This window comes from Dendrobates tinctorius, unplaced genomic scaffold (genome assembly GCF_039654945.1).
Source record: "Dendrobates tinctorius isolate UK_male_01 unplaced genomic scaffold, ASM3965494v1 ptg000003l, whole genome shotgun sequence".
NCBI lineage: Eukaryota > Metazoa > Chordata > Amphibia > Anura > Dendrobatidae > Dendrobates > Dendrobates tinctorius.
In genome coordinates, this window is record NW_027361671.1 from 81,745,289 (window position 1) to 81,817,377 (window position 72,089).

Genomic DNA, 72,089 nt, shown 5'->3' on the forward strand with positions numbered 1-72,089 from the left:
CTGGACTTAGCTAGTATTTCTGTTTTTGCCTACTACGGTGACTCGCTCATAACAGAATCACCAGCCATACCGCAGATCCTAGGGTACTCAATAGCAGGAAAGAATTGTAAAAAAAAAAAAAGTGTGTATATTTTTTCCTCTAGATCTATTTTTTTTTCTCTCAATGGAGATAAAGCAATTGTCTGATCATGTGGAGCAGCTCGCTGCGGAAGTGCGGGGAATTTCCGCCTACCTTGCTCACTCACATGCTGCTGAACCAAAGATCCCTACTCCTGATGTGTTTTTTGGGGATCGGTCTAAATTTTTGAATTTCAAAAATAATTGTAAATTATTTTTTGCCTTGAAGCCTAACTCGTCAGGGAGCTCTGCGCAGCAGGTTAAAATTGTCATCTCTTTGCTGCGTGGCGATCCACAGGATTGGGCGTTTTCTTTGAAACCAGATGATCCTATTCTGACTAATGTGAACGCATTTTTTCAAGCCTTGGGGTTGTTGTATGAAGAACTTAATGCTATTGATCAGGCTGAAAAGACCCTGTTGGCATTGAGCCAGGGTCGAGATTCTGCAGAATTGTACTGTCAAAAATTCTGAAAGTGGGCGGTCCTTACTACCTGGAATGATAATGCCTTGGCAGCTCTCTTTCGGAAGGGTTTGTCAGAAGCCGTAAAAGATACTATGGTGGGATTTCCTGTTCCCTCTGGTCTTGACGATTCTATGTCATTAGCCATTCAGGTTGATCGGCATTTACGTGAATGCAGGACTGCACGAGAGGTGTTGCCACCTGTTGAACAAGTGTCTGAACCTATGCAATGTGATAGAGTTTTGTCCAGGGAGCAACGTCAGGAGTTCAGAAGACATAATAAGCTGTGCTTTTTTTGGAGATGCCTCGCATATTATTTCTGTCTGTCCTAAACGAGAGAAATGTTTTGCACACACGTTTTCTGTTGTTGGTGTTCAACCTAAGTTTCTTCTGGCAATTACTCTGATCTGCTCCCTGTCCACATTTTCCGCCAAGGCTTTTGTGGATTCGGGAGCAGCCCTGAACCTAATGGACTTGGATTTTGCTAAACGTTGTGGATTTCCGATGACACCTCTGCGGGCGCCTATCCCTTTGAGAGGGATTGATGCCACTCCTTTGGCGAAAAATAAACCTCAGTTTTGGACCCAAGAGGTAATGCAGGTCGCCCCAGACCATCAAGAAAATTGCAGATTTTTGGTGTTGCATAATTTGCATGATACCATTGTTCTGGGGTTTCCCTGGTTGCAAATTCATAATCCAGTTTTGGATTGGAAATCTGTGTCTGTGGTGAGTTGGGGTTGTCGGTGTGCCCTTAGTGAGGCTCCGTTTTTTTCCACCTCTCCTCAGTCGCATGATGTTCCTGACTATTTGGCGGACTTTTATGATGTATTTAGTGAGAATGAGTCTGCGTCTTTGCCTCCTCATAGGAGTTATGACTGTGCAATTGAACTGAGCCCGGGGTGTAAATTTCCCAAGGGTGGGCTCTTCAATTTATCTGTACCCGAGCACGAGGCTATGCGATCCTATATTAAGGAGGCATTGGAGAAGGGTCATATTAGACCATCCTCTTCACCCTTAGGTGCTGGGTTTTTTTCGTGGCCAAAAAGGATGGTTCATTAACATAGTTATTAAGGTTGAAGGGAGACTTTAAGTCCATCTAGTTCAACCCATATCCTATCCTATCTTGCCCTAACATGTTGATCTAGAGGAAGGCAAAAAAACCCCATGTGGCAAACAGTAAGCTTCACATTGGGGAAAAACATTCCTTCCCGACTCCACATATGGCAATCAGACTAGCTCCCTGGATCAACGCAATATTAAGCAAACTAGTGTATATACCCTGTAATATTATACTTTTCAAGAAAGGCATCCAGTCCCTTCTTAAATTTTAGTAGGGAATCACTCATTACAACATCATATGGCAGAGAGTTCCATAGTCTCACTGCTCTTACAGTAAAGAATCCGCGTCTGTGAGTATGCTTAAACCTTCTTTCCTCCAGACATAGAGGATGCCCCCTTGTCCCCGTCACAGGTCTAAGAGTAAAAAGATCATTAGAAAGCATATATTTATACATTGTAATAAGATCACCCCTAAGCCTTCGATTCTCCAAACTAAATAACCCCAAGTGTAATAACCTGTCTTGGTATTGCAGACCCCCTAGTTCCCTAATAACCTTGGTCGCTCTTCTCTGCACCCGCTCCAGTTCAGCTATGTCTTTCTTATACAACGGAGAGCAGAACTGTACACAGTATTCTAAGTGTGGTCGCACTAGTGACTTATATAGAGGTAAAATTATGCTCTCCTCATGAGCATCTATGCCTCTTTTAATGCATCCCATTATTTTATTTGCCTTTGCAGCAGCTGCCTGACACTGGCCGCTAAATGTGAGTTTGTCGTCCACCCATACACCTAGGTCTTTTTCAGTGACTGTTTTGCCCAGTGTTTTACAATTAAGCACATAATTATACATCTTGTTCGTTCTACCCAAGTGCATGACCTTACATTTATCCCCATTAAAGCTCATTTGCCATTTATCAGCCCAAGCTTCTAGTTTACATAAATCCTCCTGTAATAAAAAATTGTCCTCCTCTGTATTGATTACCCTGCAGAGTTTAGTGTCATCTGCAAGGCTTTGTATTGATTATCGTGCCCTCAACAAAATTACTATTAAATATCAGTATCCGTTACCCCTGATTTCGGATCTATTCTCCAGAGTTAAAGGTGCTTGCTGGTTTACCAAGCTTGACCTCAGGGGGGCGTATAATCTTATCTGCATTAAGCATGGGGATGAATGGAAGACGTCGTTTAATACTCCGGAGGGACATTTTGAGTACCTGGTGATGCCTTTTGGGCTCACTAATGCCCCTTCTGTCTTCCAGTGCTTCATGAACGACATTTTCCGAGACTTTGTGGATAAATTTTTGATTATCTATCTGGATGATATTTTGATCTTCTCCAAGGATTGGGATTCTCATGTGGAACATGTTCGGACTGTGTTCCGGATCTTCAGGGAGAATTCCCTGTTTGTCAAAGGATCGAAATGCCTTTTTGGGGTACAGAGGATTTCTTTTTTGGGATTTATTTTGTCCCCGTCAACTATTGAAATGGACCCGGCCAAGGTACAGGCCATTTATGATTGGGTTCAGCCCACTTCTTTGAAGGCCCTCCAGAAGTTTTTGGGTTTTGCTAATTTTTAGCGAAAATTTACAGCAAAAGTTTCTAGTATTGCCAAGCCATTGACTGATCTGACTAAGAAGGGTGCTGATGTGTTGAATTGGTCTCCGGAGACTGTTTCTTCCTTTCAGGAGCTGAAGCGAAGATTCACTTCTGCCCCGGTTTTGCGGCAACCTGATGTCTCACTCCCGTTCCAGGTAGAGGTGGACGCGTCTGAGATTGGTGCAGGAGCTGTTTTGTCCCAAAAGGATCCTGTATCATCAAAAATAAATCCCTGTGCTTTCTTTTCCCGAAAGTTCTCTCCATCTGAATGAAACTATGATGTGGGGAATCGGGAACTGTTAGCTATGAAATGGGCAATTGAGGAGTGGAGACATTGGTTGGAGGGAGCTAAACATCAAGTCGTGGTCCTCACTGACCACAAGAATTTGATTTACCTGGAGTCGGCCAAACGCTTGAACCCTAGACAGGCTAGGTGGGCCTTGTTTTTTACACGTTTTGATTTTGTGATCTCTTTTCTTCCTGGCACTAAGAATGTCAAGGCTGACGCTCTCTCTAGGAGCTTCTTTGCTGATTCTCCTGTGGTGACCAAGCCTGCTACCATCTTAGGCGAAGGGGTAGTTCTTTCTGCCATCTCGCCCGATTTGAGACGTGCTCTGGAAGAGTTCCAGGAGGACAAACCTGAGCGTTGTCCCAGGGGAAAGTTGTATGTTCCTGACCAGTGGAAGATGAGGGTGATGTCTGAAGTTCATTGCTCTGCATTGGCTGGTCATCCAGGTATTTTTGGTACTAGAGATCTGGTGAGTCAGTCTTTTTGGTGGCCCGCCTTGTCTCGTGATGTCAGGAATTTTGTGCAGTCCTGTGGGACTTGCTCCCGGTCTAAACCTTGTTCTCGCTCTAGTGGGTTGTTGATGCCTTTGCCGGTCCTCAGGAGGCCATGGACCCATATTTCAATGGATTTCATCTCTGATATGCCTGTCTCTCAGAGAATGACTGTTATTTGGGTGATTTGTGATAGGTTCTCTAAGATGGTTCATCTTGTACCACTCCCTAAGTTGCCATCTTCCTCTGAGTTGGTGCCCCTGTTTTTGCAACAGGTGGTTCGCTTGCACGGGATTCCTGAGAACATTGTATCTGACAGAGGAGTTCAGTTTGTGTCTAGATTTTGGAGGACTTTCTGTTCCAAGCTGGAAATTCAGTTGTCCTTCTCCTCTGCTTTTCACCCTCAGACCAATGGGCAGACAGAGAGAACAAACCAGACCTTGGAGTCGTATTTGAGATGTTTTATTTCCGCTGATCAGGATGATTGGGTTTCATTTTTGCCCTTGGCCGAACTTGCTTTAAATAATAGAGCTAGTTCTGCCACTTTGATGTCACCTTTTTTTTGTAACTTTGGGTTTCATCCTCGATTTTCTTCAGGGCAGGTGGAGCCTTCTGCCTGCCCAGGTGTTGACACTGTGGTGGAGAGAATGCACCAGATCTGGGACCAAGTGGTGGATAAGTTATCTCTCTCCCAGGAAAAGGCCCAGAGGTTTTCCAACCGACATAGGACCATTGGTTCCCAGTTTAAGGTTGGTGATATGGTTTGGTTATCATCAAAAAATATCGCTATGAAGGTGGCATCTCCTAAGTTTAAGCCTAAATTTATTGGACCTTACAAGATTTTGGAGATTATTAATCCGGTCTCTTTTCGCTTGGCTCTTCCTGTCACATTTAAAATCCATAATGTGTTTCATAAGTCATTGTTGAAGAGGTTTGTTGAACCAGTAGTTCCTGGGGTGGCACCTCCGGACCCTGTATTGGTTGAAGGTAACATGGAATATGAGGTAGAGAAGATACTGGATTTCCATCTGGCTAGACGGAGACTCCAGTATTTGGTTAAGTGGAAGGGTTATGGTCAGGAGGATAATTCCTGGGTCTCTGCCTCTGATATTCATGCCAAAAGATTGGTGCGTGCCTTTCACCGGGCTCACCCTGATCGCCCTGGTCGCGTGGATGAGGGTTCGGTGACCCCTCCTCAAGGGGGAGGTACTGTTGTGAGTTCATTTTCCCCTTCACCATTGAGGTCTGATGAACTCCCTCTTCTGGTGAAGGAAGGTAGTGAGGCTGATTACCAAGCACCTGGGTATGATGATGATGACTGGGTGACGGGAATTGCTGACTGGATATAAGGCAGCCGACGCCCTTCTGCCTTGCTGGTGATCTCTCTGAGGGATTCTAGGAGACCAGTCTGATTCTTGCTCCTCAAAAGCTAAGTTTTCTTCTCTGCTTTTTGCATTTGTGTTTTGTTTTGCCTTGTTTTTCTGGATTTCTGCCATTCCCTGCTGGGGTGAGCTGAATTCCTTTTTGCTCTGTCTTCAGAAAATACCTGAGTGCTGATATAGTCTTTTTGAAGCTTAGCGTCTTCAGGGCCTTTTTCCCTATCAGCCTGTTGGCCCTTGTTTTGATAGGGCTTTTGGCGGATTGCAGACAGCAGCTTTTCTATCCTGTCCTATTTAGCTAGCTTGGGCTCCATCATTTGCTCAGCCTATCTTTCTATCTGTGTGAGTGTTTTTTCATCTTGCTTCACCGTCATTATATGTTGGGGGCTGCCTATTGCTTTGGGGTCTGCTCTGGGGCAGTTTAGTTTTCCCTTTCTGTCTTTAGGCTATGTTGTTCTCTGGCTGTGATCGAGGGGTCTAGGGCACCGTAGGAACCCCCCACGGCTACTGCTAGTTGTTGTTGATAGGTTCAGGGGTCTGCAATCTGATAGCTGCCAACTTCTCTGGTTTTCTGGACTTAGCTAGTATTTCTGTTTTTGCCTCCTATGGTGACTCGCTCATAACAGTAATGTTTCATCCAATGTTGGGAATGGGATAAGCCCCAATACAAAGCAAGCATTTTAGCCAAATTCACAAATTTTCTGCTGTTTGCATTGAACCAGAGAAACCAGACAAATAAGAATTATTTCAATAGCTTCAACACCTAAGGCCAGGATCACACACAGCGAGATACGGCTGAGTCTCGCAGGTTAAAACCAAGCTCTGGCGCCGGCACTCCGGAGCGGAGCGTGCAGCTGCACAGCAATGCATGGAGCTGCACGCTCCACTCCGGAGTGTCGGTGCCAGAGCTTGGTTTTAACCTGTGGGACTCGGCCGTATCTCGCTGTAGTGTGACTCCGGCCTAATACCCTCAGTGACAGAGCCAAATTTTAAAAATCTGACTAGTATCACTTTATGTGGTAATAACTCTGGAACACTTTGACAAATTCCAGTGATTTTGAGAATGTTTTTTCATGACACATTATACTTTATGATAATGGTAAATTTAGGTCAATGTTTTGTGTTTATTTAAAAAAATATCAGAAATTTGACAAAAATGTAAAAAAAAATAGCAATTTTCAAACTTTGAATGATTATTCCTTTAATTCAGAAAGTCATACCATAGAAAAACATTAATAAATAACATTTCCCACATATCGGCTTTACATCAGCATCAGTTATAAAACGTTCTTTTATTTTGTTAGTATTTTAGGAGGTTTAAAAATGTAGCTGTAATTTTTCATTTTTTCATAGAAATTTACAAAATTATTTTTTAGGGACCTATCCAGGTTTGAAGTGACTTTATTGGTCATAAATATTGGAAACACCCAAAAGTGATATCATTTTAAAAACAGCACCCCCTGACATACTGAAAATTGCTGTCAGGTAGTTTATTAACCCTTCAAGTACTTTTCAGGAATTAATACAAAGTGACATGACAGGAATGAAAAAGTGATTTTTACCACCTATATGTCGCTGACTTTTGAACAGGTTACTGTAGCTGGCAGACTCTAAGGCCAATATTTGCTCGTGAATTGCCAAGGCAAATATCGGGATCAAACAAACATGATCTCAGAGTGCCGATGAGGTTAAAGAGGGAGCCCCCACACTCTTTTAAACATTTATATGATATAGTCATTATTGACAAGCAGCATCTAAGGGGTTAAACAGATATGGACGTGACAACACTGATCGTGGCTGATGCAGCAAGTTGTCAGCTGTAGTGTACAGCTGACAGCGGCAGGACTGTCACGTATCGGAGGATGCTATTCTCTTAGGCTATATTCACACGTCACGGTTTTTTCGTGTTTTTGCGGTGGTTTTAAACGAGCAATTTTGCCGCGAAAATGCGAAAAATAAGCATCCCATGCATTCCTATGGGATTCCGCAATGCTGTGTTAATGCTGCGGTTTTTTCCGCGGCGGAATTCCTTCGCGGTAAAAAAGGCAGCATGCTCATTAATTTAGTGGAATCGCGGTGATCCCGCACCCATAGGAATGCATTGTTCTGCTTACTTTCCGCATGTGGCTGTGCACACCATGTCAAAAGTAAGCAGAACATTTGTTGATGGTACCCACGATCCGGAGGAGTGGAGACTCTCCTCGGGGTTGTGGGTACCATATCCCTGTAAAAAATAGAATTAAAATAAAAAATATTGTTATTCTTACCTTCCGGCATCCCGCGCAGCCTTCCTGCCTCTCTGCACACTCCCGGTCCCAGTAATCCTTTGCGAGAATGACCACGATGACATCGAGATCTTGCGGGAGCACGACGTCGCTGGAGCGCGACATCTCGCGGTCATTCGCGATGACATCACGGGAGCGCGAAGTCTCGCGGTCATTCACGCAAAGGATTACTGGGACAGGGAGCGTGGAGAGAGGCGGAAAGGCTGGGCGGGACGTCGGAAGGTAAGAATATTAATATTTTTTCAATTATTTTTTACATCCTATCTTTTACTACTGACGCTGCATAGGCAGCCTCAATAGTAAAAAGTTGGTCACACTCATCAAACACTATGTTTGACGAGTGTGACCAACCTGTCAATCAGTTCTCCAAGCGATGCTACAGATCGCTTGGAAAACGCTAGCATTCTGTAAGCTAATTACGCTTGCAAAACGCTAGTTTTTCCGCAGGAAAATCGCGGGAATTTAAATGCGATTTTCCTGCGGAATGGAATCCGGAATTCTCGCAGTAATTTCCGTGAGCGTTCCGCTACGTGTGCACATAGCCTTATACCTCAGGTCAGTTAAAAGATGTAGTGACGTCATTAAGGGGTTAAACAGTGGTTCCTCCAAATTCATAACATAATACCACTTTTATTGACAACTGCAGTCTTAGAATTATTCAACACCTTCATGCCAAATGTATTTAATACTTATTAGAGCATCTTTTGGCTGCTGTCAGGGGCGCACATACCATTACTGCAACCAATGCAGCTGAACACGGGGGCCCAAGAGTTAAAGCATGCACTTCCAGCTCCAAAGCACCAAGCAGCTTTTGTCATCAACACATCAATGGGTGGATTACAATGAGCTTTTGAACAGCGAAAGGCCCTTATGCTATTCTTGCACAAGGAAAAAGATACAAAAGTTTAGCAAATACATTGAATATTCATAAACATACAGAAGGAGGAATAGAGAGTGGCCCAAAAGTAGGTATACAGTTAAATTAATTAAACACATTTATTATATTTGCACTCACTTAAAGACTGCTTCCAGTATTCCTTTTTTTTATTTCAGTGCTGGAGTAGTGCTACAAATCTAAGTTCCCTGACCCTATTATTATACTCGCCAGCTGGCGCCATCATCTGTTCCCGGTGCCACTCCTGTCCCATGCTGCCATCATGTGATCACAACTTTTGACTGACCGCAAGTCAGAGGAAACAGTCAAATAACAGTCAAAAGCTCTCAATGAAAGTCTATGAGAACCTTGTTCGGAGGCTTACATTGAGTTATGACTGGAGGGATCTGGTAATTTACAACCAGAGCAGAACATATAACAGGAGAAGAAGGTGTCTGGTAAGTATGAGACTAGGGACAGGGAAATTAGATTAGTAGCACCATTACAGCGCTGCAATAAAAAAATATTACAAGAGTGATGCTTAACACTGTTAAATCTCATAAGTGCTCAAAATATCTTCCATCAATGTTGCAACATTCCTGTTACTACTTTTGGTCCACCGTTTAGTTCTCAAGTTCAAAGTTAACAGAACACTAGTTACACTACCAAGATGGGAGAAAAAAGAAGATATCACCGGTTTTCACCAGATTTTCTAAGTAGACATATGGTCAAAAATCCTCAAGTTACTGCAAAAGACCTGGTGGCATACACTAAGATTTCAGTTTGCACAGTAAGGCTCATACTAAACAATGAACATCTCCCAGTCCAAACTTTAAGACATACACCTCTGCTGTTCCAAATGCACAAGAAAAATAGTCTCCAAACTGCTTAAAAATAATCAAATAGCCATATCAGTTTTGTGCTTTTGTTCTATCGAGTAATGAAACAAAACTGGAACTTTTCAGGCTTATGGATCAAAAGTATGTCTGGAGAAGGAATATTGAAGCATATGCTGAAAAGAAGAGACTGCGTACAGTGAAGCATAGTGGACACTAGGTTGTTCTGCGGCTAATTTGCTTCCTCTGACATTACTAATATTCAGATTGCGGAAGACAATATAGGGACTTAGGATTTCAACCTGCAATCATTTGATCACTTATGCTCTATATAGTGCAATACCACATTTTAGCCATTAAAATGTTAGAGACAGATGCCGATTGTATATAATTGTTGGTATCTACCAGGTGTAGAGGATGCTCTTCTCCTGAGCCCACTCTACACTCACAAATTAGCAATAACCATATTTTTTATTTACCTTCAATTGCTTTTCTCTTATTACTTTATTATTGACTTCTTTTTTTCTGGTGTTTAATACCAAAACCACCAGCCACAAATTCACTATCCTGCTGTAAAGCAGCTGATAATATGCAGATGGCACCCAGGGATCAGTTACAGGCTTTGGTGTAAAATATCAGGTGACAAGTACAGCAGGTCCTCTTTTGTTCAGAGTTGCACAATACCATCTCACATGCAGGATAACTTGGATCACAGGACTAGCATTACTACTGACAGATAAAGTGACATCTTCAAGTTGGATACATCATGACCCTAAAACCGATGCAGAAGCAGAAAGTAAATGACATTGAGGCTGAAAGCTAAGACCAAAACTATAATTTATGTAGATTAAAGTAAATTTCATTATTTTAGTCTTTCCTCCACACACTGTATATGAACTGGCAGTTTCTCTGGAAGTGGAAGTTATAGAAATCTTTAGTAGTAAGGCCTCCTTCAGGCATAAATGAAACACATAGTGTTCTAGCCATGATTTTCATGGATAGAACATTCACCTATTAAAGTCTATGGTGCTATTCATATGTCAAACTACATAAATATGAATACGGGCTAAGTAGGACTGAGACTCCGATAAATTAACACTCCGCCATGGGGAGCTATATAAACATAATGTCTAGCCCAAACAAAAGGAAGGCCACAGATTGTGAAAACCTGAAACAAAAACCTAGAGAGATGAACTGGAATATAAGGGTAGCAGGGTAGCAGTGGAGGGCATAGCGCTGGAGAAGCTATAGCGACAACAGATAACAAGTCATACTTATTTAGTTAATTTCAATTGTTGCCTACACATTGCTGATCTTTTTTTTAAAGAATTGTTTTGTCCACTTTGAATAAATTTTCCTTGAAAAGTCCTTTGATTACAGTATGTCCCATGGTTTGGATTTTGTTATTCAAAGTAATCAGTTGATAAATGTCAGGGAACCTAGCAGCAAGTGTTTCATTTCCCTGCAGGGAAAGATAAAAGGAGCAAATACCCTGCAATGAATAAATAAACAGTAATATTGCATGAAAATAACATAGGGTACTTCGTTAACATAATTTTGATTAAAAAAAAAACATAAAGGCCATCCCACCGCATCAAGGTGACCCTACTCGGGACGATCTGAACCTCTATTATAAGGTTTTAATTCAAGAGGTTAGGACCACCTCGAATAGGGTCACCTTGACATGGTGGGATGGCTTTTACGTTTTTTATCAAAATTATGTTAACTAAGTATCCTAAGTTATTTTCATGCATTATTGCTATTTTTTATTTACTGCAGGTTATTTGCTCATTTTGTTTTTATTTTAGGTTTTGTGGGTGACTGTGTTGGCCTGTGTCTGTGAACAACTTGTAAACCATGTTTCACTTGTTAGTTTAGAGGCACACCCGGGAAATGACTGTCTCCCTGCGGGCCATTCAGAGCTTGGAATTGGACACTGTAAGGAGAAATAATTCTTTCCAGGAACGGGGGACTGTTCATCTATAGCTGCAGCGCCTCCGCTGGAGTAATGAAGATTACACCGTTGTTCAGAAATGCTCTTGTTGCCAAATTTCTGTCTGACTTCCTTATTAACTAGTGGAAGTCCTAAATAAATGGTTCAAAAAGTGTATAGCACCTTTAAATCTGCAGTGGAAAAAAAAACAAATACTACCTTCATTGAACTAAACCTACATGTGACCAGACCAGGGATTTCAAATGTGACAATGAAGAAGTTGGAATTAAGTAAAAATAAAAAAAAGAAATAACATCTGCAGGATGTACTATATTACTAGCATTTTAATTACTACAAAATGTATAAAAGAATGCCATGATGAGCGGAACACTTACAACTATATCATTATGTCAGTACCCCTACAGGTTTTATAGTCAAATATAAATGAAGAATATCTTTAGAATAGTATAGTATAGGAAATAAGAGGGACAGAAGTTGAAGTTGATCTAAAATACACAATTTGCCAGAAGCAATCCTGGATGCATGTGGTTTATTATAACTTTTTGGAGTGTTACTTTGCTGCCATCTACTGTTTACTATTAGTTTATACATAGAATAGATAGAACGGACCTCACAGAAATGAAATGATTTTTCTTTCAACCATAAACCACACTGGGATGATGTAATATATTTCAGTTACCAATGTCAACTTTCATCCACCAATATCGAGGATAGCCAAGCCACTGGAAAAAAAGTCTGCTCAATAACTATATACTGTGTATAAAGTATTGTAAGCAATTAGGTCTCATGCTATCAGAATTGGTACTTAAGTTTAGGTCTTGAAAGTCGTATTTTGACATCATTACAAGATTTTTCTGGGCTTCATCTAAATTTTTACAATCACTCTTGCTGAATCCTGACAGTGTGCCATGTACACACTGTGAAGACTCCACTCTGTGCCTGCTTGAGTGGTGGTCATGTGGCCGCAAGTATAAGATTTGCATATTGACAGTCGCGTGTCGACTAGTTTCTCATCCACTTCTTTTAATAGGTCATTAAGAGAAGCATGAAAAGTTGTCAGCCGGGATGTGACCTTAACTATGCAAATGGTATAATTTCAGTCACATGACTGCCCGTTACAGCAGACAACAGAGCGGAATCCTGACAGTGTGCAAAATGCAATCTGAAAACACATAGAACGACTGCATACATTTAGCTGAAGCCTTTAAATTGTAAAATGTATGCTATGCTGTAATATAATCATAAAATTTACCACAATAATTATAATAAAATATTTACATTTTACCCCAAATAAAAGAAGTAGAACCAATGGAAAAAAAATGCAATAGTCATTAGAGTTAGTTACATTTCACCTATGTGCTGCTATATAATAAATTTCTGTAAACAATGAAGATGATGGCATGTAATAATGTATACTGACTCGACTACCACAAAACCTACATAAATGAATGACATTTGCGCCTGGGTATTTTTGCCACTACATGTCTCATGGCTGCCATTTGTTCATCACATTATCCTAAACCCTATGAATATTTCACAAGCTCTGTAAGCTGAGATGCATAGGCCTCTTCTATAGCAATCAGTACAGCTCATTGTCGCTCATATCACATTGTGCTGTTTGTATAAGCTCAGCATGGAACAGCAGGCAAATAGTGATGAGAGAGCACTAAAATGCTCGGGTGCTTTTTGCTTGGGTAGAGCAAATTGGAATACTCGGATGCTCGACCCGAGCAAGGAGCCCAATGTAAGTTTATGGAAAACCCAAGCATTGTAGGGTCTAAAAACCATCAGAAACAACCCAAAACAAAAATGTCCCACCAGCACTTGGGCTAAGTTCACACGTAGCATTTTTGATGCGTTTTTCAACTTTAGCATTGCTTTCAACCAAGTCAAATGCATTCACTGGCAAATGTCATTTGAACATTTTTACAACCTTATCTGGCCATGTGATATGTGACACATCATCAGACACATCCTGTTTCATTTATGAAAGATGGACTCTGAAAGTCACAAAGCCTATTTTTATAGGACCAGCAGTCGCCCCTCAACATTCTTAGAGAGCCATCAGCTGGCTATGCTTTGTTGTTCCCATTATTAAACAGTGGGTCTCATATACTGTTATTGCGTATGTAGTGAGTGGCAGGGCTGCCCAAAATTTGAACGCACCCCAATAACCCATTGAACAGACAGCCCGGATGGCCACATGATACCAAAGTTCATATTATTAGTCATTTGGTACTCCCATAATGTTTGCCCATGAAATGAATGCAAGGCCTGCTCAAAATTTGGAAGCACCCCAATATCGCTTTGAACCGACATCCTGGATGGCCACATAAAAAACCAAAGTTCTCATTATTAATTTTGTACTTCCATACTGTTTGCTTATGCATTGAATGAAAGGATTGCCCTGCACCAAAGTTACATGCATGCCAATAAGCCTTTGAAGCCTCATACTGGATGGTTACATGCACCCATAGTTCCCAGTATTCATTTGGTACTCCCATGCTTTTTGCTTATGCACTGAATACAAGGACTGCCCTGCAACAAAGTTACACATACCCCAATAAGTCTTTGAAGCCACGTACTGGATGGCTACATGGAAACCAAGTTCACATTATCCATTTCGTACTGCCATACTGTTTGCTTATGCATTGAATGCAAGGCCTGCCCTGACCCAAAGTTACACGCACCGCAATAAGCCTTTGAACCGAGGTACTGGATGGCCACATGAAAACAAAGTTTCCATTATTCAATTGGTACATTCATACTGTTGGTTAATGCATTGAATGCAAGGCCTGCCCTGCACCAAAGTTACATGCAGCCCAATAACCCTTTGAAACAACATCCTGAATGGCTACATGAAAACAAATTTTCCATTATTCATTTGGTACTCCCATACTGTTTGCGTATGCATTGAATGCAAGGCCTGCCCTGCACCAAAGTTACACGCACTCCAATAAGCCTTTGAACCGAGGTACTGGATTGCCACATGAAAACAAAGTTCCCATTATTTATTTGCTACTCCCATAATGTTTGCTTATGCATTGAATGCAAGATCTGCCCTGGTCCAAACTTACATGCACCCAAATAAGCCTTTTAAACAACGTCTTGAATGGCCACATGAAACAAAGTTCCCATTATTAGTCATTTGGTACTCCCATAAAGTTTGCCCATGAAGTGAATGCAAGGCCTGCCCCAAATTTGCATGCACCCCAATCCCCCTTGGAATAAACGTCGAGGATGGCCTACAAAAAATATTTTCCCAGTTTAAAGGAGCGGGTCTCCTATACTTGTTATGCTGCCAAACATTTCCCACTGGGGGTATACCTCAACATACTGTGTAAACATTTTTTGGACTGGCATAATAAAAACCCTTGAAAACAATAACGTTCACTCTGGTGACGTAGTGGTGGTGTGTGAAGAGACATGGAGGATGGCCTCCGAATAATGTTTTCCCAGTTTAAAGGAGCAAGTCTCCTATACTTGTAATGCCCATACACTACTGTAAGTGTATGGGCTGAAAAACATTTCCCCCAGGGGTTTACACCTCAACGTACTGTGTAAAGATTTTTTGTGCGGATGTCATAAACAGCCTTGAAAACAATAACGTGGCTGTTGCATCATGGAACGCGTTCACCCTGGTGATCTAGTGGTGGTGGATGATAAGGATGATGAGAAGGACTAGGATAACAGCAAATAGCCAAAATCAGGAAGCATATACCCATGTGTGTTGTGAAGAGGTGCATGGCAATATTCCTCCCAAAAAAAGATACAGTATTTGAGGTTATGTTTCACTGTTATCATGTGGTGGTGTAGAGAAGTCAGTCCCAATCCAGCCCTTGTTCATTTTTATTAGTCACCATGTCAGCATTTTCAGTTGACAGGCGGATGCACTTATCAGTTATAATTCCAACACTAAACACTAAAAATCCGCTCAGACAAAACACTAGCAGCAGGACAGGCCAGGACCTCGAAAGCATAGAGAGCCAGTTCATGCCACGTGTCCAGCTTGGATATCCAATAATTAGAAGGCACAGAGGAATCATGGAGGACGTTTGTACAGTCAGCAAGGTACTCCCTCAGCATCTTCCAAAACTTTGTGCTCCTTGTGACAGTACCCCATGTCTCAGGGCCACTGTGATGGGATGGTCTGAGAAAACTCTCCCATAACTTTGCCAGTGTTCCCCTGTCTCTGCTGGATTGCAGTTGTGTCTCTCTCGTCTGTACTCCTTGGTTGTCCAACGAACTGTGACCTCTGCCACCAGCATTTTCAGAAGGGAATTTTTTCAATAATTCCGCAACAAGGGCCTTCTGGTGCAGCACCATTTTAGTACATCTGTCTGCCACTGGAAAAAGAGATGAAAGTTTTTCTTGTAGCGTGGGTCTTGATGTGTCACCAACCAGTAATGACTGTCACCCAAAATTGTGAGAATACGAGGGCCACGGGAAAGGCAGTGAAGCATAAAGTATGCCATGCGTGCCAGACTGCTAACAGGCAAGACTTCCGTGTCCTCACCAAGAGGATGACTGACCACAGTCTCCTCCTCCCCCTCCTCCTTCTCATCCCTCTCCTCAGGCCATCCACGCTGAACAGACGGTATGACAGATGTGCAGGTAGTACTGTCTATAGCGCATTAAACTAGCTCCTGTTCTTCCTCCTCCTCTTTCTCATTGTCACCCAATCCACGTTGGGATGAGATGAGGTTGGGCTGTGTATAATCACCCTGTATTGGTTCCTTGCTCCATCTCATCATGCTCTGCCTGCAATGCATCCTCTTTGATTATGAGCAGAGAGCGTTTAAGAACACAGAGAAGTGGGATGGTGACACTAATTAAGGCATCATCGCCGCTCACCATCTTGGTGGACTTCTCAAAGTTTTGTAGGATGGTACATATGTCTGACAACTATGTCCACTCCTGAGGTCTTATGTGTGGAGCCTGAACTGAATACCGACAGCTTTGTTGATGCTGATAGTCAACAACTGCCCTCTTCCGCTCACAAATCCTTTCCAACATCTGCAGTGTAGAGTTCCAAAGCGTGGGTATATCACACACCAGTAGCCATAAGGTGCTAACGCTGCTGAAGCAAGGGCAACAGAAGCTGTAGCTGACTTTCTAAAATGGGCACACAGGCGGCGTAATTTCAAAAGCAGATCCAGCAGCTCAGGGTAGCTTTTGAGAAACCATTGAACAACGAAATTAAGCACATGGGCCAGGCATGGAACGTGTGTAAGCTTGCCTCGATTCAAAGCCATCACCAGGTTCTGGCCATTGTCACACACGACCATGCCTGGCTGTAGGTTCAGTGGTGTCAGTCACAGATCTGCCTGCTTTTCAGAACGGTCCACAACTCTTCAGCATTGTGCAGTTTGTAACCTAAGCATGTTAGCTTCAGTACAGCCTGTTGCCGCTTGGCTGAAGCAGTGCTGCAGTGCTTCCAGTTTGTGACTGATGTGGTCATTTTTGAGATGGAGGCTGAAGAGGAGGAGGAGGAGGTGCAGTAGCTGTAGATTGTGGGGGAAATATTGATTGACATAGGGCCCGCAATCCTCGACGTTGGGAGGATGTGTTCCATCCCAAGGTCCAACTGGGTCCCTGCTTCCACTATGTTAACCCAGTGTGTCATCAGCGAGATGTACCGTCCCTGCCTGGAAGCACTTGTCCACGTGTCTGTGTTTAGGTGGACTTTCCCAGTAATAGCATTGTTGAGGGCATGGCTAATGTTGTTAGACAAGAGCTTGTGTAATGCGATGACTGCACACCGGGAGAAATAGTGGCGGTTGGGGACCGAGTACCTTGGGACGGCTGCCGCCATCAGGTTGCGGAAAACTTCCATCTCCACGAGCCTAAAAGGCAACATTTTGAGCACATGCAGATGAGAAATGTGTGAATTTAGTACTGTGGCCTGTGGGGCGTTGGCAGCGTATTTCCACTTGCATTCCAAGGACTGGGGTATGAACAACTGATCGCTGCACTGGGACAAGGACGTGGACATGCTTGATTATGGTTCTAGTTGAGGATGTGCAAGGACAGGTGCAGGGCAGGAGGCATCTTCACAGGCACCATGGACAGGGGATTGGCTTGCATGCACAATAGTGGAAGAAGCACTGGTGTCACCCGCAGACATTGTTCCTGGACCCTGGGAATCGGCCAAAAAACAGGTGCTTTGCTGCCATGTGCCTGATCATGCTGGTGGTAGTCAGGCTGGTAGTTTTGCTACCCCAGATGTGGGCCTAGCAGGTGATGCAAATGGCCTGTTTGGGGTTATTGACAGTCTTTAAAAAACAACCAGACTCAGGAAGACCTAACACTTGTACTTGCAATGTCTGTCATGTTGGTGTTACGGTGAACAGTTGCCTGTCTTCTGTCTGAGGCCAACACAATGCTTCTTCCTGCCTGTTGGGGTTCTATGCCTCCCTCCCTCTGTGTGCTGCTGTCCTCACTCTGCATGTCCTCCTGCCAGGTTGGATCAGTTACCATATCATCCACCACCTTGTCTTCCACTTCCGCACCCTGGTCCTCTTACAGACTTTAGGGCAATTGTGTTTACTTATCATCCACCTCTTGTGACACGTTCCCACCATCACCTTCGTGTGAATGTGGCTGCTCAAATATTTGGCCATCACTACATGCAATCTCCTCTTGCCCCGCTTCAACTGCACTGGGAGAGAGGCGGGAATCTCTAAATGGAAAAATGAACAGCTCTTCGGAGTGCTCAAGTGTGGGATCAGTTGTCTCCAGGCACTCTGCATGGTGGGAGGAAGGAGGATCAGGGTTGAGGAATATGCAGTCCAGACTCACGGCTACTCAGACTTGACCGTGTGGAAGGGTGGTGGTGACAAAGTGGCTGGAAGCATTATCCACTATCCAACTAACAACAGTTTCACACTGCTCTGGGTTCAATAGTGGTGTATTGCTGCGGTCCCCTAGTAACTGAAAGGAAGGTCAAGTGAGAAGAATTGTGGGTGTTTGTAGTGGGCCAATTTCAGCTTGTCCACGTCCTCCGCCTCGCCCTCTGCATGCACCATCATCATCACATCCACTTAACCCCTCCCTTGGCATGCGCCTCCCCCATTTTAAATACACTGCAATATTTTGCACGTTCAGTACAAATGTCTGACTTTGGAGCAAAATTATATGTGATCCGTGTGCGTGAAAACCACAGTTTAAAATATCTGGCCTGTAGGTAACACCTTTTTTGTTAAGCAAACTGGTGTCAATAACTAGACTAATACACAGCAAAAAAGGTCACTGGAGCCTTAAAAAATCCCCCAATTTTTAGCCCACAAATAGGTCAGGCGTGTGACGGAGATATCAGACTAGAAATTATCTGGACTGTATTTTTTTTTTTTTACAGCAAAAGAGTGTAAATAACTAGACTAAAAGACAGCAGAAAAGTTCAATGGAGCCCTTAAAAATCCCCCAATTTTTAGCCCACAAATAGGTGAGGCATGTGACGGAGATACCAGACTTGAAATTATCTGATTTGTATTTTTTTTTTAATAGCAAAATTGTGTCAATAAGTAGGCTAAGACACAGCAAAATAAATTAAACGGAGGGCTGAAATGGCATAATTTTGAGCACAATGATGTGTTATGCCTGTGACGCAGATACCCCACTTTAAAATATCTGGCCTGTTTTTTTGGGGGGGCAGCAAAATAGTGTCAATAACTAGACTAACACACAACAAAAAAATTCAATAGAGCCCTGAAATGCCACAATTTTGAGAACAATGATAGGCGATGCGTGAGGCGGACAAAACACAGTGTAAAATATCTGCCCTGTAGGTAAATTTTTTTTTTAAGAAAACACACTCCAAAAAATTTTTACAGTACCTCAAATATGACAAAATGTTATGCGCACTCAGATGTGATCGGTCTGACGGCCAAACCCCTGTTTAAAATAGCTGGATTTTAATGTTGTACTATGGAAAGGACCTGGTTGTATTCTGCAGTGCCAACAAGCAATTGGCGAAAAAATACAGTGTGCTCTGGATTACTTTTAAATAAAATAATCAGGATTAAGATGCAAAAACAAATTATTCCTGGCCACTGCGATGCTCGGGCGAGTACCGAGCAATACCGAGTATGCTCGCTCATCACTACAGGTAAACCTATGGAATGATCCAAAATAATATAAATCAGCTCTGCTACATCTGTGCTAGTTGTATATATAAATATGTATACAGTATTAGTCAAAATCACACACACCTGTTCATGCAATGATTTTGTTTGTTTTTATTGGAATATGCAAATTGTAGTTTAAGACTGAAGACAGCAAAATCACAAATGGACACATAGGCAAACAAAGAGTAAAGAAACACGTGTGAAAGAAGGCAAAGTTTGTTAAATGGATTGTTCACTACCTGGACAACCCCTTATAAAAGGATGTAGACCCCAGTGCAGAATAAAAAAAGCATACTCTCCTACTGCCACAGGGTCTTACAAGATTGCGTGGTATTTTTATGGCCAATCGGCACCTGCTATTTTTCCCTCAGATGAATGATGGACAAACAGAAAAAGTGAGAGTGCGGCTGCTTAATAGTGCTGCTGACTGGCTGCAGGGCTCAAGTGACATAACAAAGTAACAAAGTCCCTCAAATCCTAACAAACCCGATGCCAACATAGCTGAAATGGTGCCAGTGGAAGAAGTATAGGTTTTTTAACTTTACAATGGAGAGTGCTTCATTTAAAAATGGATTTTCCAGGTAGTGAACAACTCTTTAATACTTTATATTCCTAAAAATACTCTCTCTTTGGTCTGTTGACAACTTTAGTACAGCCTCAGAATTCTATCAAGCAGCGTAGGTACCTGGAATGGCTTCCAGTGAATACGTATGGTTGCCAAGAGTTCATTTGCGGATGACTATGCATAGACATCAAGTAGACAAAAGGGTGGTCTGTGGGGACCACAAAAACGACCATATAGTTCATGAATATAAAAAATACATATGCTTTATTAAACAAGTATGCAGGAACAAACAGTGAAAATGCGTGCAGTCATAGAGCACAAATATGTGCCATAAAAAACAGGGACGCACAGACCCCTGAGAAGTCTATTTCCCCATAGTAATCATAATTTCAAAGTATGGCCAAAATACACTGTACATAATTACAGACATAGATTACCAACAGTTACTAGCCAGGTTAGACCAACAAGTACCAGCAGTGTGCCGCTTAATAAAAAGAATACACATGTTGTAAGAAATATAAATGATGCCGGCAGAGATACCTATAGCAGATCCTGTGCAGGGGCAGGGGTCAGCGCTTCCACCCGACGCATGTTTCGGAACACGTCATTCATCAGGGGCAATGTGTCAGAGTGTAAGGGAGATTTAAAAAGCCTGCGGGACCGGAAGTGGTGGGGGCCGCGGACCGGATGTGATGCAGGTGTTACCGGGCAACCCGAGGCAGCGTTGGCGTCAGGATGGGCGGTACAGGCAATATGCCATAGTAACCACCACAGCCTGGAGACACCGAAAGCCGGCCTCCCGGAGCCTGGCGCGCCTGCGTGCAGGTCAGCGGTGCACACATCACAAGAGAGGGAGGGAGGCTGTCAGCCCGGCACGAAGTGCTCTACTAGTGATACACATGCCCCATTTCAAATTCAGCATATCTACACCTAATAAGGGAGGGGGCCATCCAGATAGAGCAATGCTCTATAGGGTCATAAAAGAGCATAACATAGCTGAGATCTAAATATAAAAAACACATCACAAACGCAAAGACATACAAAATACAAAATGAAAAATACAAAAATACAAATGATACAAATACAGACATAAATGTTTATACATACATATCTCCCATAATGCCAGATTAAAAAAATCATCTGGTATCATACCACATTTATGTCCCAGTGGAATTAATAATTCATGCCAACATAGTGTCAGTATTATAAAATAAATAATTAAAGGGAGACATCAGTGGTACGCACCTATGATTAAATATCTAGATAAATTTTACAAAAAAATGTGCATAAGGGTGAGAATATGTCCTCCTCAAACAGAGTTTAAACAATCTTAACTCTAGCCACATAGGGAATAAGCTTATATAGCACAGACGATTAGATATATCCAGAATGATGAAAAAAATAGAAAATTAAAATATTCACGGCATGATTGCCGCACCGATGTTCTCCACCACATATCCGTATGAATTCGTCCCCCAGGGCCACAAAGATAACGAACCCACTCATCCCGGGCCAAACACGGATAAACGTGATAAACAAAAAACCTAAAATTAAATCATGAAAATAAAAATCGTTAAAAATGGCACTAGTAAATGTACCCATAATGCAAGGGTATCACAGCAGAAGAAGTGATCACAAAAACGGCACAAAGATTAAATTTTCGTTAAGACCCCTAGGTTGGACTCTGTTCAGCGTCCAAATCCAATCACGTGGATGAATGTCATCCGCTCAATGCCGACTTTTATTCCCCATTGACTTGCATTGGGGTCGGGTTTCGGACGAAACTCCGACTTTTTTTGCCCTAGTCGGACCAGTTTCATCTGAAACAAATTTTGTTTCATGAAACCCGATCCGACCAAAGTCGTTCAACTCTACTTTCATGTTATGGGTCATGAAAAAGTTTTATGAAACTCAATATTACAAAAATGATGGAAATTGTTCTTGTGTTCAGTGATAGTGATTGAAGTTGTCAAACATTGTGATAAAATTTACTAAAAAAATAGCACTGCAGCAGATCCCAAGAAACCCCACTAAAAGTAAATGGAGTCCCGTGAGAGTGTGACAGATGTTTCATCACTTTGTGATTTATGTTATAAATGAGAACCTCAGCATAGATGGGAGCTGAACCTGAGACTTCTATGCACATGGGATTCAGAATTTTTATTCAAGGTTGACTTTAACCCTTTATGCCAGGACTGCTATTACCAATGACTACATACCACTGGAAAATGTAGAATCTGATCAAGAGTGTCCAATAATGTCCAACTAGATTTTCTAAATATTCTATGCACAAGTCAAAGACTGGTAAAGTACCTATGATTCAGTTGAAGCAAAACTAAAAGCAGGTATCAAATGGATACAGTGAAATATTTGGAGTGATGATTCAATATTTTATAATTATTTTTATTTTATTTTTTTACATTCTAATATTTTGTAAAAAATTTTTTTGCAGTATATAGTGAAAATAACTTCCTTCTATCAAACCAAGTCACAGGTTCAGCTTCATAGGAGGACCAAGATGGTAGCAACTGGGTATATGGCAACTAATCACCACCCTGCAATCTAGCACCAGCAAGCAAGCTACTGTATTTATATGCCATTGCTAGTAATTGACAGGAACATCTAAAGAATTAAAAAGCAGAGACTTTTTTGTAATACAGCTGACATCTGCTGTGTATAGAGTTTGCCTAGCCCCTGAGCCAACTCCATACACCAGCACCCAAGATGCACCGTACATGTACAACAAATGTCGGGAAGGTGTTAAAGGTATTGATCCAAGAGCATAAATGTGTAATGAGACCCCCACCTACCATGTGCTAATTATAGAAATAATACATTCTTATGGGGCAGAGTGGCCTTTGGGCATGTTCAGGCACTAGTGCCCCTATTGTTAATGCTCCCCTAGCACCACGTATAGATACTTGTCAAGAATTATGTCATTAAACATATATTTTATTTTATTATTAGTAGAAGAAAGAATTTGCGTGAAACTCAGAACCTGCATTTGTTACATTTCTTTTCAAGAAGTGCTCACATAATAAATGGTTTCAATGTTATCTAGTTGGGATAAATATAATAAGCTTCCAGTCAGTGTATTTATTGCCTGTCCGAAACCTTTGTTCTCTCTAGCTTTATAGCCTTGTTTTTGCATCCATAAAAATTAGGTTAAATCACTGAAAAAGGTATATAAAATCTGAGCAATCATTGCCTGTAAGCCTTAGGGAGAACAGAGTATATTAAGTTGTTATAATGTCATATTACTGTATTTCTTGTGTTAACCAAGTTTCTGCCAGAAGTGTTATGTAGCTAGATGTTTCTGCTTCACAATACTTTATTACTGTATTTAAGCTATATTTGGACTGCAGCTGATTCCGTGCTTCCTCTTCATGTTCAATTCGTATGTAGGCGGGGACAGTGGTACCAGCGCTGATTGGGCGCCAACATTACATGTTACAACACCGCGAGAGAGCCCCAGGGAGAGCAAGTGCTGACATCGCAGGAACAATGCCGACAAGGGAGGTGAGTATGGGTTTTTTTTATCTTATAGGTGCTAAACATTTAGTTCAAGAAGGGGCTGTCCTATTAGTGGACAACCCCTTTAATATTTTCAAGTATGCAAGCACTTTACAAGGGAAGGGATATTTGTGTTGAACATTTTTCTTTATTGTAAAACAATCAGTAAAGACGAGGAAAAGGAGAGTGGAGGGCACCATCAATTAAAGTAGAAAATGGGATCAACCTGGAGTATGTTTAGCAATCAGGAAAGATGATTACGTTGATAGAGAAAATTTGAAGTCTCAATTGAAACACTCAATTTAAAGAGAAAAAAGCAGCTTGGCAGCAGTCAGCCTACGCTGTACCAATTTCATTGTTCACATTGTTAAGTTATGTTCTTATGATGAGTTGAGTTTCTGATGCTGCACATTTTTCACTATGTAAAACACACAGCAACTTACAATTCCAGCAAAGTGGATGGGATTATTAGTGTTGAGCATTCCGATACTGCAAGTATCGGGTATCGGCCGATGTTCACGGTATCGGAATTCCAATACTGAGTTCCGATACTTTTAGCATATCGAATACCGGAATCGGAAGTTCCCATAATGCTATGAGCCAGTTTGATTTGATTCAGCCAATGACAATCCTCAGAAGTGTGGGCACATCCTGTTAGGCATGTAGGCATGTTAAGTAATGGCATGCCTGTGATTGGCTGCTGAAATGATGTCATGATGCACTATAAAAGCCGCCGCCGCCTTTTCGGGTTAACTCTGCTGTGAATTCAGTTAGGGACAGGCTGCTGTTCAAGACTCTGAGGGACAGTTAGAGATAGCGATTTTCCAAATCATATTGTGCTTTACCCAGGCTACATAATAAACCACTGTAGCTTTCTTTTGCCTTGCAGCAGTTTTCACAGCTGTCTGCAAGGTCTGAGTGAGTGCAGCTCACGTTGTGTAGTGTGTCCTGCAGTCACGTCTGGTTGTAGGACGCTCAGCGTGCGTCACTGCCTCACACATATTTTTCTTTTATTGCAGCTCATTTTCATTCTCCTATTAGTGTGCATCCATCCGTAATTGTATACATTGGTTGGTTGCAAACACTATAGGAGTAGACAGCGGAACCTTTCTGCAGCCTTTCAGTGCTAGTGCCCACTTATCTGCACTGTTCACGGCTGTGAGAGGTCTCTGTGTGTGAGTGCAGCTCACGCTGTAGTGTGTCCTACAGCTACGTCTGGTTGTAGGCCGCTAAGCGTGCGTCACTGCCTCATACATATTTTTGTTTTATTGCAGCTCATTTTTCATTCTCCTATTAGTGTGCATCCATCCGTATCCATCTACATTGGTTGGTTGCAAACACTATATAGGAGTAGATAGAGGAGCCTTTTTTCTGGCTTGTGCCCTTCAGCCGCAGCCAGATTAGTATTACACTATTTTTTGGAGCCTCATCTTTTGCAATGTAGGTTACCTTCCTGCATTGTAATAGCTCCAAAAAGTTTGTGATACTATCGCTTTCAAATCTTTGGGCACATCCTTTTTTGTTTTTTTGAAAAAACAAAACAAAATAAAGTTCACCAAGCACTCCATTTGACAGTTGTGTAGGCAGGCCACATTAGCTCATATTAAAGTGTAGTCCACATACTTTATAAAATTAGTGTTTCTTATACCTGTTAGCAGCTGTTCAGGAATAAGCACACTAAGCCCCCCCTTTGTACTTTTCTGCCTATCTTTATCAGTCTACCAAAATGAAGAAGGCAGGGAGCAAGACACGTGGGCGTGGGCGTGGAGTTTCAGCAGGGAGAGGACGTGGGGATTCTGCAGGGAGAGGACGTGGGGATTCTGTGCCTGCTGCGGGCACCAGTGAGTCAGCATCCCCCAGTTTTACCAGGCAACAGTCCTTCATGCGCAGCTTTGTAGGACCTCGCCGTACCCCACTGCTGCGGGAGTAACAAATTGAAGCCGTTGTCGGATTGATGGCAGCTAACGCATTGACTTCAATGACTTCCACGTCCTCTCAGGGCCAGAGCACTGAAGAGCAACCATCTGTCTCTTCACCACCTGCCAAATTGCCCAGGCAGTTAGAGAGCCCTGGACAGGAGCCATCACAGTCTCTACTTCTGTTCTCTGAATCTGTTGGCTTGGAAAGAGGGGGCCAGCCAAGCAGCATTCAAGAATATGAAGAAGAGGGAGTATGCAGTGATGCGCAACTGCTTTGTCCCTCTGACACTGAAGAGGCGGGTGGGCCAGTGCCTATGGTCAGCACACCTCAGTACGCATCAGATGATGACGAGACTCAGGTGCCACTTTCTGGTGCGTACGGTACTGGCGAGACTACCCAGGAGAAGCAGATGTTTGAAGAGGGGAGTGTAGATGATGAGGTCCTTGACCCATCATGGCGTGAGGAACAGTATGGTGGTGAGAGCAGCTCTGAGGAAGAGAGTCCCCGAACGGCCAAAACAGGAGGGAGAGGGAGGGGGCAGACTTGGTTGCCTGTAGCCTCCACTTCGGCACCCGTTAGGAGAATTCCTCTTCCAAAAGCCAAAACGGGCGCTCCCAAGACTTGCAGTGCGTGGTCCTTTTTTGACACAGTTGCAGATGACATTTGCTTTGTCAAATGCAAGCTGTGTCATCAGAAAGTCAAAAGAGGTAAAAGTGTCAGCAACCCGAATACCACAAATATGTGGAAACATGTGCGGACCAAGCACGTGGTGGAGTTACAGAGACACACTCAAGATGTAGGCCAACCTACAGCACCACCTACCACCTCTTCAGCTTGTATTGTAGCTTCTTCCTCCAGCTCAAACACAGCTGGTTCGGCTTCCTCACAGGATCGCCATGGAGGTACCTCTGGCACTGTTGTCCAGAGACCCAGTGACATTCCACCCACAGCACCACGTTCCCGTTCATCCTCACACTCCCAGGCCACTCTACAGTCATCGGTAGCACAGGCATGGGAGAAAAGGCGGCCATACTCGGCAAACCATCCCTGAATACAGGCTCTGAATGCTGGCATTGCCAAATTACTGGCCCTTGAAATGCTCTCATTCAGGCTGGTGGAGACTGACACCTTCCGGAACTTCATGGCATTGGCAGTCCCACAATACACCGTGCCCAGCCGCTTTTATTTCAGCAGGCAAGCTGTCCCTGCCCTGCAAAAGCATGTGGAGGGAAAAATTAAACATGCGCTACTAAACGCCGTCAGTAGCAAGGTCCACCTGACTACCGATGCGTGGACCAGTACCCATGGACAGGGACGATACCTTTCCGTTACTGCCCATTGGGTCAATGTTGTGGAGCCGGGTACAGATCTTGAGAGAGGCGCTGTACGTGTTCTGCCAACTCCAAGGATTGCAGGAATCCAGTCTGTGCACACAGACTCCTCCTCATACTCCAGTTCCTCAGAATCAGCGCTGCAGGAGCCTGTTAAGACCGATATGAGCACAGCCGTGGCCAAACGTCAACAGGCCGTACTGAAATTGATTTCTTTGGGGAATCGAAGCCACACAGCGCAGGAGCTCTGGATTGCCATCAAGCAGGAGAGCGACATGTGGTTTCTGCCAGCGAATCTCCAGCCAGGCTTGGTAGTGTGTGACAATGGCCGAAATCTGGTGGCAGCTCTGGGCCTAGGCAACCTCACTCAAATCCCATGTCTGGCACATGTGTTCAACTTGGTCGTGCAGAGCTTTCTGAGGGACTATCCTGATCTTGATGCACTGTTGCACAAGGTCCGCATAGATTGCGCTCACTTGCGGCGTTCCAGCACGGCAAGATTGCGCATTGCAGCTCTGCAGCGCCGATTACGCTTTCCAGAACATCGCATCATATGTGACCTACCCACCAGGTGGAATTCAACGTTACATATGTTGGAGCGGTTGTGTGAGCAGCAGGCAGCAGTAATGGAGTACCAGCTGCACCAGGCGCAAACAAGTCACACTGTGCACCGGTCACACTTCAGCACCACTGAGTGGGCCTCTATGAAGGACATCTGCCTCGTTTTGAGTGCCTTCAATGATTCCACGTGGATGGCAAGTGCAGATGATGCACTAGTCAGCATGACTGTCCCCCTTATCTGCCTGCTTCAAAAAACACTGCAAGCACTAAGGGAGGAGGTTTTGGAAGAGGTGGAGGACGAGGAGTCACAAATGCCATCTGCTTCTGGACAGTCTGCGCTACGTGGTTCCTCAGAAAGGCCTAGGCAGGGGACACTTTGTGAGGAGGATGAGGAAGAGTCAATGGAGGAGGAGGACATCTCTCCAGAGGAGGGAGGTACACAATGCTCTAGTCAGTATGTACAGCGAGGGTGGGGTGATGCAGAGCAGGCAGAGATGACGCCTCAAGCAGGGGACAGCGTTTCTTGGGCAGTTGGGAGTCAGCAGCACATGGTTGATTTCATGCTGCAGTGCCTGAGAAATGACCTCCGTATCGCCCACATGCTCAACACGGCTGATTATTGGGTGTACACTCTCCTAGATCCTCGCTACTGGGACAGCTTACAAAGCCTCATAACACCATTGAACCGGGAGCGTAAAATGTGGGAGTACCAAGACACACTGGTGCAGTCCATCATGTTCTCCATTCCACCCGAGAACAGTGCTGCTAGTGCTTTACAAAGCAGCTCTGTGCGTCGAGGCAGTGGAGGAAGCTCTGCACAAAGAGCGTGCAGAGGCAGCGCCTCAGCACAAGGCAAGACCAGTATGGCCCAAATGTGGCAAAGTTTTGTGTGCCCGCCACAAATGTCTACACTAGAGTTGAGCGAAACGGGTCGAAAAATTTCAAAAGTCGCCGACTTTTGGCAAAGTCGGGTTTCATGAAACGAAACCCGACCCTAGGATGAGGTCGGCCACGAGGTCGGCGACTTACGCGCCAAAGTCGCGTTTCAAAAGTTTGTTTTGCGCTCTTTTTCAGCCAATCAGGATCCACGGACACTGTGGGCAACGTGATGACATAGGCAGGGGTCACCACCATCTTTCAGAAGGGCATGCAAGTGATTGGCTTGCTTTGGTGGGCGTCACAGGGGGTATAAAAGGGCGTGCACGCCGACCGCCATCTTACTTCTGCCGATCTCAGTATAGGGAGAGGTTGCTGCTGATTCTGTAGGGAGAGTGTTAGGCAGGGAAGAAGACAAAAAAACTGCTTCTGCTGCTAGCGATTTGGACTGCACAACACACCAGTCACTGTGTGTGCAGTGCAAGGGGAGGCTATATAGTGGTGTATCAGTGGTGTTGGTTGTTGGGCTGCCTTCAAAGGCTTCCTGACATTCCTGCATTGCTGTTTACCCACTGCTCCGCAAACTGCTTTTTTAAAAGCAATCCCAATTTTTTTTTTTGTCCTGCTGAGAAGAAAAAAAAACTGCTTCTGCTGCTAGCAATTTGGCCTGCACAACACACCAGTCACTGTGTGTGCAGTGCAAGGGGAGGCTATATTGTGGTGTATCAGTGGTGTTGGTTGTTGGGCTGCCTTTTAAGGCTTCCTGACAGGCTGGCATTGCTGTTTACCCACTGCTCCGCAAACTGCTTTTTTAAAAGCAATCCAATCTCCCTTATCCTCTAGTCACTTTTGTCACAGCTGTGCCATCGAGCCTGTGACATAGGGCTCAGATATTCATTGGGCCTCACACAATCCAAAAGTGTCCAGTGTCCAAAAGATTGTGCAGAGATTCAAAATCTCCCTTATCCTCTAGTCACTTTGGTCACAGCTGTGCCATCGAGCCTGTCACATAGCGCTCAGATATCATTGGGCCTCACACAATCCAAAAGTGTCCAGTGTCCACAAGTGTCTGCAGAAATTCAAAATCTCCCCTGTCCTATAGACACCTTGTACCTTGTTTTACATTACTATATAGTTTGTTGGATTTTGTCTACATTTCTACCAAAAATGAGGAAGGCTGGTGGAAGAGGCCGTGGAATTGGGCGGGGGTTGGCAGCTGGTAATGATGGTGTTGGTGGTGGATCTGATGGTAGTGGCAAGAGCAAAATAGGACCGAATGCAGGAGGTGTTGAGCCTGCGTCATCGTCTGGCTACATAAGGCCTCGAACGCTTAGTTTTCTAGGAGTTGGCAAACCGCTTTTAAAGCCAGAGCATCAGGAAAAAGTTTTGTCTTACATTGCTGACTCAGCCTCCAGCTCTATCGCCTCCTCTTCTTCAGTTGTAAAAAGTAAAAGCACTGAGTCGTCATTGGAGGCTCATGTTCATGAACCACACCTTTCCTTGTGTCCTTCACCCCAACCAAGATTGAAGGATGACGCAGGCCATACTACTGATTACTCCATGGAGCTGTTTTCACATACCATGCCTTGATTATCAAGTCAAATGGTGAATTACCCAGGCCAAGATGAATCTGACATGGAGTGCACTGATGCACAGCCGCTGATGGATGATTCTGCTGGTACATTCACTCAGAGCACTACATTGTCCTCGCAGTGTACAGAGCCAGATTCTGACCCTGATGAGACTCAGGTGCCCCTTCCCGCACACTATACCACCATACACGGTGACACAGAGGAAGGTGCACATGACATAGAAGAGGAGGTGATGGATGACCCAGTTGTTGACCCAGATTGGCATCCATTGGGGGAAGAGGGTGCTGCTTCCAATAGCTCAGATGACGAGCATCCACAGCAGACATCGACATCGCAACAGCTGTTATCTGGCAGGCCCGTAGCACTCCAAAGACAGGTTCCAAACATCAAAAGAGTTGCTGGACAGCTTGTCCAGAGGGTCAAAAGATCACAGCGTGCTAGGCCGCACAATGTCTGCCAAAGTAGGAAGAGTGCAGTGTGGCACTTTTTTGAACAAAATCCTCATGATCAGGCCAAGGTTATCTGTAAGAAGTGCGCAAAGACCTTTAGCCGAGGGAAAAATCTGAAAAATTTGAATACCAGTTGCATGCTTAGACATTTAACCAGCATGCACTTGCAAATGTGGACACAACACCAAACCTCAAGTGCCACATGTGCAACTGATCACAACGAAGGTAGTCATCAACGCTACATTGTTTCCCCCACTGTAAGCCCACCGGTTAGCACAGCAGCAAATGTTGACGTGTCGTTGCAAGGCCACAGCAGTCAGGGAATCCCACTGTTATATCAACGAAAGACTGATTCTAGGCCATCAGAAAGAACACCAACTCCATCACCATCATCAACCCTCTCTCAGTCCGCCCTGTCCACCGCTACTTCCACCATATGCAGCTCTCAAGTCCAGCTCACCCTCCCAGACACTATGAGTAGGTCAAGAAAGTACTCAGTCTCTCATCCGCGTACACTGGGTTTGAACGCCCACATTGCCAAACTAATCTCGTTTGAGATGATGCCCTTTCGGTTGGTGGAAAGCACAGCTTTCCGCGAACTCATGGCCTATGCAGTACCACGCTATGACCTACCCAGTCGCCACTTCTTCTCTCGCAAAGCCATCCCAGCCCTCCACCATCATGTGAAAGACCGCATTGTCCATGCACTCAAGCAGTCAGTGAGCGGAAAGGTGCACCTCACAACTGATGCATGGTCCAGTCGGCATGGCCAGGGCCGTTACGTGTCCATCACTGCGCACTGGGTTAATGTGTTGGATGCAGGGTCCACAGGGGACAGCGGTGGTGGGACAGTGCTGCCTAGCCCACGGTATAGGAAACAGTTGGCTGTAGGCGTTCGACCCTCCTCCTCCTCCTCCAGAAGCGAAAGCTCGTCCACAGAGCGCAGTCGTACGAGCACTCCATCTGCAGCTGCCACTGTTGCACACGATGTGTCCCCCTATCGAGCAGCTAGTGGAAAGCGTCAGCAGGCTGTGTTGCAGATGATGTGTTTGGGCAACAGACACACCGCCGAGGTGCTGGCCGAGTACTTGAAGCGACAAACTGAGTCATGGCTGGGCAGTGTACATCTTGAGGCAGGCAAGGTAGTTAGTGATAACGGCCGTAATTTTGTGGCAGCCATAGCCCTTTCAAAACTCAGCCACATACCTTGCTTGGCTCACACCTTGAACCTGGTGGTGCAGTGCTTCCTCAAAAATTGTCCGGAGTTAACAGCCCTGCTCCAGAAGGTGCGAAGACTGTGCGCGCACATCCGTCGGTCGCCTGTACACTCCGTTCGTACGCAGAAGCTGCAGCGATTGCTCCACCTTCCCAACCACCGCCTCATTATCGACATTGCAACAAGGTGGAACTCCACCCTGCACATGGTGGAGCGGCTGTGCGAGCAGAGGCAGGCCATAATGCATTTGTGGGAGGATACACGGCCAGGCACTTTGAGAGCAGACATGGAGTTGACAGGTGTGCAGTGGTCGAAGCTGAAAGACCTCTGTAAAGTCCTTCAGTGTTTTGAGGAATGCACACGGCTGGTAAGCGCAGACGACGCCATCCTAAGCATGAGCATCCCACTTATGCGTCTGCTCATGCAAACTTTGATGCACCTTAAGGAGCAGGCGTCTGCAGCCAATGTTGATGAGGAGGAAGAGGAGGAGGGAATCCTTGATGACATTCAGCCATTGTCTGCTCAGGGACCTCTCCTGGACGAGGTGGAGGAAGAAGAGGAGGAGGAGGATGATGATGGGGATGATTACTTAGGGGAGGAGGATGCATCTCGTGGGGCAAGTGAAAATGTTGGCGTGGCAAGGTCTGGTACAGGGTTTGTGCGTGACTGGAGGGATGTGGATTTGCCAGAAAGTGCTCCTCCACCCAGCACTCGCAGTGCATCATTGACACCGGGAACATTGGCCCACATGTCAGATTATGCCTTGCAGATCCTAAAAAGGGACCCCCGCATTGCCAAAATGATGAACGATGACGACTACTGGTTGGCCAGCATCCTGGATCCACGCTATAAAGGCAAATTACAAAACATCATGCCACAGGAGAACCTTGACCTAATATTGGCTAATAAACAAGCAACTCTGGTAAATCGGTTGCTTGAGGCATTCCCAGCACACAGCAGCGGTGATGGTTCTCACACGAGCTGTACGGGCCGGGGGCAGCTTGGCAGAGGTGTTCGTGGTGCACACAGCAGAAGTGGCATTGGAGACAGGGGTTTCATGACAATGTTGTGGACTGATTTTTCAAATACCGCTCACACAACTGGTAATACTGCATCGATGGAAAGTGACAGGAGACAGCAGTTGTCAACTATGGTTACAAACTACTTTTCCTCCCATATCGATGTTCTCCCACACAGGTCATTCCCCTTTGACTATTGGGCCGCTAAACTGGACACCTGGCCTGAATTGGCCCAATATGCCTTACAGGAGCTCGCTTGCCCAGCTGCAAGTGTACTATCGGAAAGAGTCTTCAGTGCAGCTGGATCAATCCTGACAGAAAAAAGGACCCGTCTGTCAATCCAAAATGTGGATGATCTAACCTTCATTAAAATGAACCATGCATGGGTTTCCAAGGATTTTGTCCCACCTTCCCCTGATGACACATAGGGTGACAGAAAAATGGCTTGCTTTGGTCCACCTCTTCCTGGGACTTCACCTATTTCGCCTTTTGCATCAGCTGAATGTCCAACATCAACATATGCCACTTTCTAAAACTCCCTAACTGTGCTGCCTCCCCCCCATGGCCGGGGTCACCACCTAGCGCACGACACCGTGCGAGTGCCGTTGCCCTGGACAGGTGGGTAGACTGACTCTTGGGCGCGGGCACTGGCACAGGGTCCCTCATAGTGCAATCAAGTGTCTCTGACGGTGGTGGTGCACACCCGCCGTCAGACACACCGCTGTACTATGAGGGGCCCAGTGCCAGTACCGACGCCCACGAGTGGGCCCCCCTTGCTTGGGCAGGGCCCCAGCATTTGCAATCTTTACCTCTCCCTGCTCCTCCGCTGTGTAATCTGGGCCGTCAAATCCATACTGTGCCTGACACCGTCTGAGCCTGCCTCCTGATGTATAGACATATATTTTGAATGTGTACGCTATCCATACATGTTATCTGGGGATACGGTACCCTTTCTAACCTTTGTGCAATCACGTGCAATCCATACTGGGCCTAACACCGTCTGAGCCTGCCTCCTGAGACATATATTTTGAATGTGTACGCTATCCATACATGTTATCCGGGGATACGGTACCCTTTCTAACCTTTGTGCAATCACGTGCAATCCATACTGGGCCTAACACCGTCTGAGCCTGCCTCCTGAGACATATATTTTGAATGTGTACGCTATCCATACATGTTATCCGGGGATACGGTACCCTTTCTAACCTTTGTGCCATCACGTGCAATCCATACTGGGCCTAACACCGTCTGAGCCTGCCTCCTGAGACATATATTTTGAATGTGTACGCTATCCATACATGTTATCCGGGGAAACGGTACCCTTTCTAACCTTTGTGCAATCACGTGCAATCCATACTGGGCCTAACACCGTCTGAGCCTGCCTCCTGATATATAGACATATATTTTGAATGTGTACGCTAAGCATACATGTTATCCGGGGATACGGTACCCTTTCTAACCTTTGTGCAATCACGTGCAATCCATACTGGGCCTAACACCGTCTGAGCCTGCCTCCTGAGACATATATTTTGAATGTGTACGCTATCCATACATGTTATCCGGGGATACGGTACCCTTTCTCACCTTTGTGCAATCACGTGTAATCCATACTGGGCGTGAGAACGGCTGGTGAGCTGTTAAGCAAGCTACAGCACCTGTGGTTTGCACACGTAAGTTTTTCATTTTTTCAGGAATGACGGTTAGGCCTAATTCCGGAACTGCGGTTGACCTGCACTTACTGGGAAATCATTGTTCGCGGGTAATAATTGTAATCAGTGATCCCCATCACTAACGTTGTTCAGCGGGTTATCTGCACCTGTAAGCGACAAACGCTGGCCTTTTCAGTGTAGCGCACATGCAGCCACGGACATGTAAGGGCATGACACACCAGTTATTGGCCAATCTCATGTGCCAGAGCCTCACGTGTCCCTCTAGTAAGCCGGACTCGGACCGCGGGGCATGACGGAGTCTCGTTCGTTAATGGAATTAAGCTTGCAATGTGTGCATCTGTTCTGTAGCTGGCATGGTTGAGGTTTCCCAGGTGGAGTCGAATTTAACCATACGCTCCACTCCTGGTGGTGCCCTTCTGGACATTCCTTTAAGGTTCAGCTTTGCAACCATACTGCCCACGTAAAACAAACACTTTGCCTTCATGAACGCTGTTTGGAGGGTCATGACTCGTGGGAATAACGCCACCCAATCAGTTAACCTGCTAGAGCGATCCTTCGTTGCTCCCAAGCATGACATCACACTCCCTAGGAAGAAGGTAATGCCACTGTGGCGACCGTACTCCTGGGGGCGACACAAGTGCACTGATGCCCCGCCACTGCTCGATGAATCTGCTGGTACATTGACCCAGACCACTACATTCTCCTCGCACGCTACCCGGCCTGAATCTGACCCTGATGAAACTCAGGTTACCCTTCCCATATACAGTTCCATCTTACACGGTGACAAAGAGGAAGCTGCAGATGAAAGTGCAGGTTCGGCTCACCCGCCATCAGACACACCACCGTACTATCAGGGGCTCTGTGCCAGTGCCGTCGCCAACGAGTGGGCCCCCCCTGCTTGCCCAGGATCACAGCACTTGCAAAGTTGAAATACTGTGCAGTGAGATGGAAGATGGGGACGATGAGGAGTCTAGACTAGTACAGGGATTCCCAAGCAAGGAGACTTATTTGATTGTTTTCAATGTTGGGACAGCAATTTTTGGGGAGCACTATACTCTGGAGAATGATAGATGGGGCCCACCATACACTGGAACATTCCAAAGGTGGACATCAGACACTGGAGCAGCATTTACAGGGCCCATTATACACTAGAGCATTAGAAATGGGGCCCATTATGTTTGGAGCATTATTTGGGCCCATAAGACAGTGGAGCTTCATCCATGGGGACCAACATATACTGTAGCATTATGTGGAGCTCATCATATACTGTTTCAAACATTATATGGGACCAATGATTCTGTATGGAGAAATAGATGGGCCTCGTCATGAGATGTAAAAAGTGAGGTATTTTTCATTGTACTATACCGCTATTTCTCTGCCGTATCGGAGCATGATGAGTTGTGGTATGTGTTAAAGGGGCGCTCTTTCGCCCAGGGCACATGAAAACCTGCAGCCAGCCCTCCCCCCCCCACAACTTTAGCCAAATAACCCCCATTTTTCAGTGCGTAACTTGTATTATGAAGTTAATTAAGGTTGACAAGCTTAAGTAAGAAGAATTGATGCTTTTGGCACTCAAATGGGCACTCTAGGTGTGTTTCCTGTCCTCCTCTCACTGCCGACTTTTATTCCCCATTGACTTACATTGGGTTTCGTGTTTCGGGACGACCCCGACTTTTCCCTATAATCGGACGATCTTGCTTGACCCGACTTTTGGAAAAGTCGGGTTTCACGAAACGAAACGCGACCCTAAAAAACCAAAAGTCGCTCAACTCTAGTCTACACCATCACAGATGGTTCCAGTCAGCAGGAGGCAACGTTTCCGTCAGATGGTGACAGACTACATGTCTTGCCCTGTCAGTGTACTCCCAGACAGCTCTTCCCCCTTCAAGTTTTGGGTCTCTAAGCTGGATACATGGCCAGAGCTTAGTCAGTATGCATTGGAGGTGCTGGCTTGCCCTGCTGCCAGTGTATTATCGGAACGCATCTTTAGTGCCACAGGTGATGTACTAACAGACCGTCGCCGGTGACTATCCTCCAATAACGTTAACCGGCTTACTTTTCTGAAAATGAACAAGTCCTGGATCTCACTGGAATTTGCCAGTCCTCTTCCAGAATAAACAATTGGTTGGCAACAGTATCCAGGTCTCCTGTTGTGTTCATGTTTCTACCACCTGAACTGTAATCCCTGGGTTTCAACACAGCCAGTTGTTGCTCAGAAGTGCCGTCTGCACAGAGAAAAACACTAGCTCCTGTGTTAGTGGGGTTCAGTAACGCCAGCTGCTCCCCTGCTGTGTGGACGGCAACGTCTTCTGCTGCCTCCACATTCACACTACTACTGATTTCAAACTTGCTCCAACTAGGCCTCTGGCTCCACTCTTTCTCTAGTATTTCCCCTGGCCTCCAACCCCGCCAGTTGCTGCTCAGAAGTGGCATTTGCACAACACTTGTTCCTGTGTTACTGGGGTTCAGTAACATCAGCTGAACCCCTGACTAGTAGTGGGAATGTGGACAGAGCAGGAGACATTGCCGGACATGCATCAGGGGTTCAGCTGACGTTACTGAATCCCAGTAACACAGGAACAAGTGTTGATTGTGCAGACTCCACTTCTGAGCAGCAACTGACGGGGTTGGAGGCCAGGGGAAATACTAGAGACAGAGTGTAGCCAGAGGCCTAGTTGGAGCAAGTTTGAAATCAGTAGTAGTCTATAACAGATATTAAACTTGATGAAATTAGGCCTCAGCCTACAACCTGAATGACCCTGGGCTCCAACATCGCCAGTTACTGCTCGGAAGTGCTGTCCGCACAGAAAAAAACACTAGCTCCTGTGTTAGTGGGGTTCAGCAACGTCAGCTGCTCCCCTGCTGTGTGGACGGCAAAGTCTCCTGCTGCCTCCACATTCAAACTACATCGATTTTCTACTTGCTCCAAGTAGGCCTCAGCCTGCTGCATGATTGATCCTGGGCTTCAACACAGCCAGTTGTCGCTCGGAAGTGCCGTCCGCACAGAGAAAAACACTAGCTCCTGTGTTAGTGGGGTTCAGTAACGTCAGCTGCTCCCCTGCTGTGTGGACGGCAAAGTCTCCTGCTGCCTCCACATTCAAACTACATCCGATTTTCTACTTGCTCCACGTAGGCCTCAACCTGCTGCATGATTGATCCCGGGCTTCATGCACAGCCAGTTGTCGCTCGGAAGTGCTGTCCGCACAGAGAAAAACACTAGCTCCTGTGTTAGTGGGGTTCAGTAAAGTCAGCTGCTCCCCTGCTGTGTGGACGGCAATATCTCCTGCTGCCTCCACATTCAAAGTAGATCATATTTTCAACTTGCTCCAAGTAGGCCTCAGCCTGCTGCATGATTGATCCTGAGCTTCACCACAGCCAGTTGTCGCTTGGAAGTGCCGTCTGTACGGAGAAAAGCACTAGCTCCTGTGTTAGTGGGGTTCAGTAACGTCAGCTGCTCCCCTGCTGTGTGGATGGCAATATCTCCTGCTGCCTCCACATTCAAACTAGATCATATTTTCAACTTGCTCCAAGTAGGCCTCAGCCTGCTGCATGATTGATCCTGGGCTTCAACACAGCCAGTTGTCGCTTGGAAGTGCCGTCTGCACAGAGAAAAACACTAGCTCCTGTGTTAGTGGGGTTCAGTAACGTCAGCTGCTCCCCTGCTGGGTGGACGGCAATATCTCCTGCTGCCTCCACATTCAAACTAGATCATATTTTCAACTTGCTCCAAGTAGGCCTCAGCCTGCTGCATGATTGATCCTGGGCTTCAACACAGCCAGTTGTCGCTTGGAAGTGCTGTCTGCACAGAGAAAAACACTAGCTCCTGTGTTAGTGGGGTTCAGTAACGTCAGCTGCTCCCCTGCTGTGTGGACGGCAAAGTCTCCTGCTCCCTCCACATTCACACTACTACTGATTTTTAACCGTGCTCCACTTAGACCTCTGGCTTCACTGTCTCTAGTATTTCCCCTGGCCTCCAACACCGCCAGTTGCTGCTCAAAAGTGGCATCTGCACAATCCACACTTGTTCCTGTGTAACTGGGGCTCAGTCACGTCAGTTGATCCCCCGATGTGTGCCCGGCAATGTCTCCTGCTCTGTCCACATTCCCACTACTAGTAATGGGAATGTGGACAGAGCAGGAGACATTGTCGGACACACATCAGGGGATCAACTGACGTGACTGAGCCCCAGTAACACAGGATCAAGTGTGGATTGTACAGACGCCACTTCTGAGCAGCAACTGGTGGTGCTGGAGGCAAGGGAAAATACTAGAGACAGTGGAGCCAGAGGCCTAAGTGGAGCACGGTTACAATCAGTAGTAGTCTACAACCTATATAAAACTTGCTGCAATTAGGCCTCAGCCTGCTCCATGACTGATCCTGGGCTTCAACACAGCCAGTTGTTGCTCGGAAGTGCCGTCTACACAGAGAGAAACACATGCTCCAGTGTTAGTGGGGTTCAGTAATGCCTGCTGCTCCCCTGCTGTGTGGATGGCAATATCTCCTGCTGCCTCCACATTCAAACTACATCACATATCTACATCACATATAAAACTTGCTGCATTTAGGCATCAGCCTACTCCATGATTCACCCTGGGCTCCAACACAGCCTGTTGTTGCTCGGAAGAGCCATCTGCACAGAGATAAACACATGCTCCAGTGTTAGTGGGGTTCAGTAATGCCTGCTGCACCCCTGCTGTGTGGATGGCAATATCTCCTGCTGCCTCCACATTCAAACTACATCACATATAAAACTTGCTGCAATTAGGCCTCAGCCTACTCCATGATTCACCCTGAGCTCCAACACAGCCAGTTGTTGCTCGGAAGTGCCGTCTGCACAGAGATAAACACATGCTCCAGTGTTAGTGGGGTTCAGTAATGCCTGCTGCTCCCCTGCTGTGTGGACAGCAATATCTCCTGCTGCCTCCACATTCAAACTACATCACACATAAAACTTGCTGCAATTAGGCCTCAGCCTACTCCATGATTCACCCTGGGCTCCAACACAGCCAGTTGCTGCACGGAAGTGCCGTCTGCACAGAGATAAACACATGCTCCAGTGTTAGTGGGGTTCAGTAATGCCTGCTGCTCTCCTGCTGTGTGGACGGCAATATCTCCTGCTGCCTCCACATTCAAACTACATCGCATATCTATATCACATATAAAACTTGCTGCAATTAGGCCTCAGCCTACTCTATGATTCACCCTGAGCATCAACACAGCCAGTTGTTGCTCGGAAGTGCCGTCTGCACAGAGAGAAACACATGCTCCAGTGTTAGTGGGGATCAGTAATGCCTGCTGCTCCCCTGCTGTGTGGACGGCAATATCTCCTTCTGCCTCCACATTCACACTACTACTGATTTCAAACATGCTCCAATTAGGCCTCTGGCTCCACTCTGTCTCTAGTATTTCCCCTGGCCTCCAACCCCGCCAGTTGCTGCTCAGAAGTGGCATCTGCACAATCAACACTTGTTCCTGTGTTACTTGGGTTCAGTAACATCAGCTGAACCCCTGATGTGTATCGGGCAATGTCTCCTGCTCTGTCCACATTCCCACTAATAGTAGTGGGAATGTGGACAGAGCAGGAGACATTGCCGGACACACATCAGGGGAACAGCAGACGTTACTGAACCCCAGTAACAGAGAAACAAGTGTTAATTGTGCAGACGCCACTTCTGAGCAGCAACTGGCTGGGTTGAAGGCCAGGGAAAATACTCGAGACAGAGTGGAGCCAGAGGCCTAATTGGAGCACGTTTAAAATTAGTAGTAGTCTACAACAGATATTAAACTTGATGCAATTAGGCCTCAGCCTACACCCTGCTTGACCCTGGGCTCCAACATCGCCAGTTGCTGCTCAGAAGTGTCTTTGGCACGGGTACTCCCAACTGCCCTGCCTGGTTCCAGCACGCCTGCTGTTTCAGGGTAGTGTCAACGTCACTTTGCCACCAATACGTTGTCCTGTCGTGTTGCGGTCGGGTTAGCCGAGTCTATGGTGCCTGCAGTTTAGGTGCTTCCTATGTGGGCTGCGGGTTCTGTTAATAAAGGCTGGTTCTGTAGTGCCAATAGGAGAAGCACCCCCTGTAGGACTGTGGGTTTCGGTAACTGCAGCCGGCTCGCGGCCTTGCAACTTTGTTTATTATGGGTACCTTCTGCTACCCATCCGGGTTCCAGCACCGTCAGCTGGTTCTCGGCAGTGCCTTTGGCCGAGGTTCCTCCTTCTTGGTATTCAAGTTCCAGCAACGTCTGCTGGTCCTTGGTAGTGCTTTGTAGCACAGGTACCTCCTGCTTAGTAACCGTGTTCCAGCACCGTCAGCTGGTCCACGGATGTGCCATTGGCTCTTGTTCCTTCTGCTGCCCCTCCGGGTTCCAGCATCATCAGCTGGTCCTCGCTAGTTCCATTTGCTCTTGCAGCTTCTGCTACCCATCCGGGTTCCAGCACCGTCAGCTGGTTCTCGGCAGTGCCTTTGGCCGAGGTGCCTCTTCTCGGTATCTGACTTCCAGCAACGTATGCTGGTCCTTGGTAGTGCTTTGTAGCACAGGTACCTCCTGCTTAGTAACCGTGTTCCAGCACCGTCAGCTGGTCCACGGTTGTGCCATTGGCTCTTGTTCCTTCTGCTGTCCCTCCGGGTTCCAGCACCATCAGCTGGTCCTCGCTAGTTCCATTTGCTCTTGCAGCTTCTGCTACCCATCCGGGTTCCAGCACAGTCAGCTGGTTCTCGGCAGTGCCTTTGGCCGAGGTGCCTCTTCTCGGTATCCGACTTCCAGCAACGTCTGCTGGTCCTTGGTAGTGCTTTGTAGCACAGGTACCTCCTGCTTAGTAGCCGTATTCCAGCACCGTCAGCTGGTCCACGGTTGTGCCATTGGCTCTTGTTCCTTCTGCTGCCCCTCCGGGTTCCAGCACCATCAGCTGGTCCTCGCTAGTTCCATTTGTTCTTACAGCTTCTGTTACCCATCCGGGTTCCAGCACCGTCAGCTGGTTCTCGGCAGTGCCTTTGGCTGAGGTGCCTCCTTCTCGGTATCCGAGTTCCAGCATCGTCTGCTGGTCCTAGGTAGTGCTTTGTAGCACAGGTACCTCCTGCTTAGTAACCGTGTTCCAGCACCGTCAGCTGGTTCACGGTTGTGCCATTGGCTCTTGTTCCTTCAGCTGCCAATAGGACAAGCACCCCCTGTAGGACTGTGGGTTTCGGTAACTGCGACCGGCTCGCGGCCTTGCAACTTTGTTTATCATGGGTACCTTCTGCTACCCATCCGGGTTCCAGCATCATCAGCTGGTTCTCGGCAGTGCCTTTGGCCGAGGTGCCTCCTTCTCGGTATCCGAGTTCCAGCAACGTCTGCTTCTCCTTGGTAGTGCTTTGTAGCACAGGTATCTCCTGCTTAGTAACCGTGTTCCAGCACCGTCAGCTGGTCCACGGTTGTGCCATTGGCTCTTGTTCCTTCTGCTGCCCCTCCGGGTTCCAGCACCGTCAGCTGGTCCTCGCTAGTTCCATTTGCTCTTGCAGCTTCTGCTACCCATCCGGGTTCCAGCACCGTCAGCTGGTTCTTGGCTGTGCCTTTGGCCGAGGTGCCTCCTTTTCGGTATCCGAGTTCCAGCATCGTCTGCTGGTCCTTGGTAGTGCTTTGTAGCACAGGTACCTCCTGCTTAGTAACTGTGTTCCAGCACCGTCAGCTGGTCCACGGTTGTGCCATTGGCTCTTGTTCCTTCTGCTGCCCCTCCGGGTTCCAGCACCGGGTTCCAGCACTGGTCCTCGCTAGTTCCATTTGCTCTTGCAGCTTCTGCTACCCATCCGGGTTCCAGCACCATCAGCTGGTTCTCGGCAGTGCCTTTGGCCGAGGTGCCTCCTTCTCGGTATCCGACTTCCAGCAACGTCTGCTGGTCCTAGGTAGTGCTTTGTAGCACAGGTACCTCCTGCTTAGTAACCGTATTCCAGCACCGTCAGCTGGTCCACAGTTGTGCCATTGGCTCTTGTTCCTTCAGCTGCCACTCTGGGTTCCAGCACCGTCAGCTGGTTCTCGGTAGTTCCATTGACTCTTGTAGCTTCTGCTACCCATCCGGGTTCCAGCACCATCAGCTGGTTCTCGGCAGTGTCTTTGGCACGGGTACTCCCTCCTGCCCAGCCTGGATCCAGCACGCCTGCTGTTTCCGGGTAGTGTCAACGTCACTTTGCCACCAATACGTTGTCCTGTCGTGTTGCGGTCGGGTTAGCCGAGTCTATGGTGCCTGCAGTTTAGGTGCTTCCTATGTGGGCTGCGGGTTCTGGTAATAAAGGCTGGTTCCGTAGAGCCAATAGGACAAGCACCCCCTGTAGGACTGTGGGTTTCGGGAGCTGCGGCCAGCTCGCGGCCTTGCATCTTTGTTTATCATGGGCACCTTCTGCTACCCATCCGGGTTCCAGCACCGTCAGCTGGTTCTCGGCAGTGCCTTTGGCCGAGGTGCCTCCTTCTCAGTATCCGAGTTCCAGCAACGTCTGCTGGTCCTTGGTTGTGCTTTGTAGCACAGGCACTTCCTGCTAAGTAATCGTGATCCAGCACCATCAGCTGGTCCACGGTTGTGCCATTGGCTCTTGTTCCTTCTGCTGCCACTCTGGGTTCCAGCACCGTCAGCTGGTCCTCGCTAAGTCCATTGGCTCTTGCAGCTTCTGCTATCTATCCGGGTTCCAGCACCGTCTGCTGGTTCTTGGCAGTGCCTTTGGCCTAGGTGCCTCCTTCTCGGTATCCGAGTTCCAGCAACGTCTGCTTCTCCTTGGTAGTGCTTTGTAGCACAGGTATCTCCTGCTTAGTAACCGTGTTCCAGCACCGTCAGCTGGTCCACGGTTGTGCCATTGGCTCTTGTTCCTTCTGCTGCCTCTCCGGGTTCCAGCACCATCAGCTGGTCCTCGCTAGTTCCATTTGCTCTTGCAGCTTCTGCTACCCATCCGGGTTCCAGCACCGTCAGCTGGTTCTCGGCAGTGCCTTTGGCCTAGGTGCCTCCTTCTCAGTATCTGAGTTCCAGCAACATCTGCTGGTCCTTGGTAGTGCTTTGTAGCACAGGTACCTCCTGCTTAGTAACCGTGTTCCAGCACCGTCAGCTGGTTCACGGTTGTGCCATTGGCTCTTGTTCCTTCTGCTGTCCCTCCGGGTTCCAGCACCGTCAGCTTGTCCTCGCTAGTTCCATTTCCTATTGTTCCTTCTGCTAACCATCTGGGTTCCAGTACCGTCAGCTGGTTCTCAGCAGTTCCTCAGCCTTCTTGTACCTTCTGCTACTTTTCCAAGTTCAAGCTTGTGGAAATGGCTTTTGGTTCTCACTCTGGATCTCCCTGACGACGACCCTGAAGACGACTACCCTGAAGACCACACCGAAGAAGACCAAAAATATGACCCTGAAGAAAATGACCAAGAGGAGAAAGAACATGAAGACAACCACCAAGATGCAGAACAACAAGAGACAGAAGACCAAGAAGCAGAAGAACAAAAAGCAGAAGAACATTAAGCATAAGACTAAAAATCAGAGCAAAATATATTATCTAAATTATAAGCAGAAGATTAAGCAGTGTATGGGGGTGAGTCCGTTCCTCCTCGTGGTGCCCCTGGAAAATGCCTGCTGCTGCAGGCCAAACTGAACGCAGACAAATCCTGTTGTAAATCTTTTGTGACAGGCAGAACGGAAGGTGTAATCTTCAAACTTTTATAGATAACAACTACAGGAATGCCTGTCACAAATAAGAATATGATGAAGAAGAATAGGAAGAAGATGAAGAAGTAGAATATGAAGAAGAATAATAGTTGAATAAGAAGAATATGAAGAATGTAAGAAAAAAGAATAATAGGAAGAAGGTGAAGAAGAAGAAGATGAATAAGGTGAAGAAGAAGTTGATGAAAAAGATGCTGCTGCTGAGGATCATGAAGGATAAAGTGTGGGAGAAGTAAAAAAAGAAGGTGAAGAGCATGGAAGTAGTGAAACATACATATCTGACAAAATGTAAAAGAGGTTAACATAGTCAATATCTTTGTAACTCCGAACGTCTTAAAAACAAAAATATTCCTGCTATTCCATTTGATTGGGCTAAACCTCTATGCCTTTAATGTCTCCACCACCTCCCCCAATACTTTCTACATTATTCTTAGTTGTTTTTCTTCATGTAGATTTAACCTACAAGGAAAGAAAGGGTTTTTTTTAATTCCGATATTTCGGTCCCATTGACTTGAATTGGACTTCCGGGATCGGAATCGGCGATACCCGATACTTTTTGGATATCAGCCGATCCAATCCGATCCGATATTTCTCAATATCGGATGGTATCGCTCAACACTAGGGATTATACAAATCTCATGCCTGTGCTTTTTACACTACGTAAATTGACCTGCGGCGCGTTTTTTAGAACTGTAACATATCAATTTCTCTTGCTGGTGCATGGAGTTTTATGTGCGGATTTTCCCCATAGAATTTCATTAGATGTGTAAAATCCACAGGTAAAAAACACATATGCAATCTGCACAAAACAGTATCAATAAAATGTTGCCAACGCCAAATACCACGAAGTATTAAAAACAAAGCATCTTTGTTTAACCTCTATGCGACCAAGCCAATTTTGACCTAAATGAGCAAGACAATTTTTACAATTCTGACCACTGTCACTTTATGAGGTAATAGCTCTAGAACGCTTTAATGTGTCCCATTGACCCTGAGAATGTTTATTTGTAACACATTGTACTTCATGCTAGTGGCAAAATTTTTTGATAAAACATGCATTTATTTATGAAAAATAATTTAGCAATTTTAACCCCTAAGGACCGCCGATACGCCTTTTAACGGCGGTAATTAAGGGTACTAAAACCACAGCGCCGTTAATTCACGGTGCTGTGGAGAAAGTACATAGCGCCCTCAGTGTCGGATTTTCTCTGAGAACATGAATCGGTCGGTTTTCACCGACCCCGCTTTTGCGATCGCCGTTATTAACCCTATAACGGCGACGGCAAAAAAAAAAAAAGCCGCAATTATGCATTAAATTTCTCTTTCCTCTGATGTGACCGCACATCAGAGGAGAGAGAAATAGGGTCCCTGATCCCCCCAGTACCTCTCTGTGGTCCTCACTTTCCTCCCGGTGGTCCCGAGTCCTGCCGGTGTCCTCCGATGGGCGTCGCCATCTTGAAAATGGCGGGCGCATGCGCAATGCGCCCGCCGGGAGTCTGCCGGCTCCGGCTGGCAGATTCCATTCATTATTTTGATTACTATGATAAACGATCATAGTGAACAAAATAGAAAAAATAGTACATAACCCCCCCCCCCGTTTATCACCTCCTTATATAGGCAAATATAATGATATAAAGAAAATATTTTTTTTCATTTTTCCATTAGGGTTAGGGTTAGGGCTAGGGTTAGGGCTAGGGCTAGGGTTAGGGTTAGGGTTGGGCTAGGGTTATGGTTAGGGTTGGGCTAGGGTTAAGGTTGGGCTTTGGTTAGGGTTAGGTTTGGGCTAGGGTTAGGGCTAGGGTTAGGGTTAGGCCTCGGATTAGGGCTAGGGTTAGAATTAGGGTTAGGGCACACTAGGATTAGGGTTAGAATTAGGATTAAGAATTAGGGTTGGGATTAGGGTTAGGGTTGGGATTAGGGTTAGGGGTGTGTTGGGGTTAGGGTTGGAGCAAGAATTGAGGGGTTTCCACTATTTACCAACTTTGGGGGTCTAAAAATTGGGGTCTAAAAAAAATTACTTTTGTGGAAATAAAAAAGACTTATTTTCACGGCTCTGCGTTTATAAACTTCTGTGAAGCGCTTAGGGGTTCAAAGTGCTCACCACACATCCAGATAAGTTTCTTAGGGGGTATTATTTCCAAAATGGGGTCACTTGTGGGGGGTTTCCACTGTTTAGGCCCATCAGGGGCTTTGCAAACGCAACATGATGCCCGCAGACCATTCCATCAAAGTCTGCATTCCAAAATGGCACTCCTTCCTTTCCGAGCTCTCCCATGCGCCCAAACAGTGGTTCCCCCCCACATATTGGGTATCGGCGTACTCAGGACAAATCGCACAACAACTTTGGGGGTATGATTTCTCCTGCTACCCTTGTAAAAAATAAAAATTTGGGGGTGAAAAGATTATTTTTGTGGAAAAAAAATGGATTTTTTATTTTCACATCTCTACGTTAAAAACTTCTGTGAAGCACTTGAAGGTTCAAAGTGCTGACCACACAACTAGATAAGTTCCTTAATGGGTCTAGTTTCCAAAATGGTGTCACTTGTTGGGGGTTTCCACTGTTTAGGCCCATCAGGGGCTCTGCAAACGCAACATGATGCCCGCAGACCATTCCATCAAAGTCTGCATTCCAAAATGGCACTCCTGCTCTCCCATGCGCCCAAACAGTGGTTCCCCCCCACATATGGGGTATCAGCGTACTCAGGACAAATCGCACAATAACTGTGGGGGTATAATTTTTCCTGTTACCCTTGGAAAAATAAAAATTTGGGGGCGAAAAGATCATTTTTGTGGGAAAAAAATGGATTTCTTATTTTCACGGCTCTACGTTATAAACTTCTGTGAAGCACTTGAAGGATCAAAGTGCTCACCACACATCTAGATAAGTTCCTTAATGGGTTTAGTTTTCAAAATGGGGTCACTTGTTTTCCACTGTTTAGGCACATTAAGGGCTCTCCGAACGCAACATGGCATCTGATCTCAATTCCAGCCAATTCTGCGCTCAAAAAGTCAAACGGCGCTCCATCCCTTGCGAGCTCTGCCGTGTGCTGAAAAAGTGGTTTACCCCCACATATGGGATATTGGCGTATTCAGGAGAAATTGTACAACAAATTTTGTGGTTGATTTTCTCTTTTAACTTTTGTGAAAATAAAAAAAATTGGTTTTGAAATAAATTTTTTGCAAAAAAAGTTAAATGTTAATTTTTTCCTTCCACATTGCTTTAGTTCCTGTGAAGCACTTAAAGGGTTCATAAACTTCTTGAATGTGGTTATGAGCACCTTGAGGGGTCTAGTTTTTAGAATGGTGCCACTTTTGGGTATTTTCTGTCATGTACTGTACACCCCTCAAAATGACTTTAAATATGATGTGGTCCCTAAAAAAATGGTTTTGTAAATTTTGTTGTAAAAATGAGAAATCGCTGGTCAACTTTTAACCCTTATAACTTCGTAACAAAAAAAAATGTTGCTTCCAAAATTGTGCTGATGTAAAGTAGACATGTGGGAAATGTTATTTATTAAGAAATTTGTGTGACACATCTCTCTGATTTAAGGGCATAAAAATGTAAAGTTTTAAAATTGCAAAATTTTTGCTATATTTAAGTTTTTTTCATAAATAAACACAAGACTTATCTAAGAAATTTTATCACTAACATGAAGTACAATATGTCACGAAAAAACAGTCTCAGAATCAGCGGGATCCATGAAGCGTTCCAGAGTTATAACCTCATAAAGGGACAATGGTCAGAATTGTAAAAATTGGCCTGGTCATTAAGGTGCAAACTGGCTCTGTTGCTAAGGGGTTAAAACTTTTAAATTGTGTACCCTTAAATTAGAGAGTCATGTCACACAAAATAGTTAATAAATAACATTTCTGACATGTCTACTTTACATCAATTGAATTTTGAAAACTTTTTTTGATAGGAAGTTATAAGGGTTAAAATTTAACCAGCGATTTCTCATTTTTCCAACAAAATGTACGAAACCATTTTTTAAGCGACCACATCAAATTTGAAGTGACTTTGAGGTGTCAGTATGACAGAAAATACCCAAATGTGACACCATTTTAAAACCTGCACCTCTCAAGGTGCTCAAAACCACATTCAATAAGTTTAATAACCCTTCAGGTGCTTCACCAGAGCTAAAGCAACATGGAAGGAAAAAGTTAACATTTTACTTTTTTCCACAAAAAATGTTCATTAGGTTCAAACTTTTTTTTATTTTCACAAGGTATCAGGAGAAAATGGACCACAAAATTTGTTGTGCAACTTCTTCTGAGTACACCAATACCCCATATGTGGGGCAAATCCACTGTTTGGGTGCATGTAAGGGCACAGAAGGGAGGGAGCACCGATTGACTTTTTGAACGCGAAATTAGCTGGAATTGATGGAAGGCACCATATCGTGCTTGGAAGCCCCTGATGTGCCTAAACAATGGAAACCGCTCAATTCTAATTCCAACTTTAACACAGCCCTAAACCCAACCCTAAGGCTGTGTGCCCACGTAGCGATTTTTAAGCGTTTTTGCCACGATTTTCGGCGTGAAAACGCTGCGAAAACGTTTCAAAATCGTGCACAGAACGCTCCCCATGCATTCCTATGGCATTCCGCACATGCTGTGCTAATGCTGCGTTTTTTTCCGCGGTGGAATCGCATCGCGGAAAAAAATCGCAGCATGCTCATTCTTTTGTGCGGAATCTCAAACAATTGCCGCGATTCCGCACCCATAGGAATGCATGAGAATCGCTTACTTCCCGCATGTGGCTATGCCCACCATGCGGGAAGTTAAGCATCTCATGTGTGCGGTTGGTACCCACAGTGTGGAGGAGAGGAGACTGTCCTCCAGGCCTTGGGTACCATACCCCTGTAAAAAAAAGAATAAAAAATAAAAAAAATCGGGGTATATTTACCTTCCGGCGTCCGGCGCTGCATTCCCGGCCTATGCGTTCCCAGTAATGCCTTGCGGCAAGGCCCTGTAATGACGTAGTCTCGCGTGACTCTAGTGGTCTCGCGAGATCGCTATAGCAACGCGAGACTAAGTCATCACAGGTCTCGCAAGGCATTACTGGGAACGCTGAGGCCCGGGAATGCAGCGCGGGATGCCGGAAGGTAAATATACACCGATTTTTTTATTTTTTTTAGCATTTTAACATTCTATCTTTTACTATTGATGCCGCATAGGCGGCCTCAATAGTGACAGGTTGGTCACACTCGTCAAACATAGTGTTTGACAAGTGTGACCAGGTTTTTACTATTGAGGCCGCCTATGCGGCATCAATAGTAAAAGATAGAATGTTAAAATGCTAAAAAAAATAAAAAAAATCGGTGTATATTTACCTTCCGGCATCCCGCGCTGCATTCCCGGGCCTCAGCGTTCCCAGTAATGCCTTGCGAGACCTGTGATGACGTAGTCTCGCGTTGCTATAGCGATCTCGCGAGACCACAAGAGTCATGCGAGACTACGTCATTACAGGGCCTTGCCGCAAGGCATTACTGGGAACGCTTAGGCCGGGAATGCAGCGCCGGACGGTAAATATACCCCGATTTTTTATTTTTTATTCTTTTTTTTACAGGGGTATGGTACCCAAGGCCTGGAGGACAGTCTCCTCTCCTCCACACCGTGGGTACCAACCGCACACATGAGATGCTTAACTTCCCACATGGTGGGCATAGCTTCAAATCGCTTGGAAAGTGCTTGAATATCGCACGCGAAAATCGCGGCAAAATCGCGATCATAATCGCGGTGAAATTTCGCGATTTCTGGGAAGGAGTCCGGTTTTTAGTAAGCATTTTAAAACGCTACGTGGGCACATAGCCTAAGGCTACTTTCACACTTGCTTTTTTTTGCAGCGCGTTTTTCCCGCAAAAAACCGCATTGAAAAAACGCATACAAACGCATACAAATGCTGCGTTTTTTTCATGCATTTTTATGAGCATGCATGAAAAAAACGCAGCGTTTTTATGCGTTTGTATGCGTTTTTAGTGCGTTTTTACCGCGTTTGCGTTTTTTCCAACATTAGGTGGCCCCTCACACTAACCCAAACCATGACTTTACTAACCCTAACCCTAACCCTGCCCCTAACCCTGACCCTAACCCTAACCCTTAACCAAACCATACCCTGATCCTAACCCTAACCCTAACCCTGACCCTAACCCTTAACCAGACCATACTAACCCTAACTCTTAACCAAACCCTACTAACCCTAACCCAAACCCTAACCCTAAACCCTAGCTAACCCTAACCCTAACCCCCCTTAACTAACTCTAACCAAACCCCTAAATTCCTTTGTCTAACTAATGGTAAAAAAAAAAAAACGCATGCGCAAAAAAACGCATACATAAGCATGCCAATGCGCACATATGCGCACCCATAGACTTATAATGGGTGTCTTGCTGTAAAAAAAAATGCATTGCGCGCGCATGCATTTTTTTGAGGCAAGTCGGACGCCCAAAAAATGCAACAGGATGCATTTTGTGCGCCCGAGCGCATACCGCAAAAAAACGCATGCGCGGAGAAACGCATACAAATGCATGTGTATGCGCACATAAGCGCATCCCATGCAAAATATAGGGGGAAAAAACGCATGCATTTTTAGCGCTAAAATCCAGTGCAAAAAACGCAAGTGTGAAACCAGCCTAACCCCCACATCCTTAACCCTAACCCCAACCCTAACACTAACCACAACCCTAACCCCAACACAACCCTATCCACAACACAACCCTAACCCCAACCCTAACCGCTAGCCCTAACACAACCCTAACCTCAGCACAACCCTAACTGCAACATAACCCTAATCCCAACACAACCCCAACCCTAACACAGCCCTAACCCTAATTACAGCTCTAACCCCAACCCTAAGCTTGAGAATGGAAGAAAATTACCATTTTTTATTTTATTATTATTTTTATCTAACTAAGGGGGTGACAAAGAGGAGGTTTGATTTACTATTTTTTTATTTTGATCACTGTGATAGGGTCTATAACAGTGATCAAAATGAACCAATAGTCAAAATGTCCGGGGTACCGGCCAGCAGATCTCGGCGGGCGCATTGTGCATGCACCTACCATTTTCTTCCAGGAAGATGATGTAGAGGGCTGGGGGACAGAGCAGGAGGATCTGCGGATGGCAGAGGTAATGGGGGGCTCGGGGGACCCCATTTTTCTCTCCACTGGTATGATAGATCATATCACAGGAGAGAGAAATGAATGAAAAATCTGACCTTTTTTGTGATCACTTTTATTCAGTGAATAACCGCGATCACGTGACAGGGGATGGTAAAAATACAGCCCGTTTAATTTTCTACGGGGTTTCAGCTACCCTCAGTAGCCAAGACCCTGGAGATTTTCCAGCGCTGGAGGGTGCTATACCCTTATTTCTCAGTGCCATTAAAAAGCGATGCTGAGGAATAAGACCTGCCCCCTATTTTACATAATGTATACAAACTGTAGGCTGAGAAAAAAAATACATGCAGCAAAATGGCACCAGTGGCAGCACCTGCATAGCAGCATGTATAATGCATATAATATTGCTGAGATATATATACTTTTCTCCAGCAAAATGGGCTTTCTGATAGATGCTACTGTGCAAGAGCCACCACTGGTGCCAATTGCTGCAACCAATTTTTTTCTCTAGCAAAATAGCACTCATAGATGCTTCTGTGCAAGTGCTGCAACCATTTTGCTGAAGGAAAAAAAATGCGACTGCAGCAAAATGGTGCCAGATGCTACTGCGCATCCTCCACCTCTGGCACCATTTTGCTGGAGAAAAAAAATTTGGCTGCATAAAAATGCATCTATCAGAAAGCAATAGATGCTACTGTGCATGTGCTGTCACCGGCACCATTTTGCTAAGGTTAAATTTTTTAACACAACAATATTATTTGCTTTATGTGATAGATGCTATTGCGCAGATTCCACCACTGGCACCATTTTGCTCTACTAAATTTTTTTTTCTAACTTCACAATATCATATGCAGTATGTAAAACAGAAGGAAGGTCACTGAAGGATCAGTGACCTGTCATAAGCCCATAAGGATTCATATGTAAGCAGAGCACCACATAAAGCCCTGCCCACAGGCCAACCCGATGCAAGAAAATCTCATTAACTAAAACTGTAAATACAGATTAAAAACAACCACAAGACAGATTTCATCACCCCAGGTATCATTTTAATCAGTATAACAGCTCCAACCTGACAGCGTCTGTAGTTTACTGAGCAAAAACCTGCTGACAGGTTCACTTTAAAGATACCTAATTTACCTAATCAATGCAGAGAAGTTGTAGAAACTATGCAACATCAAAAACTCCCCAAATGCTTCTAGTGGGAATGTAGCTTATTTTTAAAAAATACATTAATGTTTAGATATCTTTAACTAAGGTGGTGTAATTTATATAGTGTTACAATACAAGGTGGACAATAATTAATTTCAAATACAATAATACAACAGGCCTATCAACTGAATTTGAATTGGTTTATGAATTACATAGGAGCAATCTATCACTCTTTGTGCCCAAGGCAGTGGATTCAAAACTGCTCTCCTGCCACCCTTGGTCCCTAAAAATCAGAATACCTATCAGTTGGACAGTTACTGTATTTTTTGGACTATAAGGCGCACTTTTTTCCCCCAAAATGTGGGGCAAAAACGGGGGTTCCCCTTACAGTTGGAATGTACTTACAGTTAGCGTGGTGGCAGCAAGAGTTGGGTGATTCTTCTGGTGGTCCAACGCTGCAGGGTGATGATCTCACTCCCATCCCAGCCTGGTGAGGCTGGTGCAGCAGTTTCGTTGGTCCTCAGTGCTGCAGGGGGCTCCGGCGACATTATGTGAAAGCCCGAAGCCCCCGAAGTTCTATTGCCTCGATGCTGTGGCCTCTGGGAAAATGGTCGCCAGAGGCAGCGCTTGTGCAAATTGAGATCTCGGCTCCGAGATCTCATCTCCTGAGATCTCAATCAGTGCATGCGACGCACCGGCAGCCATTTACCTGGAGGCCACAGCATCAAGGAAATAGAAGTGCAAGGGCTCCGGGCTTTCATAAAATGTCGCTGGAGCCCCTTGCACCACCGAGCAGTGCTGAAACTGCCGCACTAGCCACACCCTGCAGCATACGAACCACAGGAGGAATTGCCTGACTCCTGCTGCCACCAACGCTGCCGATCTCCCCCCAGGTAAGATAAATTCAGGACTGTAAGACGGATCCCCATTTGATGCATTAATTTTTTTTCCCCATTTTCCTTCTGAAAATTTGAGGTGCGCCTTATGGCCCGGTGCGTTTTATAGTTAAAAAATATGGTATTCATTTAATGCTATTGCACCTTTTTCCATCAAATTCTAATATTTTTATTTCTAAAATAGAAAAGCACATAAAGGACAAATATTTCCACAATATGAAATTCTTTTCTTAATGGCTTCCTAAACTCAGAACTCTGCCCACTGCTCCTTCTACCCCAATGAGATAAATTTCCACATCTTGACAAAATTTAAGCTAAAGCCGGTGGTCGATGCAGAGGTGGTTGCTGGAGCTGTATTTGTCAATCCCAATGTGAATCCGGTGGTGGGTTTTGCTCCGAAGAGAGTTCCAGATAAACCAGTTGCAGATTGTGAAGTAGTAGTAGGAACTGCAGAGGCCCTGAAACCAACAGATGTGCCAATGTTACTCGCAGCTGGCGTTCTTCCAGCTTTAGCTTAAATTTTGGTAAACCTGCAGGATCTGCTACACCGCTCTCTCTGCCTGCTGCAACTACCTCAACCACGGGGTTTTCCCTCTCAGCATCCCCAGCAACAGGCACTGTTTTTTCTTTGAATTTGGGTACATGCACGCCTGCTGCCGCTACTACTGCAACAACTACTTGGCTGTCACTTGGGACCCTGTCAGGGCTGACTGCATCGCCATTTCAGAATGCAGGTGTCATGGCTTCAGGCCTGGACAGAACACTTTGGGCCTGACTGCTCCTGCTGCTCAGATGACTTCCAATGAAGGACAAAAAAGTGACAAGGCAGGAGCCAGACCAGAGGACAGTAAAAATTTGAAGGATGAAAATCTACCTCAATTAATTTGTCAAGATGTGGAAACTTTTCAGAAATTTGTGAAGGAGCAGAAGCAAGGGCAGGAGGAGATCACCCAATGAGATAAAAAAGACATTAGATAATTTGTAAGTAAAATTATCAAATCAAATAGTAATAAATAAGCAGTTATTTAAAATTATTGAGATTAACTGTTAAAATTGTTGAGATTAATTATTGAAGTCCAAGTAAATACAGAGTGGAAAATAAGTATTTGAAATAATATTAACAAGTGCGCTCGGTATCTTTTTTAGTGTTGGGGTTTAAATGAAAAATAAAAACAGATCTTAAAAAACTGGTGTAATTAAAAAGTCAATTAAAAATACTTAGGGCAATCAGAGTATAAATGTTTCATGCAAAAAGATAATGTGCACAATTAGATCAGGATGAGAATGTACCTCATGTGGTTGGATGCAAATAATTCATTGATGTCCTGAAGAAATAGTCCAAGTTGCAGTCAAAAAAGCAATGACCCCTGGTAAAGATAATCCGAGTGCTTGTAAAATGGTCCCAGAAGAGTTGTTCAGTAAATTAGCTTATAACAAGGTGCTGCTCCGGCCGGTAGCAGACACTGTTAGGATTACCGCCCTGGAAAGAAAGGCAATAACCTCCGCGCTCACTGGTCACGCGTGTGCTAGTCAGCACAGGACCTTGCGTGACCTCAGAGTCACGTGTTATGCCTGGCTGCAGCCAAAATGAAAAAAAGCTACAGATCACAATGTGGGCCAGAAAACTATCTGATGCGTTTCAGAGACTCCTGTCTCCTTCCTCAGAGATTGGCCCCACTTGCGATCAAAGGGATATTATATATATATATATATATATATATATATATATATATATATATATATATTTATTTTTCATTTAAACCCCAACACTAAAAAAGATACCGAGCGCACTTGTTAATATTTTTTTTCAGGTTTTGTCTTGACAGATGTTTTGACTATTGTCTTTTGCTTGTGCTGCTGGTACTTTTTATGCAAGTGAGCGCCACTGTATGATCATTATTTGAAAATAAGTATTTCATTCAATACCGAATTTGCAAGTTTTCACAACTACAAAAATGGAGAGGTCTGCAATTGTTATCGTAGGTACTCTTCAACTGTGAGAGACAGAATCTAAAAATAATAACCAGAAAATCACATTGTATGATTTTTAAATAATTAAATTGCATTTTATTGCATGAAATTAGTATTTGATCACCTGCCACCCAGAAAGAATTCTTGCTTTCAGAGACCTGTTAGTTTTTCTTTAAGAAGCCCTCGTACTCTGCACTCATTACTTATATTAATTGAAATTGTTACTTGTATAAAAGACACCTAGACACCTGTACACACACTCAATCACACTCCAACCTCTCCACCATGGCCAAGACCAAAGACCTGTCTGAGGACAAAATTTTAGACCTGCACAAGTCTGGGATAGACTACAGGACAATAGGTAATCAGCTTGGTAAGAAGGCAACAATTGTTGGCACAATTATTAGAAAATTGAAGAAACAAAAAATGACTGTCAATCTTCCTTGGTCTGCGGCTTCATCCAAGATCTCGCCTCGTGGGGTAAGGATGATTCTGAGAAAGGTCAGAAATCAACCAAGAACTACATGGGAGGACCTGGTTAATGACCTGATGACAGCTGGGACCACAGTCTCAAACATTACTTTTAGTAACAAACTATGTCATTATGGATTAAAATCCTGCAGGGCACGCAAGGTCCTCTTGCTCACTTCAGCACATTTCCAAGCCCATTTGAAGTTTGCTAATGACCATCTGGATAATCCAGAGGAGGCAGCTCATGTGGTCAGATGAGACCAAAATAGAAATGTTTGGTATCAACTCCAATCAACGTGTTTGGAGGAAGATGAAATATGAGTACAAACCCAAGAACACCATCCCAACCGTGAAGCATGGTGGGAGAGCATCATACTTTGGGAGTGGTTTTCTGCAATGGGGACAGGACAACTGCATCGTATTGAATGGAGGATGGTTAGGGTCATGTATTGCGAGATTTTGCCCAATATCCTTCCCTCAGTAAGAGCATTGAAGATGATTCGTGGCTTGATCTACCAGCATAATAATACCCCAAAAACACATAGCTGGGAAAACTAAGGAGTGACCCTGTAAGAAGCATCTCAAAGTCCTGGAGTAATAAGCATACTACCCATGACCATAAAATCTACAAAAGGATGGGCAACACTCCATAACATGTATCAAACATATAGATCCTATAGTGAATCAACCATATTCAGATCAATAAGTGTCTCTCAACAACAATTCTTTTAAAAAAGGAAATAAATTTATTTAAACCTCCAAAATATAACACAATATAAAACAAATTTGGTGCCTCAAACCATGCAAACAGAGGCCAGCTAGAAAGCGGACACAAAGAAATACCCAAATACTTGACCCTGTCTACTATATCATATTAGAAATCATTTCATGATACTTCAGATAAAATAACTAGATAATAAACATATACCAACAAAATCATTGTATATCCTCAATCAATATTTGTTTTGCATATGCACACATACCCATATACACGGAGAATACAGTGAATATATAGGGCTGAGAGACACAGCAACAAGTCACAAGTAAATTAGAGGCATAGTTTTACCATTCACAGAAATACCCATAGCCTTCTACCGTTACAGGGTCCCTTCATACACCTAGACAGAATCAAACAATATTAACCCAATCCTCTACACATTATCTGGGCATGTGTCCACCGAAAAATTCCTTTCAAGTTACAAGCTGAGCCTCCACATTGCACATGCTGGCAAGGCTTTGTGAGCAGAAAAGGCCAGTGATTGAGTACCAGCTAAATCACACCTGTCGGTATTCTGGTCAGCCTCCACACATTACAATGGAAAAAGTGGGCATGGATGTCTGACATTTGTTTGGTTCTTCAAGTCTTTGAGGACTCGACAATGATGGTGAGCGGCGATTGCACCATATTCAGCGCAACTATTCCACTTCTGTGCTTAAACAATCGCGGATCACAATTAAACATGAAGCTTTGCATGCGTACCAGGTGAGGATGGAGGAAGATATAACAAAGAGAATGTAGCAAGTCCAACCTCATCTCATCTGCTCAGCACAGATTGGGTAACAATGAGGAGGTGCATGCTGAGGAGAAGGAAGAGGAGGAACAGGAACTGGTAGTTAGCGCAAAAGAGACTAGTAGCCACACAACTTTCATCCCGTCTGGTGGAGACAGGGAAGTGTTGACTGTATGGCGCGTGGCACATGTGGCCAACTTTATGTACAGCTGCCTGTCCCGTGACACTTGCATTACATTAATCTTGGCCCATAAAGACTACTGGTTGTTCACCCTGCTAGACCCTCGCTACAACGAGAACTTTGTATCTCTTCTTACTGAGGCGGAGAGGTCTTCTAAAATGGTGCTATACCAGAAGGCCATTGTGGAAAATATGTTGAAAAAAATCCCAATCAGAGAACGCTAGTGGCAGGGAGAAAGTTTCCTTGACAAACCAAGGAGGAGAGGCCAGGGAGACACACAGCAGGGACAGCAGTACACTGTCAAAGGCATGGGCCAATTTCATGACACCAGCCCAGCATTCAAGGCTTGATGACCGTGTATTTTTGGCAAGGAGGAAATGTTTTTAAAGCTGGTCAAACAATACCTGGCCAACCAAACCAGCATACTCCCTAATTCCTCTTACTGAAACTATTGGGTCTCAAAGCTGGGCACCTGGCATGAGCTGTCCTTCTATGCCTTGGAGGTGTTGTGCTGCCCTGCCGCTATCATCTTGTCTGAGTGGGTTTTTAGTATCGCCGGGAGATCATAAAGGACAGGAGCTTTCATCTGTCAACAGAGAATGCAGACAGGCTCATTCTCATAAATATGAACAAAGCCTGAATTAGCCCACAATTTTCCACACCACCAGATGACAGCTGCACATAAAGTGTTTTAAATATTCAATATTTTAATAAGGCCCACCAGTTGTTCAGGTGTGTATAATTCAACTTACTCATAATTTCTGTTTTACTTTGCACTTTCTGCAAAGCCTTTATGACTGTATAAGTACATCAACTATAGTTTGAAAATATTTTCTTTCAAAAATTTTTTATAGATTCAATGACTCATTCATATAGTTTAACATGTTTATTGTTGCATTAAAGTGATATGTAAAACTTGCATAAAGCATAGAAAAATAGTTCAGGATTAGATTACTCATCCATACAGTGTTACATGCTTTCTGTGACATTTTGGTGGTATATAACAGTAGAAAAAGGCATTTGAAAAATGTGCTTGTTTCTTCACATCTCTTACCCATACACTATTCTGTGTTGTGAGTACATTTTTTAAATATATAAGACTAAAAGATAGTTTAAAAATGTTGCTGGATTACATTTCTCAACTATACAGTTTAACATGTTCTGGATACATTTTGTTTGTATATTTGCCTCCAAAAAATTTTTTCTATAATGTATTGTTACTGTATTGCTACCTCATAGACTATGGGGTCTGGAGTCCATTTTGTTGTTATAAAAGCCTCCAAAAACTTGTTCAAAAATGTATCGCATTATAATGCACACCTATAGACTATTCTGTGGTCTGGATTACATTTTGAGGCATATAGCCCTCAAAAAACCTGTTCAAAATTTATCGGTATTCCATTGCTCACCCATAGGGTATTACATCTTCTTTGGTACATTTTGTTGCTATAAAAGCCTCAAAAAATTGGTCAAAATTTATCAGTATTATATGGCTTGCAGGTAGGATATTACATGTTCTTGTGTACATTTTGTACATTTTGCTGCTATAAATAACCCTCCATCAAACTCAATAGCACCACAAATACTGTCTGGTCACCAGCTCATGCAGCCTTTATCTATCCCCCACATCCTCAAGATGGCTCGACCATCATTGTAAATAAGCCCCTGTACTTTGTCTCCCCACCTCATTGTAGATTGTAAGCTCTCATGAGCAGTGTCATCTTATTTTGCTTTAATTATTGTATTATTTTTAACGTTGTTACTTATGACTTATGTATGAACTGTTAAATTGTAAAGCGCTGCGGAATAAGTTGGCGCTATATAAATAAAGATTAGTATTATAATTATTATTATAAAAACCTCAAAAAACTTGGTCAAAATTTATCAGTATCATATTGCTCACCCATAGGATATTACATCTTCTTGGATACATTTAGTTGCTATATAAGCTTCAAAAAACGTAATCAAAATTTTATCATTATTATATTGCTCACCCATAGACTATTCCGTGGCCAGGAGTACATTTAGTTGTTATATAAGCCTCAAACTTGTTCAAAATGTATTGGTATTATATTGCTCCCCTATAAAGTATTACATCTTCTTGGGTACATTAAGTTGCTATATAAGCCTGAAAAAACTTGCTCAAAATTTATCGCTATCATATTGCTCACCCATATGGTATTACATCTTCTTGTGTACAGTTTTTTGCTATATAAGCCTGAAAAAACTTGTTCAAAATTTATCGGTATTATATTGCTCACCCATAGACTAAATAGTGGTTTGGAGTACATTTTGTTGGTATATAATCCTCAAAAAACATGATCAAATTGTACTGGCATCATATTGCTCACCCATAGAGTATTATATCTTCTTTGGTACGTTCTGTTGGTATATAACTCTCAAAAAATGTAGTCAAAATGTTTTGGATTTTATATTACTCACTCAGACCATTCCATGGTCTGGAGTACATTTCCGTTGATATAAAACCCTCAAAAGTGCATAGCTTTTATGAGTCTAGAGTACAGAATGTGTATGAGGCCCTTCTTTATGTCTAATACAAGGTGTATCTGAGTCCCTAATTTTTGGCAGTTCTTGCTTCCGTCATAAATTACTTACTCCCAAGGGTGGTTTGCACGCTAATGCCAGGGCCAATTTTTACAATTCTGACCACTGTCCTTTTATTAGGTCATAACTCTGGAAAGCTTCCATGGATCTGGGTGATTCAGACATTGTTTTTCTCGTGACATATTGTACTTCATGATAGTGGTAAAATTTCATTCATAGAACTTGCGTTTATTTGTGAAAAAATGGAAATTTGGCAATTTTGAAAATTTTGCAATTTCCAAATTTGAATTTTTATGCCCTTAAATCAAAGAGATATGGCACACAAAAAAACTTAATAAGTAACATTTCCCACGTGTTTACTTTACTTCAGCACAATTTTGGAACCAAAATTTTTTTTTGTTACGAAGTTATACAGGTTAAAAGTTCACCAGCAATTCCTCATTTTTAACGACACCATTTTATTTTTAGGGACCACATTTGAAGTCACTTTGAGGGGTCTATATGATAGAAAATACCCAAAAGTGACACCATTCTAAATACTGCATCCCTCAAGGTGCTCAAAACCGCATTCAAGAAGTTTATTAACCCTTCAGGTGCTTCACAGGAATTTTGTGAATGTTTAAAAAAATTAACATTTAACTTTTTTCACAAAAAAAATTACTTCAGGTCCAATTTTTTTTATTTTACCAAGAGTAACAGGAGAAATTGGACTGCAAAAGTTATTGTGCAATTTGTACTGAGTACGCTGATACCTGATATGTGGTGGTGGACCACTGTGACGGCGCATGGCAGAGCTCAGAAGGGAACAAGCGCCGTTTGACTTTTTCAACGCAAAATTGGCTGGAATTGAGATCGGATGCCATGTCACGTTTGGAGAGCCCCTGATGTGCCTAAACAGTGGAAACCCCCCACAAATGACACCATTTTGGAAACTAGACCCCCAAAGGAACTTATCTAGATGTGTGGTGAGAACTTTGAACCCCCAAGTGCCTCACAGAAGTTTATAATGCCCAGGCGTGAAAATAAAAAAATCATATTTTTCCACAAACATGATCTTTTAGTTCCCAATTTTTTTATTTTCCCAAGGGTAACAGGAGAAATTGGACCCCAAAAGTTGTTGTGTAATTTGTCCTGAGTACACTGATACCCCATATGTGGGAGAAAACTACTGTATGGGCAGAGCTATAATTATTCCATATTTCGGTCCACAGAGTCATGTGAGGTCTTATATTTTGCTGGACGAGTTGACTTTTTTATTGGTACCATTTTCGGGCACATGACAATTTTTGATCGCTTTTTATTCCGATTTTTGAGACACAGAATGAAAAAAAAACAGCATTTGATTAATTTCTTTTGGGGGGGTGCGTTTACACCATTCCGTGTGTGGTAAAATTAATAAAGTGGTTTTATTCTTCGGGTCAGTACGATTACAGTGATACCTCATTTATATATTTTTTTATGTTTTGGCGCTTTTATACAATAAACACAATTTTATACTAAAAATAATTATTTTTGCATCGCTTTATTCAGCGAGCTATAACTTTTTAATTTTTTTGCTGATCAGGCTGTTTAGTGGCTCGTTTTTTGTGGCACAAGATGATGTTTTCAGCGGTACCATGTTTATTCATATCAGTCTTTTTGATTGCGCGTTATTGCACTTTTTGTTCAGCGGTATGATAATAAAGCATTGATTTTTGCTTTGTTTTTTTTTAAGTGGTTTACTAAAGGGGTTAACTAGTGGGACAGTTTTATAGGGCAGGTCGTTACGGACACGGTGATACTAAATATGTGTACTTTTATTTATTTTTTTTAATTTACGAAAAAAGAATTTATTAGGGAATATATTTTTTATTTATTTAGGAATTTTTTTAAAATTATTTTTACCTTTTTTTTTTATTTTGTCCACTTTATTACTTTGTCCCAGTGTGGGACATCACTGTCTAGCATCAGATCGCTGATCTGACACTTTGCACAGCGCTGTGTCAGATCACCGATCTGACAGGCACTGGAGCAGGCTTTCTCAGTGCCTGCTCTCAGTAGGCACTGAGGAAGCCGCCTCCCTGCAGGACCCTGAAGGCCCCCTTGGCTATATTGGATCCAGAGGCCTGCAGGGAGGAGACTCTCGGAGCAGCGTGGCACATCACGCTGCTCCAGGGGTCTTAGGGAAGCACGCAAGGAGTCACCTCCCTGCACAATTCTTCCCTGTGTCCCCGGTTCACTGCGATCATGTTTGATCGCAGTGTGTCAGGGGTTAATGTGTCAGGGGCAGTCCGTGACCCCCCCTGACACATAGTACCGGGTGTCAGCTATGAGAATCAGCTGACAACTGGCCACGATCAGTGGCGCACCCCCTGGGAGCACCGCTGATCGCGTGTGACGTACTATTCCATCCATGGGACTTACAGTAGGTCCCGGGTCACATGGGCGGAATAGTACGTCTAACGTAGGAAAGGGATTAAACTGAAATTTTTAATAAAAAAATAAATTTTAGTTTATTTAAATTATACTTTTTAAAAAATCCTTTTTAAATTTAGCCTTATATACAGGTCATTATACAGAAAAAAATGTTTCTTAACACTTTTTCTCCTGTAAAATGCAATTTCTCGTCAGTTTGCAATGTTTTATTGTCAGTCCTTAAAGTGGAGTAAAAGTGTGACACCATTGTTCTTAGCAGTGATCTGGAAGTCAGAGATGCTTCCAGGGGTATTCCCCATGCTGTTCTCCTTCCATTCAGCACTTTTCTCATCCATTTGAACATTTGCACTGCCCCCGACCTCTTTGTAGAGTCTGAAAGAAAAAAAGGTTGGCTTTACCATTGACTCCCATTATACTCGTTACTAGAGTTGAGCGACTTTTGTTTTTTTAGGGTCGCGTTTCGTTTCGTGAAACCCGACTTTTCCAAAAGTCGGGTCAAGCAAGATCGTCCGATTATAGGGAAAAGTCGGGGTCGTCCCGAAACACGAAACCCAATGTAAGTCAATGGAGAATAAAAGTCGGCAGTGAGAGGAGGACAGGAAACACACCTACAGTGCCCATTTGAATGCCAAAAGCATCAATTCTTCTTACTTAAGCTTGTCAACCTTAATTAACTTCATAATACAAGTTACGCACTGAAAAATGGGGGTTATTTGGCTAAAGTTGTGGGGGGGAGGGCTGGCTGCAGGTTTTCATGTGCCCTGGGTGAAAGAGCGCCCCTTTAACACATACCACAACTCATCATGCTCCGATACGGCAGAGAAATAGCGGTATAGTACAATGAAAAATACCTCACTTTTTACATCTCATGACGAGGCCCATCTATTTCTCCATACAGAATCATTGGTCCCATATAAAGTTTGAAACAGTATATGATGAGCTCCACATAATGCTACAGTATATGTTGGTCCCCATGGATGAAGCTCCACTGTCTTATGGGCCCAAATAATGCTCCAAACATAATGGGCCCCATTTCTAATGCTCTAGTGTATAATGGGCCCTGTAAATGCTGCTCCAGTGTCTGATGTCCACCTTTGGAATGTTCCAGTGTATGGTGGGCCCCATCTATCATTCTCCAGAGTATAGTGCTCCCCAAAAATTGCTGTCCCAACATTGAAAACAATCAAATAAGTCTCCTCGCTAGGGAATCCCTGTACTTGGGGACGACGAGGAGTCCAGACATCTTCCATCTCACTACACAGTATTTCAACTTTGCAAGTGCTGTGATCCTGGGCAAGCAGGGGGGGCCCACTCGTTGGCGATGGCACTGGCACAGGGCCCCTGATAGTACGGTGGTGTGTCTGATGGCGGGTGGGCCGAACCTGCACTTTCATCTGCAGCTTCCTCTTTGTCACCGTGTAAGATGGAACTATATATGGGAAGGGTAACCTGAGTTTCATCAGGGTCAGATTCAGGTCGTGTAGCGTGCGAGGGGAATGTAGTGGTCTGGGTCAATGTACCAGCAGATTCATCGAGCAGTGGCTGGGCATCAGTGCACTTGTGTCGCCCCCAGGAGTACGGTCGCCACAGTGGCATTACCTTCTTCCTAGGGAGTGTGATGTCATGCTTGGGAGCAACGAAGGATCTCTCTAGCAGGTTAACTGATTGGGCGGCGTTATTCCCACGAGTCATGACCCTCCAAACAGCGTTCATGAAGGCAAAGTGTTTGTTTTACGTGGGCAGTATGGTTGCAAAGCTGAACCTTAAAGGAATGTCCAGAAGGGCACCACCAGGAGTGGAGCCTACGGTTAAATTCGACTCCACCTGGGAAACCTCAACCATGCCAGCTACAGAACAGATGCACACATTGCAAGCTTAATTCCGTTAACGAACGAGACTCCGTCATGCCCCGCGGTCCGAGTCCGGCTTACTAGAGGGACACGTGAGGCTCTGGCACATGAGATTGGCCAATAACTGGTGTGTCATGCCTTTACATGTCCGTGGCTGCATGTGCACTACACTGAAAAGGCCTGACAAGATATAGAGTAAACGGGCACCAACCACAATATCAGTTTAGGTGGGATCACCTGGTGCATATAAATGGATTAGAGCACATGAAAAGGGAAAAGTATATGCACACAAATAGGGATCACCACAAAGATATGAAAAAAGTATCAATTTTATTAATGGACACAACAAACAGACACTTTGTGGTTAAAATCAATTAAAAAGTCTGAACAACCAGACATTGATAACAAAACAAAGACAATGGGTCATTTTAATAAATAGTTAAATGCTATGGGTCCCAAGACCAACCATACAGTATAATGCCAGGTATCTGCTAGTTACCATAACCTAGGGTCTATCAAATCAATTGTTATGACAATCATGACCTCAAATCAAAAAAATACCATATTATCAATAACTACTATGGTTACATAGAAATTCTACATATACCATGGACAGAAAATTGAATGCTTATCATGTTGCCAACACAAATAAACAGACATTAATAAGTCCCTTTCCCTAGCATGATATCACCTGGTTTCTGAGGATGAACAAGCTACCGGGTAGGTTACATGGGACCCCCAAACCCACGCGTATCGACACAGTGATGTGTCTTTCTCAAGGTCATGTTCTGTTGAAGTCCTTTATATACCTATCCAATTAGTAATCACTCTTACCAGCTGAGTTTCAGAGTGGGGGAGAAAGGTAGATCGGATCTGAGTTTAATGAAACAGCGTCCTGCTCCCATCCGTGTGCAGGAGCTTATATTAAGATCATATATCACATCAATACATTCAAGCACAAGCACCAAAACATAAGGTGACGCATAGTGTGAACACGGCCACAGTTTGAGGTGTCAAAAATCTGGACACTGGCACAACATAACAGCAATAATAAACTTCATCTGTGCACTCAATATAATGCGCTAAAAGCGCTACCATAAGATGACGCATAATGTGAATACAGCCACAAAATATATCTGTTCACTCAATACAACGACACCCAGATTTAATAACCCTTGCTAACACCATGGCTTAATGCGCTAAAAGCGCTACCATAAGATGACGCATAGTGTGAATCCGGCCACAATGTAATGTGTCAAAAAAGTGATCTTGACACTGACGCAGCATGACAGTAAAAATATATCTGTTCACTCAAAATAACGAGCCCCAGATCTAACAGCCCTTGCTAGCACCACGGTTTAGTGTGCTAAAAGTGCTACCATAAGATGATGCATAGTGTGAATACAGCCAGAGTGTAATGTGTCAAAGAATGGTCTAAACACTGGCACAGTATGGCAGTAAAAATATATCTGTTCACTCAATATTACGACACCCAGATTTAATAGCACTTACTAGCACCACCGCTTAATGCGCTAAAAGCGCTACCATAAAATGACGCATAGTGTTAATGCAGCCGCAATATAATGTGTCAAGAAGTGGTCTATACACTGGCACATCATGACAATAAAAATATATCTATTCACTCAATATCCAGATTTAATAACCCTTGCTGGCACCACGGCTTAATGCGCTAAAGGCGCTACCATAAGATGACGCATAGTGTGAATACAGCCACAATATAATGTGTCAAGAAATGGTCTATACACTGACACAGCATGACAGTGAAAATATATCTGTTCACTCAATATAACGATATCCAGATTTAGTAACCCTTTCTAGCACCACGGCTTAATGCGCAAAAAGCGCTACCATAAGATGACGCATAGTGTAAATACAGCCACAATTTAATGTGTCAAAAAGTGGTCTTGACACCGGCACAGCATGACAGTAAAAATATATATCTGTTCACTCATTATAATGACACCCAGATTTAATGGCCCTTACTAGCACCACGGCTTAATGCGCTGAAAGCGCTACCATAAGATGACGCATAGTGTGAATACAACCACAATGTAATGTGTCAAAAAGTGGTCTAGACACTGGCACAACATGACAGTAAAAATATATCTGTTCACACAACATAACACCCAGACCCAGTAGCCCTTGCTAGAAGCTCCACGAAAATATAGGGAAAATCATATATAGTCACCAGGTTATTCAAATCAGATATAATTGTGAAGTCTACGTGTTTATATGTTCAGAATTTATCTTGATGAAATCAAGCACCCTCCTATATTTTAAGTCACTCAGAAACCAGGCTCTGATATCACGCCATATATAGACTTAACAGGGTTACTTAGCTAATCCTGAAGAAGCTAACCATCTGCACGAAATTCTCCTGCAGATGTTGATGACCAACATATTAAGACACAGAGCATTTGAGTCAGACATGAACATGAGTTATTTTAGTATCAAAGGTACATCCATATGAAGTTCCAATATAATACAAGGACTAGACCACAACTTGTGTACCATCAATAAGAAACATAATCATCACAAGATAATTAGTCTTAAGTGTCCAAATATTATCCAAGATGTAACGAATTGGTGGTTGTTCTATCCCAATCAACTTCATCATCACGTATCTTTCAGAAGGTATTCTCCCAGATTTGGATCCCAGTCCTAGAGCCCTACGGACAAAACAAAAGAAAACGTCATGGGGCTGGGGGTTCACGGGAGGAATCAGTGTATCTAGACCAACTGTAGACTGGTCATCAAAGGAGATAAGAAGATAGTAAGTTAACTCTCTTTGTAGAACCCTGTATACAGCAGCTCTTCATTTAAACCCCCTGGAGCCAAGCTTTTGAGTTCAAAGATCCATCTGGCTTCACGCCTCAATAGCTCATTTGTAATTTTACCTCCCCTGATGCTTGTCTGAACTCCTTCCAGCCCCATGACTCGAAGGGACTTTGGACTACCACCATGACATTCCAAAAAATGAGCTGCCACAGACGTGATCTGTTTTTCTTTAGTTTTATCAACTCTAGCCGTGGCTATATTAGAGAGATGTTGTTGAACTCTCCTGCGCAACTCTTGTGTGGTTTGACCCACATACACCTTATTACAACCACAAACCAGTGCATAGACCAAATTGCGCGAACGACAATTGAAATATGCCCTAGACTGGACCTGTATAGGTATACCTGGTATTGAAAGCCCCCTAGTCGCAATCATCAGTGGGCATACTGTACAATTACCACATTAAACTCAGATCCGATCTACCTTTCTCCCCCACTCTGAAACTCAGCTGGTAAGAGTGATTACTAATTGGATAGGTATATAAAGGACTTCAACAGAACATCACACTGACCTTGAGAAAGACACATCACTGTGTCGATACGCGTGGGTTTGGGGGTCCCATGTAACCTACCCGGTAGCTTGTTCCTCCTCAGAAACCAGGTGATATCACGCTAGGGAAAGGGACTTATTAATGTCTGTTTATTTGTGTTGGCAACATGATAAGCATTCAATTTTCTGTCCATGGTATATGTAGAATTTCTATGTAACCATAGTAGTTATTGATAATATGGTATTTTTTTGATTTGAGGTCATGATTGTCATAACAATTGATTTGATAGACCCTAGGTTATGGTAACTAGCAGATACCTGGCATTATACTGTATGGTTGGTCTTGGGACCCATAGCATTTAACTATTTATTAAAATGACCCATTGTCTTTGTTTTGTTATCAATGTCTGGTTGTTCAGACTTTTTAATTGTTTTTAACCACAAAGTGTCTGTTTCTTGTGTCCATTAATAAAATTGATACTTTTTTCATATCTTTGTGGTGATCCCTATTTGTGTGCATATACTTTTCCCATTTCATACACTGAAAAGGCCAGCGTTTGTCGCTTACAGGTGCAGATAACCCGCTGAACAACGTTAGTGATGGGGATCACTGATTACAATTATTACCCGCGAACAATGATTTCCCAGTAAGTGCAGGTCAACCGCAGTTCCGGAATTAGGCCTAACTGTCATTCCTGAAAAAATGAAAAACTTACGTGTGCAAACCACAGGTGCTGTAGCTTGCTTAACAGCTAGCCAGCCGTTCTCACGCCCAGTATGGATTACACGTGATTGCACAAAGGTGAGAAAGGGTACCGTATCCCCAGATAACATGTATGGATAGCGTACACATTCAAAATATATGTCTATACATCAGGAGGCAGGCTCAGACGGTGTTAGGCCCAGTATGGATTGCACGTGATTGCACAAAGGTTAGAAAGGGTACCGTTTCCCCGGATAACATGTATGGATAGCGTACACATTCAAAATATATGTCTCAGTAGGCAGGCTCAGACGGTGTTAGGCCCAGTATGGATTGCACGTGATTGCACAAAGGTTAGAAAGGGTACCGTTTCCCCGGATAACATGTATGGATAGCGTACACATTCAAAATATATGTCTATACATCAGGAGGCAGGCTCAGACGGTGTTAGGCCCAGTATGGATTGCACGTGATTGCACAAAGGTTAGAAAGGGTACCGTATCCCCAGATAACATGTATGGATAGCGTACACATTCAAAATATATGTCTCAGGAGGCAGGCTCAGATGGTGTTAGGCCCATTATGGATTGCACGTGATTGCACAAAGGTTAGAAAGGGTACCGTATCCCCAGATAACATGTATGGATAGCGTACACATTCAAAATATATGTCTCAGGAGGTAGGCTCAGACGGTGTTAGGCCCAGTATGGATTGCACGTGACTGCACAAAGGTTAGAAAGGGTACCGTTTCCCCGGATAACATGTATGGATAGCGTACACATTCAAAATATATGTCTCAGGAGGCAGGCTCAGACGGTGTTAGGCCCAGTATGGATTGCACGTGATTGCACAAAGGTTAGAAAGGGTACCGTTTCCCCGGATAACATGTATGGATAGCGTACACATTCAAAATATATGACTATACATCAGGAGGCAGGCTCAGACGGTGTTAGGCACAGTATGGATTGCACGTGATTGCACAAAGGTTAGAAAGGGTACCGTATCCCCAGATAACATGTATGGATAGCGTACACATTCAAAATATATGTCTCAGTAGGCAGGCTCAGACGGTGTTAGGCCCAGTATGGATTGCACGTGATTGCACAAAGGTTAGAAAGGGTACCGTATCCCCAGATAACATGTATGGATGGCGTACACATTCAAAATATATGTCTATACATCAGGAGGCAGGTTCAGACGGTGTTAGGCCCAGTATGGATTGCACGTGATTGCACAAAGGTTAGAAAGGGTACCGTTTCCCCGGATAACATGTATGGATAGCGTACACATTCAAAATATATGTCTCAGGAGGCAGGCTCAGACGGTGTTAGGCCCAGTATGGATTGCATGTGATTGCACAAAGGTTAAAAGGGTACCGTATCCCCAGATAACATGTATGGATGGCGTACACATTCAAAATATATGTCTATACATCAGGAGGCAGGCTCAGACGGTGTTAGGCACAGTATGGATTGCACGTGATTGCACAAAGGTTAGAAAGGGTACCGTATCCCCAGATAACATGTATGGATAGCGTACACATTCAAAATATATGTCTCAGTAGGCAGGCTCAGACGGTGTTAGGCCCAGTATGGATTGCACGTGATTGCACAAAGGTTAGAAAGGGTACCGTATCCCCAGATAACATGTATGGATGGCGTACACATTCAAAATATATGTCTATACATCAGGAGGCAGGTTCAGACGGTGTTAGGCCCAGTATGGATTGCACTTGATTGCACAAAGGTTAGAAAGGGTACCGTTTCCCCGGATAACATGTATGGATAGCGTACACATTCAAAATATATGTCTCAGGAGGCAGGCTCAGACGGTGTTAGGCCCAGTATGGATTGCACGTGATTGCACAAAGGTTAGAAAGTGTACCGTATCCCCAGATAACATGTATGGATAGCGTACACATTCAAAATATATGTCTCAGGAGGCAGGCTCAGACGGTGTTAGGCCCAGTATGGATTGCACATGATTGCACAAAGGTTAGAAAGGGTACCGTTTCCCCGGATAACATGTATGGATAGCGTACACATTCAAAATATATGTCTCAGGAGGTAGGCTCAGACGGTGTTAGGCCCAGTATGGATTGCACGTGACTGCACAAAGGTTAGAAAGGGTACCGTTTCCCCGGATAACATGTATGGATAGCGTACACATTCAAAATATATGTCTCAGGAGGCAGGCTCAGACGGTGTTAGGCCCAGTATGGATTGCACGTGATTGCACAAAGGTTAGAAAGGGTACCGTTTCCCCGGATAACATGTATGGATAGCGTACACATTCAAAATATATGTCTATACATCAGGAGGCAGGCTCAGACGGTGTTAGGCACAGTATGGATTGCACGTGATTGCACAAAGGTTAGAAAGGGTACCGTATCCCCAGATAACATGTATGGATAGCGTACACATTCAAAATATATGTCTCAGTAGGCAGGCTCAGACGGTGTTAGGCCCAGTATGGATTGCACGTGATTGCACAAAGGTTAGAAAGGGTACCGTATCCCCAGATAACATGTATGGATGGCGTACACATTCAAAATATATGTCTATACATCAGGAGGCAGGTTCAGACGGTGTTAGGCCCAGTATGGATTGCACGTGATTGCACAAAGGTTAGAAAGGGTACCGTTTCCCCGGATAACATGTATGGATAGCGTACACATTCAAAATATATGTCTCAGGAGGCAGGCTCAGATGGTGTTAGGCCCAGTATGGATTGCACGTGATTGCACAAAGGTTAAAAGGGTACCGTATCCCCAGATAACATGTATGGATGGCGTACACATTCAAAATATATGTCTATACATCAGGAGGCAGGCTCAGACGGTGTTAGGCACAGTATGGATTGCACGTGATTGCACAAAGATTAGAAAGGGTACCGTATCCCCAGATAACATGTATGGATAGCGTACACATTCAAAATATATGTCTCAGTAGGCAGGCTCAGACGGTGTAAGGCACAGTATGGATTGCACGTGATTGCACAAAGGTTAGAAAGGGTACCGTATCCCCAGATAACATGTATGGATGGCGTACACATTCAAAATATATGTCTATACATCAGGAGGCAGGTTCAGACGGTGTTAGGCCCAGTATGGATTGCACGTGATTGCACAAAGGTTAGAAAGGGTACCGTATCCCCAGATAACATGTATGGATGGCGTACACATTCAAAATATATGTCTATACATCAGGAGGCAGGTTCAGACGGTGTTAGGCCCAGTATGGATTGCACGTGATTGCACAAAGGTTAGAAAGTGTACCGTATCCCCAGATAACATGTATGGATAGCGTACACATTCAAAATATATGTCTCAGGAGGCAGGCTCAGACGGTGTTAGGCCCAGTATGGATTGCACATGATTGCACAAAGGTTAGAAAGGGTACCGTATCCCCAGATAACATGTATGGATGGCGTACACATTCAAAATATATGTCTATACATCAGGAGGCAGGTTCAGACGGTGTTAGGCCCAGTATGGATTGCACGTGATTGCACAAAGGTTAGAAAGGGTACCGTTTCCCGGGATAACATGTATGGATAGCGTACACATTCAAAATATATGTCTCAGGAGGCAGGCTCAGATGGTGTTAGGCCCAGTATGGATTGCACGTGATTGCACAAAGGTTAGAAAGGGTACAGTTTCCCCGGATAACATGTATGGATAGCGTACACATTCAAAATATATGTCTATACATCAGGAGGCAGGCTCAGACGGTGTTAGGCCCAGTATGGATTGCACGTGATTGCACAAAGGTTAGAAAGGGTACAGTATCCCCGGATAACATGTATGGATAGCATACACATTCAAAATATATGTCTCAGGAGGCAGGCTCAGACGGTGTTAGGCCCAGTATGGATTGCACATGATTGCACAAAGGTTAGAAAGGGTACCGTATCCCCAGATAACATGTATGGATAGCGTACACATTCAAAATATATGTCTCAGGAGGAAGGCTCATACGGTGTTAGGCCCAGTATGGATTGCACGTGATTGCACAAAGGTTAGAAAGGGTACCGTTTCCCCGGATAACATGTATGGATAGCGTACA

At 44.2% G+C, this 72,089-nt stretch overlaps 1 long non-coding RNA gene across 1 annotated transcript; it reads right to left on the minus strand.

Moving 5' to 3' along the window:
* Nucleotides 1–20,278: 20,278 nt before the first annotated feature.
* LOC141064934 (uncharacterized) lies at nt 20,279–54,653 on the minus strand. The gene is made up of 2 exons (XR_012226144.1): nt 54,298–54,653; nt 20,279–21,577 (listed from the first exon to the last, which is right to left on the minus strand). It is a non-coding gene; the product is annotated as an uncharacterized lncRNA (long non-coding RNA).
* Nucleotides 54,654–72,089: the final 17,436 nt, after the last annotated feature.